Consider the following 63338-nt stretch of genomic DNA (forward strand, 5'->3'; position numbering starts at 1 on the left):
GAGGATCAAATCCAGTGCCTAATACATGCTAGGCAAGCACTCTACCATTGAGCCACCAACCCAGCCCCCAGCATGATATTTTTGCAGTCATTTAATAGCTCTGAAAAGTTCCTGGCTTAAAAATATTTTCCAAAATTTTCAATTCAATGTCATAGTCAGGTTTTGTCTCCCTTTCTAGTAGTACTGAGGACTTGTCCTACTTCCTCAAGACTTCCATAAATGGCATATAAGAAATTACTGAAAAAAGAAAAGGGAAGCAGACAATCTCTAATACAGCTTTTGAACTAATGTTGGCAACCAAATTTCTTTTTCCATAAATAACAGGCCTAATGGTAGTGTTTATAATTTGATAATATTTTTAATAGTTTCAAAGAATTTCACAGAAAAGGACTTGCCAGGGTTGGATTCCTAGATCCATCATCACTTAGTGAATTGGATTCACTCTTGCTTGTGCTGGGCAAGCACTCTATTATACCCAGAACCCTTACACCAGCTGGGTGTTAACTCTTATCTGCAGGGGAGTAATTGCTATGTGGTTATTCAAAGTAGTTTTAATTCCACATTTACTTTACTCTGATATCTACTTAAATGCCAAAAGCTTTCCGTTATCAGTATGAGACACATGTCCCATGCTGGGCCCAGTGGCACATGCCTAGAAACCCAGAACTTGGGAGGTTGAGTTCAGGAGGATAGCAAGTGTGAAGCCAGTCTCAGCAATTAGTGAGACCCTCAGCAATTTATAGAGATCTTGTCTCAAAATAAAAAATAAGGTAAGGTCACAGCAGTGAAAAAGCGAAAACATTTACATTTCTTTAATGACTAATATGTTGAACATCTTTTCATGTGATTACTATGTCTATATCTTTAAATAAGAGTCTGTTCAAATATTCACACATTTAAAAATTTTTTTTTTTAGTTGTAGATGGACACAATACTTTTATTTTGTTTATTTTTATGTGGTGCCAGGATCCAACCCAGGGCCTCATGCATGCTTGGCAAGTGCTCTACCACTGAGCCGCAACCCCAGCCCAAATATTCACACATTTAAAAAAAAATACAAAAATGAAAAGGGATGGGGATGTAGCTTAGTGGTAAAGTACCCCAGGGTTCAATCCCTGGTAGGAAAAAAGAAAGAAAGAAAGAAAAAAATAATAAAATAATAATAAAGATATATATCCTAGGGAGGAGCAAATTGATTTCAATTAGCTAAAACTGAACAGAAAAATAGTAAATTTGCTCAAATGACCTACCAGACCTTCACTGGGCCAGTTCCCCTTCTACCATCTGTCCTTAAAGCTGAACATAGCTCATGTTTGTCCTCCGTCATAGCCATAGGAAGAGGTTCCTAACAGATCTCTCTGGGTTATAACACTTGAGTGTTAAGTGCCCTCAGGCATTTTGCCTCTGCTCCCAAAACTCCAAGCATTTAAGGCAAGTTTGAGGTTTCTCTGCCTCCTTTCTGGCTTCAGATCCCCTTCGGCTCTTTTAGTAGTCTGTAGTCACTCAGGTCAACTGGCCTAATCCTTACCCTCTGAGCCTACATTGCCTGTTTCAGAAATTCCCTCTGCTCTCTCCAAACCCCCCTCCTGTAACATATACCCTTATGTCTATGCTTCAAACACTTTCTTTCAAGACCATGCCTCAATGCTAATCAAGTTAAAGGTTTTCTTTAACAGCTGGGGTTGTGCCTGGCATTCCTACATACAGCCTTTGGCTCATACCCTTTAATGGCACTTATCACACATTGTTTGGCACTGGGTTATTTAGGAAAAATTTAGATTAGATTTTTTTTTTAAACCATATGATTAAATTAGATTTTAGGAGGGTGGAAACTTGGGAACTGGGTCTTTTTTTTTTTTTTCCTTTCTGCTTTAAAATTTTGTTCTTTCTTTAAATTGGTACTAGGGATTGAACCTAGAGGTGCTTTACCACTGAGCTACAACCATAGGCAGGAACTGGGTCTTATTTGCCTTATTTTTCTTTGATGTCAGGAACTGTTAGACAAGTGAATGGAGACCCTCCTATGCCACTTATGCATAGCAAGTCCTCCTTACTTTTCCCTCTAGGAGGAGGGCTGTATGTTTATGTGGTCAGGGTTGAGTGGAAAACAGCATTTAGGACATTGTATCTTATCCAGGAATAAATTAGGATGTGATAAACTCACAAATGCAGGAAATATGCTACATGAGGGGCAAGTTTTTCACTAACCCTCCACTCTGGCCTAATGAATGGAGTTTGATAGTAATCCTTGCTAAAATTATAAAGTTAATGCACAACAACTTTGAGAAAGATGAGAACATTTGAAAAGTGGCTTGTTTTTTCTGCCTTTCTTCATATTTCTTGCTGAACTTGGGCTGCTCTTGCATTACTTGGCCTTTCTGTTTTCAGACTGAATTGATGAGTCTTACTATAAGATTCTAAATAAGGAACTCACTCTGTGGGTCTGATGTGGTGGATGCTGACCCAAGAAATTATGTACATGCTTGGCAAAGTCTCCTGTGAACATCCATGGGAGGTCATGCCTGACCTCTACTTTTACAGAGATCCTAAAGTGATTGAAAAGAAACAGTCTGTTGCTGAAAAAGTTGTGACCACGGAAGGAATTTCAGGGTGGATTGCTCCAGTTTTTGAGTTCACTGCTACTCAACCTGAGGTTGCAGACTGGTCTGAAAGCATCCAAGTACCCTTTGTGCTTATCCAGCAGTTCTCTGCTGAAGACTGAAGTGCCCAGTCAGCTACTGAAAACTGGTCTGCAATTACCACTACTAAGGAGTCTGAGTGGGTATGAACAACCCGAATGATCTGGAGATGTTCTTCTGCAAACACTTAGGCAAAATGAAAATTAAGCACCAGTTTCTTAAAAAAGAAGATGCCTGGGCACCTCAAGTAGAGAACACATCTGGATCATCCCTTTGTGGTTGCTTGTCTCCCTGACCAGGCAAGTATCTGTGGGTAGAATACCGATTTTTGCCCAGGGGTAGATGATTTTTAGTTGTGGATGGGATCAGACTGAGAGTACTATTAATGATTAGACCACCTCGTCTAGTCTCAATGTAGCTAGGACTTTCAAAAATCCCTGCAACGCTGCCGGAGCAGGAATTGCGATCTCATGTTTGGTCAGCTAAAGAGGCCTCCAGCTGAAAAAGGAATGGCTTGAAGTGAAAATCGGAACACTTAGTTCCAGAGCTTCTCCTGAGTTTAAATTAGGACCAGGCCGGGATGGAGTGCTTGAAAGGTCGCAGATCATGCTCTAAGACTCTTTCAGATCGCCAGGCTGGAAAGGGTCTGGAAGACCTTAGCGGGCGCCATTCTGAGTCGTGGAAAGGGTACTTGTCAGCTATACAGCGGCCGGGCACAAGGTTCCGCCTGCAGGGCGGAGGAAGTTGGCTGCCACTTCTCACCTCCCGCCCCTTTTCCGTCTTCCTCTAGGCTCCACCGCGCGAGGGTGGGGGACAGGCGGCGCATGGAGGCGGGGGAAAAATGGCAGAAGTTTGTTGCGCCCGAGGCAGCGACCTGAGGTGGGGTGGGCACGCGCACAGGCGTGCGTGCGTGCGTGGGCTCGTCCCATAGCACGCCGTGCGTGGGGCGGATGTCCGGGCCGGCTGGGCCGGGGTGGCGGGCGAGATGGCGGAAGGCCGAGGCTGCCGTGAGCGACCGGATGTAGAGACCCAGAAGTCTGAGCTCGGGGCTTTGATGAGGACCACGCTCCAACGAGGGGCGCAATGGTGAGCACCCGGCCACCCTTCCGTCGCGCAGAGCCTGGGGCCGCAACTCTGGCCCTCACGTCAGGCCTCCTTTTCTCCACTTGGGTAGGGGACGGACGGGGGCGGTGTCTGGTGACCCTGAGTGGTCTGATACTGGGTCTTGAGGAGTGAAATCCTGGAGTCAGCCGAGGAACAGCATGGGAGGTGCTGGGTGTTGTCCTGACCCATTCATAGCTCCAAGAACATGACCGGCTCTGGCAAGTGATGTAGGGTGTGGAAAAAGGGGAGTGCTCGCGGGGACCGTGAGAGTGGGAGAGCCCTTTACTATGGAAGAGTCGCCGTGTGACCTTGGCGAAGGTGTCCATACTTCACACACCTCTGTACCTTACAACTAAAACCAGGGTAGCAATTTTGTGGTTTATCACCCTCAATAGGTTGAGATCAGAGGTAGAAACTTTGTAACTTGTAGATTGCTGAACACATGTCAAGGTCAGAAACTGAACAAATGTCTGAAAGGCCCAGATTATTTGGAAGCAAAGGTAAAAAATAATTGTGATAGTAAATTCTAGGGGTGGAAGAGGAAGGTAGCATGGATCCTGGAGCATGATAGAAGGTTAAAAGTCAAAGATGTAGTAGAACAAGGCAGGTTTTTTAAGAAATTTAATTTTTTTTTCAAATATTTCACATATTTATTAGCATACCAACCAAAACCAGTACTCCGGCTTCTGTGACTCTCTCCAGATAGTGGAAACATTTTCAGGTGGACAGGAAAATATGATCACAGCCTTGATAAATACATGCGCCATTTCATGTCATTCCTTATTGACTCAGCTTGGTTCTCCTCCAGTGTCTCCTCTTGGAATTGTACCTGATTTTATTACCAGTTTTCATTCGAAACCACTGGGGAATGGGACGATTTTGCTTCTTGGCCAAAAATTGCTCTTCCTGAAAGTCTTGTGAGAAGAGATGGTGAGGAACCAAATTCGGTGCTTGCACCACATTGAAAAAAGGCGAAGAGAGTTAACTTTATTTTTATTAAATTACTGGGGATTGAACCCAAGGCATGTGTTGTTGAGCTACATCCCCAGTTTTTTTTTTTTTTTTGGGGGGGGGTAACTGGGATTGAACCCAGGGGCCCTTAACCAGTGAGCCACATCACCAGTCCATTTTTTTTTTAATATTTATTTTTTAGTTGTAGGTGGGCACAATATCTTTATTTTACATTTATGTGGTGCTGAGGTTCGAACCCAGGGCCTCATGCATGCTAGGCGAACACTCTAGCACTGAGCCACAATCCCAAGCCCCCCCGCCCCCCCCCCTTTTTTTTTTGAGAGAGAGAGGGTCTTGCTAAATTACTGAGACTGGGTTTGAATTTGTGATCCTCCTGCCACAGACTTTTAGGCCAATGGGATACAGGTGTGTGCCAATATACTGGGCTTCCCCATCCCTTTTTAATTTTTTTTTTTTTTTTGATCTGGTCTCCCTAGGTTGCATAGGCTGTCCTAGAATTTGAGATCCTCTTGCCTCAACCTCTGGATTTTCTGGAGTTACAGGCCTGTGTCATCAGGCCTGGCTGCTATGAGACTTCTTAATAAATGTTTAGTAGAAGATACAATACTTTCCAGTTGTGGAGAGGCCTAGGTGATGTTACTATGTGGAAGTAGAAAACTGGGGCTAGACTTTGCATTAAATGTGATTGAAAAATATTCTTTTTTGACACTTGGGATTGAATACAAGGGCATTTTGTCACTGAGCTACGTTCCCCAGCCATTTTTATTTTTTATTTTGAGACAAGGTCTTGCTAAGTTGTATAGGCTGGCTTTCAACTTGTGATTCTTCTGCCTCAGTTTCCCACATAATCAGGATTACAGGCATGGGTCACCAGGCCTAACTCATTCTATGAATACATTGTGGTGTTGATATATCTAGGAAGAGTTGAAGCAGGGAAGAGAAACATTGTGGTGAGGAGTTCAGGTATAGCTTTGTTTATTCTGAACTTTCCAAATTGTGAAAGGCAAGGCATGCAGAGGTACCTTTAAAGTTGTTCTGCAAAGAATGATACATAGAATATTCAGAAGAAGCAAAGGATTTTTTTTTTTTTCTCTTATTCTGGGGTTTACCCATGCTAGGCAAGCACTCTACAAGTGAGCTATATCTCCAGCCCAAAAGAAGTTTAATAGATTAAAATCATTGGGTGTTGGGCTGGAGATATAGCTTAGTTGGTAGAGTGCTTGCTCTGGGTTCGATCCCCAGCACCCCCCCCCACCCTCCCAAAAGAAAAAAAAAAAAAGAAGAAGAACAACTAATTGTGCTTTGTTGCCCTGGAGATGTTTCCCCTCCTTCTGTCTTGATTATAAAACAGCATAATGATACTTTTAAAATATAATCAGATTTGCTTATATTTAAGTATAGAAAGCAATGTAAAGTACAACTTAATGCCTTTTTTTTTTTTGGTACTGGGGATTGAATTCAGGGTCCCTTAAGCACATTTGCACCTATTTATTTTTATTTCTTTTAATTTTGAGACAAGGTCTCACTATAAGTTGCTTAGGGCCTCACTACGTTGCTGAGGCTGGCTTTGAACTCATGAGCCTCCTGCCTCAGGTTCCTGAGCTGATGGGATTATAATTGTGTGCCACTGTACTACTCGGCTGAGGGTGTGTTTTTAGTGGGGATTATATATTCCCCAACGTGGAAAGACCATATAAAAGATTAAGGGGGCTGGGCATAGTGGTGTACGTCTATAATCACAGCGGCTCAGGAGCTTGAGGCTGGAACATTTCAAGTTTGAGGTCAACCTCAGCAACTCAGTAAGCTCCTAAGCAACTTAGTGAGACCCTGTCTTAAAATAAAACATAAAGGGTTGGATTTATGGCCCAGTGGTAAAGTGCCTCTGTGTTCAGTCCCTGGTTCAAAAACAAAAACAAAGAAAAGATTAAGGGTGACTGGGGCTTAGTAGTATAGCGCTTGCCTGGCATATGAGGGGCCCATCCCTAGCACTGCACACCCAGATTAAGGGAACAGTTGCAGAAACTTGCCACCTTAGTTTTTTTGCTATAGTAAATTGTTCTCTTTCTCTAGGTATCTTATTGACAGCAGGTGGTTCAAGCAATGGAAGAAGTATGTGGGCTTTGATAGCTGGGATATGTACAATGTGGGTGAACATAACCTGTTTCCTGGACCGATAGACAACTCAGGACTCTTCTCAGGTGCAGTATACTTTTGCTTTCTAGCTAAATGTACACCTGGGCAGTCGCTTGTGATCATGTATATCTGTAACATAGATGCTGTGAACCTGACTTTCCTAGTGTGAGGAGATAGAAACAAGCGTCCTCAATTTTTGTGTCTGTAGTAGAAGGTTTTGCAGACCCTTAGGTAGAAGTAAAGCTGTTCTTTTCTAAATTAACTGTTTTATTAATTTTTAAAATTTTTTTGGTACTAGAGATTTAACCTAGGATGTTTTACCACTGAGCTACATCCTCACCCCTTTTTGTTTTTCATTTCATTGTGACGGGGTCTCAATAAGTTGCTTAGACTGATCTTGAACTCATGATCCTCTTGTCTCAACATCCCAACCTGCTGAGATTACAGGCCACTGTTCCTGGCTAAATTAACTGTTTCTAACAAGAGTATGCTTCTAATATTTTAATTTTTTTCCTGTATAAATCCTATTGAAATTCTCAGATTTTAGATTAGTATATGCAAAAGAAAGAAATAAGGTATTTTGAAATTGCGTCTGAAATTTGAAATACAGGAACCAGAATTTTTTTTTTTATGATACCGGGTATGGAACCTACTCCCTTGCACACGCGCTAGCTTAGTGCTCTAACTCTGATTTACATTTCCAGCCTGGGGAACCACAACTTTTTGTGTTAACTTTGAAGTGGAACAAAGTATAGACCTATTGAAGATTGTTATGCATTCCTGTGATGGCCATGTTTGTCATAGAATTAGTGTGAGAAGAGGTGGAAAGTTAGTAGACAAGAGTTATAGCCACAGTCAGCTCCTACTGGGCACCTTGGCACATATGACACTAATATGTGACATATTAGTGCTTGGCTTACACCTGTAGATGTGTGGAGATAATAGAGTTAGTTTTTTCTCAGGTTTTCTGACTGTAAATTTCTTTGTGGGCAGGTGATCTGTCACCTCTGTTCAAAATCAGGGCCAAAAGAGAATAGTCTCATATTTCAGAGTATGAGACCTAATTTATATATACCTAACAGCCTAACAGTAATCTGGATGTTTGTTAAAATGAGCAGTTCTTGAGTTCATATTTTCTTTTAAGGAGAGATCTAAATTATGTAAATAGTGTCATTTGCTTTGTTTCCTGATGTAGGTCAGATGATGGCACTATATCATGAAGTTGCTCTAAGGAATTATTGCATTCATTATGTTCACACTGTGTTCTCTTTCCCTGGTTTTTTTTTTTTTTTGGTATTGGGGATTGAACCCAGTGGTGCTCTACCATTGAACTACATCCCTAGAACCAACACTTACAGCTCAGTTGGTAGAATGCTTGCCTTACATGCACAAAGCACTGGGTTCAATTCCTAGCACCACTAAAGGAAAAAAAAAAAAAGATTACTGAACTACATACCTAGATTTTTTAATTTTTTAATTTTGAGGCAGGGTCTTCGTAAGTTTCCAAGACTGGCCTGTGATCTTTCTGGGATTACAGGCCTGTGCCACTGCTCCTGGCCCTCTTTTTATTTTGAAAAGGAGACTGCTTGTTTTTGTTTGATAATTTTTTTTCTAGGTTCATTTATTTATTTGGTACTGGGGATTCAACCCAGGGGTGCTTTTCCACTGAGTTAAGTCCCTAGCCGTTTTTATTTTTTATTTTGAGACAATCTCACTAAGTTGCTTAGGGCCTAACTAAGTTGCTGAGATTGGCATTGAATTTGCGATCCTTTGCCTTAGCTGTCTGATTTATTGGGATTATAGGAGTGTTGCCATAACACCTGACTATTTTTTTTAAATGGTATTTATCTATCTACCTATCTATCTATTTATCTATCTATTTATAGTTGTGGACACATTATTTTTACTTTATTTATTTGTTTTTAATATTTTTAAAGTTGTACATGGATACAATATCTTTACTTTTATTTTTATGTGGTGCTAAGGATTGAACCCAGTGCCTTATGTGGACTAGGCAAGCGCTCTACCACTGAGCTACAAACCCAGCCTATGACTATTTATTTTTAATTTATTTTTTTAATTGATGCATTGTAATTATTCAGAATAGGGGATATTCCTTATGCCATATTCATATGTGCATATAAACATAATTTGCTCAGCCTCCTTCTCCAGTATCTTCCCTTTCCCTCCCCTCTTCCCACTCCTTTCAAAAGGATAATTCTTTGTTTTTTATTTATTTTTATTTATTTATTTTTTTGGTGGTAGTACCAGGAACAGAGCTCAGGGCCTTGAGCATGCTAGAGCGGGAAACACTGTGTCACTGAGCTACATCATCAGCTCTAAAAATAATTCTTAAGGGCAAGCATTCCTTTTATGGCCTCGAATTTTATGTCACTAAGTCTTGGCTTGAAATGTTAATCTCTATGGCTGAGAAATGAAAAGCACATTCCATTAGACTTTCGACATTGATAATGCATAAATGACTGATTTCTGATGAATGAAATTCAAATCCTTACTTCCTAGGCGCTCAGTCATTAGCCTGGCTGCCTTCTACCTGTGGTCATAGAAGTGGCCTGGAAGAAACTCTTGAAAGTGTGGGAAGCAGGAAGAACATATTCTTGTTGGTGTTGTCTGTAGGGAGCCCCTTCTTTCATTTCTACCTATGTCTCTACTTTTATATCGGATGGAATTCCTGTGTTATACCAAATGGTGCTCTTATTTTCCTCTATTTGCCTGTTAACAGAAATTTGTAGAGAGTAAATCCTCATTTTAAAATCTCTGTGTTGCCAGGTGCAGTGGCACATGCCTGTGATCCCAGTGGCTTAAGGATTGCAAGTTCAAAGCCAGCCTCAGCAATTTAGCAAGGCCCTGAGCAGCTTAGCAGGACCCTGACTCAAACTAAAAAAAAAGAAAAAGGGCTGGGGATATAGCTCAGTGGATAAGTGTTCCTGGGTTCAATCCCTTAGTACCACCCCCCCCCCCCCCGCCCCAATGTTGCCTGGCAGTGGTGCACATCTGTAATCCCAGTGATACTCGAGGTTGAGGCAAGAGGATTGAGAGTTCCAAGCATTTTTTTCTTTTGGTATTGGGAACTAAAACCAGGGGTGCTTTACCACTGAGCTACATCCCCAGACCTTTTAATTTTTTTTTTTTTTTTTTGAGACAGAGTCTTGCTAAGTTGCTGATGCTGTCTTGAATCAGCAATCCTCCTGCCTCAGCCTCCTGAGTTGCTGGAATTATAGGAATGAGCTACCACAACCAGTGAGATTGTCTAAAATAAAACATTTAAAAAAAGGGCCAGGGATGTGAAGTGCCCATGGGTTCAATTTCCAGTGCCTCAAAAACAAAACAGAAGATCTCTGTGTGTTTTTTAGCATTATGTCCTCAGATTGATTCAGTTTTGAGTAAAAATAGTGATCTGCATTGAAAATTGCAATTGAATTTTTGTGCTCGCCATATACTGTCATAAGAATGACGTGTTTGAGTTCAATGGTAGAGGGTGTGTTTGAGGTTCTGGGCTCCATCTCTACCACCACACACCCACTCACAAAATAATGACATATTTGGGAAAATTATCATTGAGCTAGAGGGGGAAGTGCTTTGTAGAACTGATGTACTTGGGGTTGAGGAGACTGAAAGCTGTTGGTTTCTTCCCTGTTTTTGAAAGTTTCTACCTGCTCTTTGGTACAGTATGTTTGACCAGATCTGCATCCCCAACCCCTTTTATTTTTTAATTTTAATTTTTTGGGGGTGGCTGGCTCCCAGGTATTGAACCCAGGGGAACTTAACTACTGAGCCACATCCCTAGTCTTTTCTTTTTATTTTATTTAGAGACAGGGTCTCACTAAGTTGCTTAGGGCCTAGCTAATTTGCTGAGGCTGGTTTTGAACTCGTGATCCTCCTGCCTCAGTCTCTTGAGCCATTTGGATTACAGGTGTGCACCAACTTTTCTGGCCCTTTCATTTTTTTCTTTTAGGACACAATCTTGTAAATTACCCAGGCTGGTCTTGAACTTGGAGTCCTTCTGTACTAGCCGTTTTTTTTTGTTGTTGTTGTTGTTTGTTTGTTTGTTTTTTCTGGTACCAGGGATTGAATTTAGGGGTGTGGGGGTGCTGAACCTTGTGCTTGCTAGGCAAGCATTCTACTAACTGAGCTATATCCCCAGCCCATCCCAATACCTTTTTATGTTGTATTTTGAGACACAGTCTTGCTAAGTTACTTAGGGCCTTGTTAAGTTGCTGAGGCTGGCTTTGAACTTGGAATCCTCTTGCCTCAGCATACCAAGCCACTTGGATTACAGGTGTGTGCTGCTGCAACCAAATTGCCTTAGCTTTTTCAGTAACTAAGATTGTAGGCATTACAGGCATGTACCCTTCAACTTTTCTGTTGTTCTTAGAGTGGATATTGATGGGCACAGACTTGGCAGAGAGCATCCTTGGTGGAAGGTGATCCATCTTCCCTATGTCCTTTCTTGAGAGAGTATGTTTCAGACCATGGATGTCCAGTTCTGAAGCCCAGGATTGCTGCCTTTCTGTTGTAGGTATAAAATGTATGTCTGATATGTTAAATGCATTCTCTTTCCATTCTGCCCAGGACCATCTATCTGAGCTATGACTTGGAGTATTTAAAACCAAGAATGTTGCCAGTGTGGTGGTACATGCCTGTAATCCCAGAGGCTTGGGAGGCTGAAGCAAGAGGATCTCAAGTTCAAAGCCAGCCTCGACAATTTAGTGATGTTGTCTCAAAATAAAAAGGGCAAGGCAATCCTGGTACCAAAAATAAACAAATAAATAAATAAATAAGGGGCTGGGGATATGGCTCAGTTTTAAAGTGCCCCTGGTTTCAATCCCTAGTACCCAAAACAAAAAACACATTGACAATGCTAAGGGGCAGGAGGTATAATATAATGTAGGTTAGTGGAAGGGTGCTTGCCTAATATGTACAAGACCCTGGATTTGATACCCTGCACCACAAAACAATAAAATAGGACTGGGGATATGGATCAATGGTAGAGTGCTTGCCTAGCATGTGTGAGATCCTGGGTTCAATCTGTAGCATTGGTGGGGTGGGAAAGCAAAAGTACTATTTGAGTCTTGATGAAATAAATGTAACTTCAGTGCCTCTTTTTTGGGGAATGGAGGGTGGGGACAGTACTGGGGATTGAACTCAGGCTTCACACATGCTAAGCAAGAATCTACCACTGAGTCACATCCCCATCCTTTCAGGGGAGGATGATATTTGACTTTAATATGGTATTCCTAAGACTTATGATAAATAAATACTTTTAAATTAATTATTTTAATTTTGGAATCCTAAAACATTTTGGAAATGTAAATTGGAAGTTTTATCTTTTCTCCTCCTCCTCTTCTTCCTCTTTTTTTTTTGTCACTGTGGTCCGCCCCCCCCCCCCCCCCCCCCCCCAGTACTGGGGATTGAACTCAGAGGCACTTGTCCACGAGCCACATCCCCAGCCTTATTTTGTATTTTTATTTAGAGACAGGGTCTCACTGAGTTGTGTAGCACCTCAATGTAGCCAAGGCTGGCTTTGAATTCTCAATTTTCCTGTCTCAGCGTCCCTAGCTGCTGTGATTACAGGTGGGCACCACTGTGCCCTGCTGCTGCTGCTGCTGCTGCTCCTCCTCCTCCTTCTCCTCCTTCTCCTCCCCCTCCTCCCCCTCCTCCCCCTCCTCCCCCTCCTCCCCTCCTCCTCCTTTCTCTCTCTCTTCCTCTTCTTGCTCTTCTTTTCCTTCTCCCCCTCCTTCTTCTTCCTCTTCCTCCTCCTCCTCTTCTTCTTTGTCCTCCTCCTCTTCTTTTTCTAGATGGAGTCCTCCTGTGTTGCCTCAGGTACCACAGGTGCACACCACTACATCTAACTTTCTTCTACCTCTAATTGTAGAAAAATAGAGTTACTCATAAAATGTTCAGAAAATTTAATTAAAGACAAAGAGGAGGCAGGTCTCTGATAGAATTTTGGAATTTTGTAGTTGGTAACTTTTCTTATTTCTTGAAAAATACAAAAGAGTCATGTAAAACAAATACAGGTGGTGGCATATGCCTGTTGGGTGTGGTGGCATACGCCTGTAATCCCAGTGGCTCAGGAGCCTGAGGCAGGAGGATTAGAAGTTCAGAGTCATCCTGGGACATTTCGTAGTCTCAAAATTAATAAAAGTGCTGGGTGTGGTGGCACAAACCTGTAATTCCAACAACTCAGGAGGTGGAGGCAGGAGGATTGCAAGTTCTAGGCCAGCCTCAGCAACTTAGCATGACCCTGTCTCAAAACAAGAAATAAAGGGCTGTGGATATGGCTCAGTGGTGACTGCTTCTAGGTTCAATCTCTGGTACCCAATAAATAAATAAAGGCTAGGGATGTTGTTCATTAACATGTGTGAAGCCCTTAGTTCAGTCTCTAGTAGGGAAAAAAAAAACATGTAAGTCTAACTGGGGAAAAGAACAATGAGTTAGTTATATGCTGTTTGCCTTTTTCAGATCCTGAGAGTCAGACCTTGAAAGAACACTTAATTGATGAACTGGACTATGTCTTGGTTCCAACTGAGGCCTGGAATAAATTACTAAATTGGTATGGCTGTGTAGAGGGCCAGCAGCCTATTGTCAGAAAAGTGAGTATATGAATATGAATACTGATGGTCAGTATCTGCAGGTGCTCCTGGAGGGATACCAAATTGTGTTGGTTTCTTAGGAAAATGAACATACATAAGTGGTTGAAAGGAGGTTTCTGGTTCTTTTTAGGGAATTATGATTGTGAGTGATGTTCACCTAGTATGTTACAGTGAGTGGCCTTCAAACATCAGAGCTGCCCAATGGGATGTGTCCAATGGTGCTATGAGAGCATTTTCTGGAAGACTATGAAATATGAAAGTTCACTTGGGCCATATGGAGTTACAGTAATGTACAGCTTCTTGTTTGTCTTAAATTTTTTCTGATGTAGCTCAGTGTTAGAGCACTTGGTTCAGTCTCCAGTGAGTACCACAAAAAAACAAACAAAACAGAACAACCCAGAATAAACAAAAACCCACCTTTCTTTTTTTTTTTTTTTTTTTGGTACCAGGGATTGAACTCAGGGGAAATGTAAATGTAAATTGGAAGTTTTATCTTTTCTCCAACTCAACCACTGAGCCACATCCTCAGCCCTATTTTGTTTGTTTCTTCCTTTCCTATTTAGAAACAGTTGCTCTAAATAAAGTAGAGCTGCTTAATGCCTTGCTATTGCTGAGGTTAGCTTTGAACTTGTGATCCTCCTACCTCAGCCTCCCTAGCCACTGGAATTATAGGTGTGCACCACCACACCCACCCTTTTTTGTTTGTTTTGTTTTGTGGTGCTGGGGATTGAATCCAGGGCCTTTTTGCATGCTAGGCACTGAACCACATCCCCAGCTTTCTTTCTTTTGTCTCTCTCCATACTGGGGGATTGAACCCAGGGGCTCTATACAACTGAGCTACATGTCTAGCTCTTTTTAAATTTTATTTTTGTATTTATTTTTTGGTTCCAGCCTTGAGCCTGGGGTTCTCAACCACTGAGCTACATCCCCAGCCCTTTTTATTTTTTATTTTGAGACAGGGTCTCACTAAGTTGATCAGCTAAGTTGCTGAGGCTGGTTTCAGACTTGTAATCCTCCTGCCTTAGCCTCCTGATTACAGACATATATCACCACAACTTACTAATCAGGTTCTTACTTATTTGCTCAGACTGCCCTCTAATTTGTGATTCTCCTACCTTACTTAGCCTCCTCAGTCACTGGGATAATGTGTGTAAAACACCACCTTTCTATTTTTTGGTACTAGGGATTGAAACCAGGGGCTATAACCACTGAGCCTTATCCCCACCCCTTTTTTATATTTTATTTAGAGACAGGGCCTCACTGAGTTGCTTAGCACCTCACCATTGCTGAGGCTGGCTTTGAACTTTGGATCCTCCTGCCTCAGCCTCCTGAGCCACTGGGATTGTAGGCGTGGGCCACCATGCCTGGCAAAACACCATCACTTTTACTTCTGTGCTTCGGTCTTTGGCCACATAGTTGAGTACTTTAAAAATCAGGCATTTACACCCAGAGAATATTATCCTCTTGAGGGAATATAAACCCCAGGGCAGAATCCCAGATTGTTAGCACCTCTGGTAGATAAGACTCACAAGAAGACCATCACCCTGTCTCCCACAGTTGTTTTCTTGTCCTGTCTATCAGGAAATTACAAGAGCTCACATGTCTGCTGATGTTTAGGGACAAGGTAAAATTCTTACTCTGTTGGGTATGTATTCTTAGCTGAGTAGTAAAGAGTTGCAGTCCTGGTACAGTGATTCTTTTTTTTTTTTTTTTTTAAGTGATACAATGTATCTAAAAGTCATTTGGGGCCATAACTATTTTTTTCCTCTATCTTGAACTCCTCAAAAGGTTAGGGATCAAAAGGTTAGGGGCATGCTAGGTTTCTAAAGATGTTCCTAAATGCCAGTAGTATTGCAGTGTGAGTACTCTGCCAAGAATGATATATATATTTCTGTATATATTTATACATATTTATATATTCTTTAGTCACTAATTTGACAAACTCTCCAAGGGAGGAAGCAGCATCATGATCTCACCTAAAGCTGAACAGTGACTTCCCTTTTGTGCAGTATCTGGCTTTATGCACAAGTATGACTCTGAATTGATGAGTTAATTAGCTTTGTTTTCTTTTTTTCTCCTATTATGTTACTGGAGATTAGATCCAGGGCCTCATATGTAGTAGGAAAGTACAGTACCACTGAACTGCATCCCCAGCCCTCTAACCCTTTTTATTTTATTTACTATTTATTTACTTTAAATAATTATTTAATTTGTTCTAATTAGTAAGCCTTTTTTTATTTTTGTTTTGTTTTTTTGGTACTGGAGATTTAACCAAGGGGTGCTTTACCACTGAGCTATATCCCCAGCCCTTTTTGTTTTTTATTTTGAGAAGGGTCTCAACTATTGCGTAGACCTTTGTTTGTGCTAGGCATTTGGCTTGCCAGTGAGCTAAATCCCCAACCCCAGCCCTTTTTTACTTTTAAAAATTTGTTATTTTATTTTGCAGAACTGGGGATTGAGCCTACAGCCTTTTATGTAGTAGATGAAATGTCACTGAACTAAGTTCCCAGCCCCTTGCCTTTTTTTTTTTTTTTAAATTTCTTTTGTAATTATAGATGGACAGAATGCCTTTGTTTTTATTTTTATGTGGTGCTAAGGATGGAACCCAGTGCCTCACACATGCTAGGCAAGCACTCTGCCACTGAGCTACACAGCCTCAGCCTCTTCCAGCCCCTTTTGTTTATCTATTTTTTAAAATCTTGAGACAGGGTCTTGAATTTTAATCTTCCTACCCTGAATTTTAATCTTTCTACCTCAGTCTCCCAAGTTGCGGGGATTACAGGTTATATCACCAAATGCAGCCCCCTCCACTTTTTTTTTTTTTTTAATTCTATGGTGCTGGGGATTGAACCCAGGGTCTCAAACATGTTAGGTATGTGTTCTACCACTGAGAATTCTTCTACATCAGGCATGTATTTTAAGAAGAATGAGTTTACAGTAACTTTTCTGTGCAAAGTTGATGTCCTGAGACTTTCCTGGAAGCCTTGATGTGGCATTAAATCCAGTTAGGATTTAATGGTTCTGTCATGGTACTCCTGGTTGGTCCTAATGAGTGGAAAAAAATCTTAAATCCTAGGACAAATGCTGATGGTTTTAAAAATTTGTACATATAGACGAAAAAGTTTGTACTTTTGATCTCTGATTACTGAGGGAAACTGATGACTAAAGTTTTTCCTTTTGGTCTTATGGAGACACTTTCTTCTCAGTACTGTTGAGTTTTAGAACCACTGCTCCTTCATCCCTGCCTTTTGTTTGCAGGTTGTGGAGCATGGCCTATTTGTCAAGCACTGCAAAGTGGAGGTATATTTGCTGGAACTGAAGCTCTGTGAGAACAGCGACCCTACCAATGTGCTGAGTTGCCATTTCAGCAAGGCAGACACCATTGGTGAGCAGCTGGGCTGGGGTTCTAGATATCTGGGGAGAGAGTGCAGGACACAGTGGCTGATAGAAGGGAAAGCTACGGCACATCTTCAGACCTGGGTCCAGATCATCTCAGGCCAGTCCTGACCTGGGAACCTGTTGCCCAGGAGATTCTTTTTTCTTTTCTTCTTTTTCTTTGACACTAGGGATTTAACTCAGGGGTATTTATATGCTGAGCAGTTTTTTATCCCCAGCCCTATTTATTTTTTATTTTTTTATTATTATTATTTTAATATTTATTTTTTAGGTGTAGATGGACACAATACAATGTCTTTATTTTTTAATGTGATGCTGAGGATTGAACCCGGGTCCTGCCCGTGCTAGGCAAGCGCTCTACCGCTGAGCCACAATCCCAGCCCCCCTTTTTATTTTTTGACACAGGGTCTTGATAAGTTGCTGAGGCTGACTTTGAACTGTGATCCTCCTCCATTGACCTCCTAAGTTGCTGGGATTATAGCCTTGTGCCACCAAGCCCAGTTCAGGAGATTCTTTTTCTTTTTTTGGTACTGGGGATTGAACCCAGGGGCACTTAACTACTGAGCCACATACCCAGCCCATTTTTATATTATTTAGACACAGGCTCTTTCTTTCTTTCTTTTTTTTTTTAAGGAACTTCTTCCAAACCAGGGCTTGCTTGCTTGCTTGCTTTATTTATTTATTTATTTATTGTGATGCTGGGGATTGAACCCAAGGCTTTGTGCATGAGAGTCAAGCATTCTCCCAACTGACTTATTTCCCCAGTCCCTTAGACACAGGTCTCACTGAGTTGCTTAGGGCCTCGATAAGTTGCTGAAACTGGCTTTGAACTCATAATCCTCCTGCCTCAGCATCCCAAACTGTTGGATTACAGGTGTGGGCTGCCACACCTGGCTCTCAGGAGATTCTTTTAGAGAGCCAAACCTGGGAATTATGTTCTATAGAATACTGAGCTCATTTGTCATATGGTAATAAAGATGAAGAAATGAAGAGTTAGGGAAGTTAAACATAACTTTTTTTTTTTTAAGGTTTGGTGTCCCTCCATTCACTTTTTTTTTTTTTTTTTTTAAATATTTTATTTACATTTTAGTTTTCGGCGGACACAACATCTTTGTTTGTATGTGGTGCTGAGGATCGAACCCGGGCTGCACGCATGCCAGGCGAGCGCGCTACCGCTTGAGCCACATCCCCAGCCCCAAACATAACTTATTAAAAAAGTCTCAGCAAGGGACTTGAGGTATAGCTAGCTGAGTGGCAGTAGTGTATGCAAGGCCCTAGATTTAATCCTCAGCACCAAAAGATATGTGTTTATGTGCATTATGTGTGCACACACACAATCACACCTATTCATCATAGCAATTTCAGCAAAAAAGTGGCAGAGCTAGCTTTGAAACCATCTTTTTTTAAAATATTTATTTTTAGTTTTCAATGGACCTTTATTTTATTTACTTATTCATTTTTATGTGGTGCTGAGGATCGAACCCAGTGCCTCACATATGCCAGGCGAGTGCTTTACCACTGAGACACAACTCCAGTCCCCCATATCTGTTTTAACTCCAAAGAGAATCCTTAATTTTTTTAATTTTTAAAAATTTATTATTATTTTACCAATGAATCATATCCCTGAACCTTTTTATTTTGAGATATTTTGAGATAGGGTCTTGCTTATTTGCTAAGACTGGTCTCTAACTTGCATTCCTCCTCTTTCTGCTTCCCATGTACCGGGGATTGTAGGTGAGCTCACTGTGTCTGACTTCACTTTTTGTTTAATGGTACTGGACATTGAACCCAGGGCCTTGTGCCTGTGAGGCAAGCACTTGACCAACCAAGCTATGTCCCCAGGCCCTTACTTTTTCTTTTTTCTTTGTTCTGGGGATTGAACCTAGGATTTCTTGCATGCTAGGAAAGTGCTCTATAACTCAGCCACACTACCACAGCACTGCTTTTTTTTTTTTAACCTTTTTTTTTTGTGTGTGTGGCGATATTGGGGATTGAACCCAGGGGCACTTTACCACTGAGCTGTATACCCAGTTCTGGCTCAGTTGCCCGGCTGGGCTTGATTTTTGTGATCTTCCTGCCTCAGCCTCCTACATGCTGGCATTACAGGAAGGTGCCATCACACTGAACTCTGTTTCTCACTTACTATGTGTATCTGTGCTAGAAATATGACCTAAATTATCAGAGAAGCCTAAGGAAAGTTTTTGGGTGTACAAGTGCAAGAGGAGGCCTTCAGGAGTTACCAGAGGGCCGAGGTTCTGTCAGAACTTTTGTTCCAAAGTACATGTGAGCATCTGAAAAGGAAAGAGGATGAGCATTGGTTTGCCTTGGCTGTCTTTAGCCTTGTATTGGTAGAAAGCTCTGAGTAATGTTTCTACACCCTAGCAACCATCGAGAAGGAGATGCGGAAGCTGTTCAACATCCCTGCGGAGCGTGAAACACGGCTCTGGAACAAATACATGAGCAACACCTACGAGCAGTTGAGCAAACTAGACAACACTATCCAAGATGCTGGGCTCTACCAGGGTCAGGTAGGAGGGCCCAGGCTATGCTCAAACAGGCAGCTCTGTCCAGGGTATTTGACCAAAAAAGCTTCTGGCTATAAGCGTGTCAGGAGTGGGGTGGATTGCACTCTCCTCATTTGGTTTCCCCTTTCACTCAGGTGCTAGTAATTGAGCCCCAAAATGAAGATGGCACATGGCCCAGGCAGACCCTGCAGTCAAAGTAAGTGAATGTTTTCTCCCATGTGGCTGGGCTCACAGGTGTAATAGAGACATTCTTTTCTAAGGCAGTTGTACTTAGAAAAATGGTTCTGAATCAGATGGAAAAATCATGCAGTTTAGTATTGGATGAAGCTACAAGCTCTTGGTAAGCAGCATTCTGGGCATTCATCTAAGGGAAACTGTCAGTGTGTCTCAGCAAGGCCACAAGCCTTTGCTTATTGAGAATGAGAGAAGGAGAAAGACAAGGGGCAGGATCTGACATTGACTGCTCTACCAAGAGATGACTTTGATTTTTTTCAAGATCCTTTATTTTTCCACCTATGGTTAGAGACTGTGAGGGAAAAGAAGAGGGATTATGCATGAGGTCTTATATGACTTAAAGGTGATAGTTTGATCCCACCCCACTCTGCTTAGTGTCCTGTTACTCATGGTTACAGGGGTATTGTTCAGCTACTAAACTGGAACTCTAGTCAGGTGTATTGGCATGTGCTCATAATCCCAGCAACTCAGGAGACAGGAGGATCACAAGTGTGAATGTAGACTCAAAATAATAAAGGATTGAGGATGTAGCTTGGTGGGAGGCTTCCTTTGAGTTCCAACCTCAGTACCACATAAATTAAACAAATTGGGACTCCAGGCATAGTTATTTTAGATATTCATGAAATATATGGAATTGTGCATGTCCTTAGAAGAGAAAAAAGTGTTGAACTTGCCTTATAGTGTAAGATTGGGAAATTATGTCTGTGCCCCAATAGTTACAGGGACAGTGTTGGGATCTGCTCTCTTCCTTTTGTTAGGACTTGGACTTTGTAATATAGTGATATGTTCATAGCTCATTTGAATGGCATGAAAACTACAAGCCATCTTGAGAAACATGCATAGATATTCAGAATATTTGGGAATTTTACAGATTGCAAACATTTTCAAGGATTTTACAGATCTCTTGAAGTCCAGCCATGGACTCTGGTTCTTAGAAAGCTCAGTTACTGTTTCCTGATAAGTTGGCAAAAATAGCTGGGATAGGAAAAATAATGCCCCCCAAAATGTCCATATTCTAATCCTCAGATTTTACAAATATATTAGATTACAAAGGGATTTTGCATATAAAGATAATGAGGGGCTGGGATTATGGCTCAGCGGTAGAGCACTCGCCTAGCATGGGTGGGGCCCAGGTTTGATCCTCAGCATCACATAAAAATAAAGGTATTGTGTTGTGTCCATCTACACCTAAATAAATATATATATATATATATATATATATATATATATATATATATATATATATATGGAGCTAGGCCTAAGGATGCACACCTGTTTTCCCAGTGACTCGGGAGGCTGAAACGGGAGAATCTGCAAGTTCGAGACCAACTTCTGCAATTTAGCAAGGCTCTAAGTAACTTAGCAAGAACTTGTCTCAAAATAAAAATTGCTGGAGATGTGGTTCAGTGTTAAAGTGCCTCTGGAGTCAATCCCCGGTACCATATAAAGAAAAAGATAATGATATTGACATGAAGAGATCATGTAGGTGGATCCAATATAATTGCAAGTGTCCTAAGAGTTAAAGGAAGGCTGGAGAGTCAAAATTGTATGAGGACAGAAGCAGATTCAAGGTAGTGAAATGTGAGAAAAATTCAATTGGCCATGAGCCAAGGAATATGGGCAGCCTGTAGGAGTACCTAAAGCATCCCCAAACACATGCACCCTGGCCAATGCCTTGATTTTAGTTCAGAGAGAACCATTTTGGACTTTTGACTTCCATAACTGCAGATAATCTGTGTTATTTTAAGCTACTGAGTTTATGACAATTTGTGACATCTGCAACAGGAAACTAATATACAAACCAAGGCAGTCAATCCCATTTTGAAGCTGAAAATGCCAAATAACTGAAAGAAACCCCCCTGGGTAGAGAGAAGGTGTTTAGATTACGCCTGTGAGACAGAACTGGTAGCTCAGGGCAAAAGAAAGCTGGGTATACTGGTCAGGGGAGACTTTTTTTTTTTTTAATTGCAGATGAACCCATGCTTTCATTTTATTTATTTATTTTTTTTATATGGTGCTGAGGATCGAGCCCAGTGCCTCACATGTGCTAGGCAAGAGCTCTGCCACTGAGCCATAATCCCAGCCCCCAGGGGAGACTTAACTGCACCTTTTTCTCTTCTCAGCCTAGTTTCTCCCTATCCTTCTCATACCCTGAGACCTAAGAGATTCTGTTTAAGAGGCAGTTTTTGGAAAAGAACAGTGCCTTGTTGAGACTTCCTGAAGGTTAGTCTTCTAGTAAGGTGTGGCCAATAGGCAGTAAGTGCAGAGTGGAATTCCTGAGGTACATTCTCTTCTCCACTCCCTCACATGGTACTAGGTACTGTTGTTCATACTGAGGATATGGTAAATACCAAGTCTTTATCTCAAGGAGCAGAATAAAAGATAAATAAGAAAAACGTGTTTCCAGTGACTTACGAACATTGTGGATAAAAATGTGGGAAGAGAATTAGTGAGTTGTAGCCTTTGGAATGGGACAGATTTAACCAGAATTCATTTGAACATAGCCCTCTAGAAAGTAAGGGAGTCAGCATGGATTGAGGTACTCAATAGGAACAAATAACATCATTAATCAGAAGAAACAGCAGCTGCAGATGTCCTGAGCTGAAGCAGGCCTGGTTGAAAACCAGCAGGACTTTGTGTGGCTAGATCCTGAGGGATGATAGGAAGTAGAGGTTGAAGACCAGGAGGTAAGGAGGTCGTAGACATAGAGAAAATGACAGGGACAAGAGGATGAAAGTGCATAAACAAGGCCCTGGTTTCAGTCTACATCATCAACATAATTAAGAATTTATTGCCAGGCGTGGTGGTGCATGCCTGTAATCCCAGCAACTAGGGAGGCTGAGGCCAGGAGGATTGTGAGTTCAAAGCCAGCCTCAGCATCTTGTCAAGCCCCTAAGCAATTCAGTGAGACCCTGTTTCTAAATAAAAATATAAAAAGGGCTGGGGATATGACTCAGTGGTTAAGTGGCCCTGGGTTCAATCCCTGGTACCCAAAAAAAAAAAAAAAAAAAAAAATCTTATGTTCATCAGAGAGTAAAAAGAAAGCCACAGAGTGAAAGAAGATATTAACAATACATCTATCTTACAAATTATATATATCTAGAATTTCAAGATAAGAAAAGAACAATGCCAGAAAAAAAAAAAAAAAGAGAGAGAGAGAAACAAAGCTAGGCAAAGTGGTAAATGCCTATAATCCCAGCTACTTTGGAGGCTGAGGCAAGAGGATGACAAGTTCAAAGCCAAGCTGGGCAACTTAGCAAGACTCAGTCTCAAAATAAAAGGGTTGGGGTTGTAGTTCAGTGGTAGAGCACTTCTGGGTTCAATTCCCAATATATTTTTTTTAGAACTTTATACTATACATATTCTACAATTTGACTTTCCTACTCCTAGGCATACAGCTAACAAAAACACATCCCATGTTCACTTAAGGACATGTTCAAGGTTGTTCACAACAGCATTGTTTGTCATAGTCATGAACTTTGGAGTTAATCTAGAGTCCTCCAACAATCACATGATAAGTTGCTGTGTACATATACAGTGGAATTCAGTACATCAGTGCACAGCAACATGAGTGAGTTTCTACATAATGTTAAAAGAGAGAAATTGGACATAAAGCAGGATGTATTATATAATTCTGTTGATATAAAACTTAACAGGCAAAATAATCTCTGGGGAGGTCAGGTTAGTTGTTAGCTTTGGGAAGAACTTTGACTGCAAGAAGTCTGGGAAGGATGCTTGGGGGGTTGATGCTGCCCTGTTTTTGGTCTGGGTACTGGTTATATAGCCATATTCACTTGTTACAATTTCTTTGATTTTTATACATTCATGACTTAAATACCTTTTAATGAAATACTCTAATACAAAGTTTTATGACAGCTGGGTCCAGTGGTATATGCCTATAATCCCAGCTACTTGGGAGGCTGAAGCGAGAAGGTTGCTTGAGCCCAGGAGTTTGAGAAAAACCTTGGACAACATAGTGAGACCAGTATCTTAAGAAAGAAATAAAGAAAAAAAGAAACTTAAATTTATTTATTTATTTAAAAATTTGAGATGGGATCTCAGAAAGTTGCTGACGCTAGCCTTGAACTTGGCGATTCTTCTGCCTCAGACTCCCACATTTCTGGGATCATAGGTGTGTATACCCAGCTTATATATTTCTTTGCAGGAGAGTATCATAGTAAAATTGTTCCCATAGTAAAAATAACCAGTGTTGTAGAAGGAAAATCACAGTTGCACACATATTTGAAACAAAGCTGAAAGATTCGCTTTCTTCTGTTTTATGCAGTCTATAATATTGATAGACTAGGTAGCAGGTTCAGATTTGGGGCAGTTAACTATAGATTAATTAATCTAAAAGTAGAATCTGAAATAAGAGTCTGTGAAAAACATTGAAATGTGAATTTGAAACAGAGAGATTACTCACATTTGTAAAATGTAAAAAACCAAAAGCAATTTCCCTTAAATGGCTTCCAGAGGCTGAGGCAAGTTTGCAAGTTTGAGGCCAGCTTGGGCAGTTTAGCAAAATCTGTCTCAAAATGAAAAATAAGAAAGGGTTGGGGGTAGCTTAGTGGTAAAGTGCTCCTGGATTAGATTCCCAGCACCAAAAAATAATTGCCATTTGTCAGGCATTTATTTCCTCCCTCTCTCCCTTCCTTCTTCCTTCCTTCCCTCCCTCCCTCCCTCCCTTCTGCTGGGTATTGAACCCAGGACCTTATGCATGGTAGGCAAGCACTGCACACTGAGCCAATCCTTTTTTTTGTTGTTGTTGTTTTTAATATTTTTTTAGGTGTAGATGGACACAACATAATGCCTTTATTTTTATGTGGTGCTGAGGATCGAACCTGGGCCCCACCCATGCTAGGCGAGCGCTCTACCGCTGAGCCACAATCCCAGCCCCCACCCCAATCCTTTTTATCTCTTATTTTCCCTATACTAGAGATTTAACCCAGGGGCACTCTACTACTGAGCCACATCCCTAGCTGTTTATTATATTTTTTACACCTTTATTTAATTTATTTATTTATATGCAGTGCTGAGGATCAAACCTCAGTGCCTCACACATGCTAGGCAAGCACTCTACCACTGAGCTACAGCCCCAGCCCCCCAGCTCTTTTTTTAGTTGTAGGTGAACACAATACCTTTATTTTATTTTTATGTGGTGCTGAGGCTCAAACCCAGTGCCTCACACATGGTAGGTGAGCACTCCACCACTGAGCCGCAACTCCAACACCCCCAGCTCTTTTATTTTGAGATAGGTTCTCACTAAGTTTCCCAGGCTGGCCTCAAACTTGGAATCCTCCTGCCTCAGCCTCCCAAGTTACTGTAATTATAGGTGTGCACTACTATGACTGGCTTTTAATAAAGATATATGAGATAATCTCACTGATTTGCTGACACTAACCTCAAAATTGTAGACCTCTAGTCCTAGCTTTCTGAATAACTGGGATCACAGGTTTGAAGCTCTACCCCTGACTTGTGTCAAGTATTTTAAATAATTAATTTTATTTTTTAAATATCTTTACTATTTATTTTTTATATGGTGCTAAGGGTTGAACCCAGTGCCTCACTTTGTGCTAGGCAAGTGCTCTACCACTGAACTACAACCTTAGTTCGTTTGTCAAGTTTTTTTTTTTTTTCCTTTTGGTACCAGGGATTGAACCTAGGGGTGCTTAACCACTGAGCCACATCCCTAGCCCTTTTTGTACTTTATTTAGAGACAGGATCTCACTGAGTTGCTCAGGGCCTCAATAAATTGCTGAGGCTGGCTTAGAACCCATGATCCTCCTGCCTCAGCCTACTGAGCTGCTGTGATTATAGGTGTGCACCACCATGCCTCTGTGTCAACTATTTTGAGAGAAGTCTTTTTTTTTTTTTTAAGTTGGACACAATACCTTTATTCCATTTATTTATTTTTATGTGGTGCTGAGGATCGAACCCAGGGCCCCGCGTGTGTTAGGCAGCACTCTACCACTGAGCCACAATCTCATCCCTTGAGAGAAGTCTTATTGCCATTTTTCTGTGCCTTTCACTGGTAAGACTTAAAATCTCAGAAAAACTTGTAATTTATAAATGAAATCAGAATGACCTGAAGTTCAACCTTGTGGTTTATTGCACTGGAAGATTCAGTACATGACCTACATGACCATGTAGGCTAATGAGACCTGAAGATTAATTAATTTCTGAACTTAATTTATCTTGAAGAATTATAAAAATAGGACTTTTGCAGCTTATTTTAACTGACTGAATACGGAGAACATTTATTTCTTGAAAAAAGTCCTAAGGCATTAAATAGGGCTTGCACTTTGCAAAAAATCAGTAGCATTGTTTCTGCTTCTCTCTCCCAGATCAAGCACTGTGCCTAGCAGAAATTTTACTACCTCTCCAAAATCATCAGCAAGTCCCTATTCCTCAGTGTCTGCCTCTCCCATTGCAAATGGTGATAGCACTAACACCTCTGGGATGCACAGTTCCGGTGTCAGCAGGGGGTAAGAGCAGGCCATTTCACTTTGCTTCCCTTCCTCTGAGTCCATTTGCAGACTGTATCTGGAGTTCTCATGTGTTGTTAGGCTAAGCATCATGGGGTCAGAGCTCCCCCTATGAATGGGTTGCAGGTGGTCTCTCACTACTTTTCATACCCACAGTCTAAATGTGCCTCCTACTTCTGACTTACATTGCTTATTGTCCTATAGGCTGGTGTTTTCCCCATAGCCTAAATCAACTGGTGATTGTGGGGGCACAGTGCATTTATTTTGGAAGGATAGGCTGGCCATATGCCAGAATAGCAATAAGGGGATGATTTTCAGCTGTGGAAGAGCCCTGTCTATTTACCCTGTGGGATCCTTTCTCCAAGTCTTTCAGGACCACCTTCTAGATAGCATAGACAAGGTGGAAAGAACTGGTGAGGAAGGAGTATGCATGAACTCAGGCTTAGTCAAGGTTGGGTGTGGCCTGGTGGGCTGTGGCAGATGCATGCTTTTGATTTTGGTAACCAGAATATTCTTCCCTGAAGTAGTCTGACAGCCTTCTCAAAGGATATAAAAATTCAAATATATTTCTCTTCTTAAGGATGTGTTTACAACCTGTTAGCATGTCAAGTCATGGGCAGGGTACAGGTCTGGAAGTGTGAAGAGGTGGGTAGAGAGAATTTATATCATGGGGTTAATACCAGACACAAGTTCTAGAGGCCCCAATGGAGCCCCCAAAGGCATCCTGAGGTCATGTGTGCAACACTTGCTTTTATTGCTGATATGGGTTGTGTTTTTCAGTGGATCTGGCTTCTCTGCTTCATATAATTGTCAGGAGCCCCCATCATCTCATATACAGCCTGGGCTCTGCGGACTTGGAAACCTGGGGAACACCTGCTTCATGAACTCTGCTTTGCAGGTAGAGGGGAGAGCTGCCATCTGAACATCAGGGTGTCATGAGGCTTGGGTGGGAGTGGTCTGCTAGTGCTAAGCAGATCTTTTCTCAGGGTCCTCAACCTGTTTACTTTTAGCGCTTTAGCATTCTGCCAGGACAGCTCTCAGTGGTTGGTTCGGAAGGGCCTCCACAGTGTTTGTGGCCCCAGAATGTCTTATTCAATTCTGTGTTTGGTTTTACAATAGAAATATTTTGAATTTTTGTTAACCATTAGGTTATGAACTCCCTAAGAGTTTTGAAGTACCTATCTGGTTGGTCTCTGATAGGATAAGGAGACTTACAACAGGTACCAATCTCAGTTATTCCTTACTGAAAGTTCACCTTTTTTTTTTTTTAACCAAAGACCCCATGCTTACCTCATGCCTGTCACTGGAGAAATCCTAAAATCCTCCCTTTGGACCCTCACTTGTTCTTCAAATATTTATTAGGCATATATAATGTGATAGTACTATGATAAACATGGGTTGCAATGAGTTAGGGTGCAGCTACAAAGTTAGAAGGGCATCAATTCTGAAGACTGCCCTCAATTCTGATGCCAACTGCAAATTTGGGGGTTCCTGAGACTACCCACAGTTTTGATAATTTGCTAGAAATATTTACAGAATTCATATGAAGCTGTTAAATTCATGATAATGCTTTATTTTTTAAAAATTTTTAAAGAGAAAATTTTTTTAATATTTATTTTTTTAGTTTTTCGGCAGACACAACATCTTTGTTTTTGTATGTGGTGCTGAGGATCGAACCCCGGGCCTCACTCATGCCAGGCGAGCGTGCTACCGCTTGAGCCACATCCCCAGCCCGATGATAATGCTTTATTATAGGGAAAAGTTACATAATAAAATCAGCCAAGGGGAGAAATAAATAGAGCAGAATCCAGGAGGGTTCCAAATGGTTGAGCTTCTGTTGTTCTCTTTCTATGGAATCAGGACACATGACTTTACTGGCACTGATATATAATGATGATGCACAGAGTACTACCAACCATGGAATCTCACCTGAGCTGCAATAGCCATAATTTTGGGGGAGCTTCTTTATATAGATATGATAGATTAATTGCCCAGTGGAATGATTTTATGCAACCCACAGCACTCTCTTAAGTAATTTGCTGGTCTTTCCTCAGTGGTAGCTTTTATTCTAGGACTATACAGGTGTAGTAAGCTCCCTGGACCAGAAATCATGCTGTTAGTGTATCTGCTATAATCCAAGGCCACACAGACACACTCCTATTAGGCATAGTCTTCTGGGGTAAATATATTTATTTCCCAGAAATCAAGTACAAAACTCAAGCCTTTTTGGGTAAGGGAAAATTCTCATTTTTATTTTTTTGAAGATTTTTTTTTTTTAAAGGTTAGATAACTCTTGGATTTGGAAATAATTTTTTGCCATTGTGGCAAAATAGCCTAATACTAAAGAAAAGACCCCTGAGGTTTTACTTTTTTCTTTTTCCCCCTGGTGGTACTGTGGATTGAACCCAGGGGTACCCTACCACTGAGCTACATGCCCATCTCTTTTCATTTTTTGAGACTGGCTAATTTGCCTGGGCTGTCCTCAAACATGAGATCCTCTTGCCTCAGTTTCCAAAGTTGCTTGGATTACAGGCATATGCCACCAAGCCTGGCTGAGATTTGACTTTTTATTGATATGTTTTTTCAGCTCTTTATACTTTCCACTTTATTTAGCTGTTGAGTTAGGGTAATAATAATGAGAAACTTTATAACTGTAGATGTAAATACAAATTGAACAGTACAAAGTGCTCCAAAGGGGCTGGGGTTGTAGCTCAGCAGTAGAGTGCTTGCCTAGCATGGTTGAGGTCCTGGGTGTGATCCTTAGCACCACATAAAAATAAATAAATCAAATAAAGGTATTGTGTCCAACTACAACTTAAAAAAAAAAAATGTTCCAGAATTTTTTGGGGATTTATTTATTTATTTATGAGATTCTCACTATGTTACCCAGGTTGGCCTCAAACTCTATCTCAAGTGATCCTCCTTCGTCAGCATCCTGAACAGCTGGGATAATAAGCATATACCACACATCTAGCTCTGAAATTTCTTGAGTGCTCACAAAGTTTTAGATTTCAGAGCATTTTGGATTTAAAATTTTTGGACTAGGCATGTTCAATATTCCAAAGTCTTTGAAAACAGATCTGAAACACTTTTAGTCCAACATTTTGTTTGTTTGTTTTTGGTACTAAAGGTTGAACCCAGGGACATTTTACCACTGAGCTATATCTCCAGCCCTTTTTATTTTTTATTGTTTTGAGACATGGTCTTGCTAAGTTACTTAGGGCCTCACTAAGTTGCTGAGCCTAGACTTGAACTTGCAATACTCATGCCTCAGCCTTCTCAGTCACTGGGATTAACCACACCTGGCTGCAGTGCCCATTTTAAAATTTGAAGTTAAAATTAATATATACATATATAATGGTATTATTTATGGCTTTTATACTGATTATCCTCATTTTTTTTCCCCTTAGGATATTTAAGTTTTAGTAGGCATTTGTGTTTTTCTTAATTATATTTTGTCTTCTCATGAAGAACTGGAATTTTCCCAGTCACTTCCATTGAAAAATTATTATCCTAAATATTATTATCTTCCATTGGATAAAATATTGAGCTTTTATCCCCACGTACCTTATTTGAGAGATGAAGTCTTTGTTACTGCATGTGAGCTCCTCCAGGACCGTGTACTTAGGAGGTTTGCTGTGAGGTGGTCCCTCAGCTTTATGGGTGTCAACCCCCAAGAAGCTTCTTAGTGTTTCATTTTCTTGGGGCTGACCCTTAGTGGCCCTTTAGAACTTATCTTTTTTTTGTTTTGTTTATTGTTTTTTCATTGTAGTTGGACTCAATACCTTTATTTCATTCATTTATTTTTATGTGGTGCTGAGGATCGAACCCAGGGCCATGAGCAGGCTAGGCGAGCGCTCTACTGCTGAGCCACAATCCCAGCTCCTAGAACTTGGTTTATCTTGTTTTTGTGTGTTCACTTGAAGAGGTGTAAGCTCTAATCATATTCTGTTTCAGTGCCTAAGCAACACTGCACCACTGACTGACTACTTTCTCAAAGATGAATATGAAGCGGAAATCAACAGAGACAATCCTCTGGGCATGAAAGGGGAGATTGCAGAGGCCTATGCAGAGCTCATTAAGCAGATGTGGTCTGGAAGGGATGCTCACGTGGCACCTCGAATGTTCAAAGTAAGCTGACTTATGTATTTCTGTTTTCCTTTTTTGAGAAGAGTGGTTTAGTGTTGTAATGAGGCATCCCTTTACTTTCATTTAAGATTAAGGTGAGAGCTAATCCTGAAAGCACCATAATATTGAAACCTTCTTTATTGTCATTTAGCAAACACTTAAGTGCCCTTAATGCCCACATCTAGCCTGGGATGCCCCAGGAGTCACTTGATTGCTCAGAATAGTATATTCTGTGGTGGCAGTGTTTACATTCAGTGTCCTAAACCCAGACCATAAAAATTCAGTTTAACTTCCAGGATTATGTGAAGGCTATTCCCAGGATCCCTGATCCTGAACCCTACATCCCTGTGGTCTGAGTTATCCCCACGCCACCCCTCAGTTAGGAATTGGGTTGATTTTCTCAGAAGGTGATGTGAGGAGCAGTTCTCACTCAGGTCCCTCAGCTAGTAAGATTTGGGGAGGAGATGATGAACTTCACTGGGCCTTGGAGCAGCTTGGGCTTTCCATAGCCCTAAATGTTTTTTTTTTTTTTTCTTCTTCTTCTTCTTCTTTTCTTCTTCTTTTCTGCTAAGGGAAAGTGCCTTGTCCCCATAAGTTGAAATCTGAGGAACCCTACTTAACCTGCACTGGTGGGGTTCAAGGAGTTTTCAGGAAGCACATGGTAAAAAAAAGATTTGCACGTTTTTGATTCAGAAAAAGGAAAAGAAAATAGCATCTTAGCTCAATGAGAAAATGAAAATCTCAGGCTGGGGGTTTAGGTCACTGGTAGAGCACTTATCTAATATGTGTTAGGCCCTGGGTCCCCAGTACCACAAAAGAAAAAGAAAGAAAGAAAAAAAAATCTCAAGTAGCTTGTTGAAATTGAAAATGAATTCTCTTTCATCCCCTTAGACATATGAATCCCTGGGAAATAGAAGTAAATTATTATTCATATAATAAGTCATAAAGAAACTAGAACTGTGTGAAACACACTGGGCTTAAGCTAATATAAATAAATAGTTGGCAGGTAATATTTAGGGGGTGTTTGAGCAGCTTAACTTCCTCATATTTTATATCTGCACTGTCTGGTAACAGGCACCAGTTCAAGTGCCACTGGGCATCTTGAGCTGTTAGCAGAACCAAGAAACTGAATTTTAAATTATATTTATTTATTTATTTTCTCTTGGTGCAGGCGATTGAACCCAGGGCCTTGCACCTGGTAGGCACACATTCTACCACTGAGCTATACTTTAGTCCCTGAATTTAATTTTAATTCTTTTAAATTTAAATAGCCAAATGCAGTTAGTGGCTATGGTATTAGACAACACAGGTATAGAATAGTGATTTTAGTATACATCAGAATCTCTGGAAAGGTTTATTACAATACAGACTGCTGGGCCCATCTCTAGAGTTTCTGATTAAATGGGTCTGGGGTTGGGCCTGAGAATGTACATTTATACTGAGGCCCTAGGTAATGCTGTTGCTGCTAATTGGTGTCCACATTCCAAGGATTGCTTGTGGAGGGCAATACTGGGTAGTCAATTATCTAGACACGTGAAGACTATTATGTGCAAGAGGATTCATCTAGCTGATGCAGGTATCATTTCTAACATTGTTCTGGAGTTTAAGACTAAACTAAAGAAAAGGACATTAGAGAGGGATTTGTCTTAGTACTTAGGTGTGGCTACTCAGAGTGCTGATCCTCACCTCCATTATAGGGTGGTAGCCCAGGTTCTAAATCCCTGGCTGTCCTGGCTCTCTGTTCTGAGCCTTCTCTTTGATGGGCACCATTGACCTCTGTTAGGTTCTTTAGGAGTTAATTGGGCTACTCAAGTAGGTGGTGTTTTCCCTCATGTCCTAGCTAACTCTTTAAAATTGTTGTTGATAATCACTGCCTCTCAACTTCACTGGTTCTTTATATATTATGCCTTCTAATATAGTTGCTTTTGTTGTAGACCCAAGTGGGACGTTTTGCCCCTCAGTTTTCTGGCTACCAACAACAAGACTCTCAGGAGCTGTTAGCCTTTATTCTAGATGGATTGCATGAAGACCTGAACCGAGTAAAGAAGAAACCTTACCTGGAGCCAAAGGATGCCAATGGGCGACCAGATGCGGTATGATATTGAAACAATCTACATAATAATATCCAACAGTTGCCTCCTATTGACATTGTGGGGAAATCTTCTGGTCTTGGGGTGTTAGTGCCAGGGCTCACATTGCCTCTCATTGTTGATAGTGATAGGAGGGTGGACTCTGGTAGGGAAATGCATTCCAGGTCAAAGGGGACTTACTATACTCCCTTTTTTGTTTTCTGAATTACTGGAGGTGGCCCTGATGTCACAAATGAGTCAGTTTATTTAGTATTTCATAGGCTAATTAGAGACTAGGGCACTCTGAAAACTGTAGTTAAAAAACAAAACAAAACAAAACAATTGTAGAGTGAACCCTTAAGATTGTAACTGCTCTCATTAAAATCAATCTCTGGTTTATACAGTGGCATACACATGTAATCCCAGATACTTGAGATGCTGAGGCAGAAAGATCTCAAGTTTGAGGTAGCCTGGATAACTTGGACTATTTTTTTTTTTTTTTGGTTCTGGGGATTGAACCCAGGGGCACTTAACCACTGAGCACATCCCCAGCCCTTTTTTATATTTTGAGGCAAGGTCTTGCTGAGTTGCTTAGGTCCTCACTAAGTTGCTGAGGTTGGCTTTGAACTTGAAATCCTTCTGCCACTGGATTCAGTCCTCAATACTGCAAAAATTCATGAAAGAAGGAAGGAGAGAGAAAAGACAAGACAGGACCCAGGAGGTAGTCCTTGCTCTGGTCAGCCCTTTGTGCCCATGGTACTCTGAGTGCCCCTTGTGTCCTATAGATTCTCTGTCAGCACCTTATTAAACATGTCACTGGGCATAGAGCTGGTGTTTGTTGTGAATGTTACAGCTAAGAGCAGTGCTGGCCTTGCTTGCCTTGACATGCTCTTGGCTACATAGACAACTTCTCAGTATATCTCACAGTATTTGCTATGACTCGTTCTAGATGTAGGGAAAAAGGACTGAGAGGTTGAGAATGTTCTACTTATCTCTTCTCTTTTCATCTAGGTGGTAGCAAAGGAAGCCTGGGAGAATCATAGGTTGAGGAATGATTCTGTGATTGTGGACACTTTTCATGGCCTTTTCAAATCTACTTTGGTTTGCCCAGAATGTGCTAAGGTTTCTGTCACCTTTGACCCATTTTGCTACCTAACTCTTCCACTACCCATGAAGAAGGATCGAGTAATGGAGGTCTTCCTTGTTCCTGCTGACCCTTGCTGCAGACCAACTCAGGTAATAGAATCTGCATTGTCATGACACCCCTTTCTGTGAGTGGTCTCCAGGCCCTGATGGTATCGTTTTCATCTGTTGCTTTGGAAACTTGGGTTTGTCTCTGTTTATGCTGTTGACCTCTATCAGACCTTGGTGTAATCCCTTGTCATTCAAGACCTGTTGTGGAGGTCTTAGGGGATTCTCTATCACTTTTTTGCCCATGTTCTCTATTCATGTCACTGTGATAGCCTGATTAATTTGCTAAGTGGTCCTTGAATCTGAATGTTGAGAAACCCAAAGCAGGGTACTTTCCTTTGTCAATTCTGTTCTTAGATTAGCTTGAAGAACTTGGCCAGAAAAAGAGGCCAGATGTGAGGTGTGACCAGTATCTTAGTGTTCAGTTTTCTTGATTGCTCACATCCTGATTTATTGCTTAGTCTTCTCTTTAGTTTCTTTTTTCCTCTCTCTCCTCCTTTTGGAGTAGAGGATTGAACCCAGGGGTACTCTGCCACAGAGCTACATTCCCCGCCCCCCTTTTTTAATATATATATTTTTTAGTTATAGATGGACACAATCCCTTTATTTTATTTGTTTATTTTTAGGTGGTGCTGAGGATCGAACCCAGGGCCTCACATGTGCTAGGCAAGTCCTCTACCACTGAGCCACAATCCCAGCCCTCTCCTTTCCCCTTTTTAAAAAAGTTTTTAGGGCTGGGGTTGTGGCTCAGTGGTAGAGTGCTTGCTTAGCATGTATGAAGCACTGTGTTTGATCCCCAACATCACATAAAAATAAATTTTAAAAAGTAAATACAATTTTTTAAAAATTTTGAGGCAGGGTCTTCCTAAGTTGCTCAGACTACCCTTGAACTGGAGATCCTCCTGCCTATTCTTTTGAGTCATTGGGATTATAGGTGTGTGCTTTTAGTTTCTATCTCTAAAAAAAGGTGATCTATAGAACCAGATGGCAATTTGTATTATTTTAATAATTCTTTAAAGGGAGAGGTAAACTACTCCAGAAAGTGAAGAATAAAATAAAGCAGTGTGGGCTGAGGTTATAGCTCATTGGTAGAGTGCTTGCCTAGCATGGATGGGGCCCCTGGGTTCAGTCCCCAGCACCACAAAAATTAAGAGAGAGCAGGGGAAAGAAGGGAAGTGTTTAGCAGCCTTTAGAAGGGGAAGAGAAGGCTCAGCTCCCATGCTGTGTTGCTTGAGTGAGTGGTGTTCATCTTGATGACTTGCCTATTTTTTCTGGTGCTTTGCTACTGACTCATCTGTACCCTGACCTCTCCATCTACTGACTCTGGAAGGGCCTCTGCCCCAATGATACTTCCTTCTCCCAAGTCATTTCCCTGCCCCATAGAGTACCCCTGTTACCTTGACCATCTCTCCCTTTGCAGTACCGTGTGACTGTGCCACTGATGGGGGCCGTCTCTGACCTGTGCGAGGCTCTGTCCAGGCTGTCTGGCATTGCTGCAGAAAATGTAAGGCGGGGTGATCAGTGGCACTTAGACTATTAGGGTTACTTCATTGTCCTTTGGAATTTGTTTAACCTTGTAGTTACTTTTTTGGGGGGTAGTTGTTATTGGTCAGCACAAATGTGATTATTAGTGTATATCTGGATGTCTTACACCTTCTGGTTCTTGCTCACAATGCACACAATAATTGAGACTGTGTCTTCCATCTCTGGGAAACACAATCTTTCCTTCACTGGGGGTCATGGTACCCATGGTCAGGGGGTAGTCCAGGAGCAGGGCTCTGTGTGCTTCAAGTGGCATGGAGACTTCAGGCCATGTGGAATACACCAGAGCCTTCTAGATGACAGCTAGTCTCTGGTCAGCACTTGTCACCATTCCTATTACTTTAGGGCACTTGTTACCTGCATGGATAGTGCTAGCAACTAAAAGGGAGCCATACTGCACCCCTTTGAACCTTGGCCCCAAGTAGAGGGGCTTGTTGCATTATAGTTTCTTTAGGGATAACACTCCAATAGGACATTTTTTTCCCTTGTTCTGTGTTTTAAGCAATGTAGGGGTACCCTGAGTCATCCTATAATCTCTCTATTACTATTGATTCTTAGATGGTGGTCACAGATGTGTATAATCACCGGTTCCACAAAATTTTCCAAATGGATGAAGGTTTAAGCCACATCATGCCTCGGGATGACATTTTTGTGTGAGTACTTAGCAGTTTCTGGTGCAGGATCAGAGGTAACATTCTAGAGGCTTTGCCTTATTTGTGTCTCCACAGCGAAGTTCTGGCAGTCTGTTCGTGTGCATTTTTTTCAAGCCCCAGTGGAAAGATCTGGATATTCAGGGAATTGTGGGCAGCCATCAGTGCTAATAAGTACCTACTGGCATTACTGAGCTGCATTGCCAGCATATACATAGTCTTTGGTCACTAGTTGCTGCTTCTTAAGAGTGCTGATTCATACTACAGATGGTCCTTTTGTCAGAGATGCCTCACTCAAGAAGAGTCATAACTGTAACTGTGAGAAGGGCCATGGGAAGATATGAGAAGGGCAATTTTATAGGTGGATCTTGGCCTTTCTGTGCTGTAGGCTGTGCCTCTCAGGCTGGTGCCAGAGTACCATTATCCCCATTTCAGAAATAAACAGCAGTTGGCAGCTCAGACATTCTGCAAGCTCTGAGATTCCATTTTCTCATCACTGTGGTGACAGTGTACTGGTCTCCTCACCCATCCAAAGTGCTGCTTCATGACTGCTCTAGATAATTGTGTGTATTTCCCAGTTGCAGTAGGTTGGGACATGAAATTGCCCTGTGGCTCTCGGAGAAGCTTGACTGGACCACAACCTTTGCTGGTCTTCCCTCTTTACCTTTCATTCAGACACTTGCCTCTGCTGAAGAACTTTTTTTTTTTTTTTTTTTAATCAGAGATTGAACCCAGGGGTGCTTAACCACTGGGACAGCCCTTTTTAAATATTTTATTTAGATATTGGGTCTCACTTAGTTGCTTGGGGCCTTGCTAAATTGCAAAGGCTGGCTTTGAACTTGCGATTCTCCTGCCTCGGCCTCCCAAGCCACTGAGATTATAGTCATGTACCACTGCACCTGGCTTGTCTGTTTTTGACACAGGAATGCAGAGAGCCCTTCCCATTACATATTTGGGCCTATGATATCATGGTCACTCTTAAAAGAATAGTTCTTGGCTGAGTGTGGTGGCATATGACTGTAATCGCAGTGGCTCAGGAGGCTGAGGCAGAAGGATCGTGAATTCAGAGCCAACCTCAGCAACTTCATGAGACCCTATCTCAAAATAAAAAAAAAATAATAAAAAGAGCTGAGGATGTGACTCAGTGGTTGAGTGCCCGTGGGTTCCATACCTGTACTAAAAAGAATAGTTTTGTTTTGTTTTGTTTTTACCACACATACATAAAAGATCTTGGTTCCATTTACTGCCTTCCCACTTACAGATAATTTTTCTGATATTATAAATGGAGGGTGCCAAGGCTCATGCTGCGCAACAGGGCAGGGAATGGGAAAGTTAGCATTCATATCTGTTGCTGACTCCAAATCCTTTAACATAATTTCTCTCAGTTCTGGAAACTAGTGATTGCGCATACCTGATCCCACAAGAAATGGTGCATCTCCCTGCAGGGAGCTTTGCAGAATCTCATCAATAAAGGAATTTCCATAGGGTTTTAGGGCCAACCATCAGGAAAAGAAATTCTTTTAAAGATAGCTCCTCTTGCAGGCATGATGCCATATGCGTATAGTGGCAGTGACTTAGGAAGCCAAGGCAGGAGAATCCTAAGTTCCAGCCAGCCTCAGCAACTTAAGGAGAGACTGTCTCAAAATAAAAAATAAAAAGAGGGGCTGGGGTTGTGGCTCAGTGGTAGAGCACTCGCCTAGCATGTGTGAGGCCCTGGTTCCCTAGCACCACATAAAAATAAATAAATAAAGATATTGTGTCCAACTGAAGAATTAAAAAAAAAAAAAAAAAAAGAACTGGAGATGTAGCTCAGTGATTCAGTCCCTCATACAGAGGAGGGTGAAGGGGAGGGGATGAATTGCCTAAGAAAACCAATAGTAATGTGATGTTTTTTGAGCATGTCATGTATCATACTACTAAATCACTTAATTCTTTCTACAGCCTTGTAAAGCAGGTAATCCTTTTGTCCACTGAGTAAACAAACTCAGAAGTTATATTGGTGTACTGGGTCACTGAAGCCAGAAAATGGCAACAGTGAAGCTGAAACCTAGGCCAGCCTAAATCAAGGCCCAGCTCTTAACCATTGTGAACTACAGATCCCTACTTAGAATATATCATGAACACTTTTGTGAGTTGTTCTTAGAGTTCCTCCTGCATAAACTGTAGACAGGTCTACTTGCCAGGCATCTGGGAGGGAATTTGTATGAAGTTATAGTTTTAAAAAATTGAATCAGTAAGTTTGTATCTCCCTCTATAGTCAGTTGTCAGCAATTTTGGTAACATCTGTTCCAGGACAGAACATCTCTTAAATCTTCTCAATCCCATGTATTCACCAAGTAAGACACATTTTTAAAAAATATATTTATTTATTTTTTTTAGTTGTAGTGGACACAATACCTTTATTTATTTATATGTGGTGCTGAGGATTGAACCCAGGGCCTTGAACGTGCTAGGGAAGCGCTCCTCCGCTGGGCCACAACCTCAGCCCAGACACATTTTTTAAAGTAATTGATTTAATTTAGCAGTTTCTTTGGTTATCTCATTTTTTTTAACATTACATATGATTGTTTTATTTCAGCGTTTTTGAACAAAGATGGCAAATAATTGATCTTTTTAAAGTTCTCTGTTTGAAAAGAAGAGTTTTTGTCTAATATTCTGTGTACATCCTTATACTATACCTGGTTTTATTAAAGGGCAGGGCACCAAGAATTCAGTTTAAAAAGCTGAGGGTCCTTGGTAACAAAAGATCAACTTGACTTCCTTTACCCAATAGTCCAGATAATGGCCATCATTTGCATATTGAGTCTCTGTTGAAGGCGCACAGAGTTTGAAGCCATCGTTGGAGAAGGAGCTTGAACTTAAGTCCAGTTATATAGATGTTGACGATGATCCTTTGTGGGATTCCTGACCCAGCCTCTGGCGTTGCTCCTGAAATGGTTTATCTACCTTTCCTGCTAAAGGATGCTCTTTCCTAGAAACAATTGTCTTGACCAACACATAGCTGCAGCTCAGATGTTTGTTCTCACAGGGACTTGTTTGCTGAAAGTGCTCTCTTGTATGATTGATACAGGTATGAGGTCTGCAGCACCTGCGTGGATGGCTCGGAATGTGTCACGCTTCCAGTCTATTTCAGGGAGAGGAAGTCTAGACCATCGAGTACTTCCTCTGGGGCAGTACTGTATGGGAGGCCACTGTTGGTTTCTGTTCCCAAGCACAAGCTGACTTTTGAGTTTTTGTACCAGGCTGTTTGTGATCGGATCAGGTTGGTAGCAGGAATATACTTTGGTTGTTATTGGAAATCAAGATAAGTCTAGTAATAGTAGTGACAGTCCCTATAAAGTGTCTAGGTTGATTTTATGTACTCACTTCTATAAGGATGATAGTTAAGTGTGGTGATAGTACACACCTGTAATCTCAGCTAATCAGGAGGCTTTGTTAGGAGGATAACAAGTTTGAGGCCAGCCTGGGCAACTTAGCAAGACCTTGTCTCAAAATAAAGAAGAAGAAGAAAAGAAATTCAGCTGTGCCAGCTTCTGGAAGGGCCAGAGTAGATGTCATTTGGGATGTGGCATCTGGCACATTTAGGTACCACAAACCTGGGCACTTAAGGCTCTGGGCCTTGGAATCATGTCAGTTACCTGTGTTAGGAATGCTAATGCTCTGATGCCATTTTGTATTTGAATATTTTTTCTGAAGTGCTCCACTATTATTCCAAACCTGATCATTAGCATTACTGGGAAATAGTTGAAAAAATCATGGTCCCACATGACATTCATAGAAGAAGCAGACTTTTTTTTGGTGGTGGGGGTACTGGGAATTGAACCCAGGGTGCTTAAACCCTGAGCCACATCTCCATCCCCTTTTTAATTTTTTATTTTGAGACTGGGTCTTGATAAATTGTTTGGGACCTCACTAAATTACTGAGGCGCATTTTGAACTTGTGATCTCCTGCTTCAGCCTCCTGAGCCACTGGGATTACAGGTTTGTGCCATTTCGCCTAAGAAGCAGACATTCTTTATAGAATTGTTGATAGATTAAAAAGTATTGTGCCATTACATGTTTTTAAAGCATTTTTATTTCTGTAAATTGTTTTACGAATAGCAGAATATATCAGTTATGAACTACTGGCTCCGTGTGGTGATACTGGCCTGTAGTCTTAGCTATGTGGGAGGCTGAGGCAAAAGGATCACAAATGTGAGGTCAGCCTGAGCAAAAAAGGGGTGTGGGTGTAGCTCAGTAATAGAGCATCTCTAGGTTAAATCCCCAGTACCAAAAAATAAATAACAATAATAATAAAAATGAAAATAAATTATGAACTACTACTTAGGTGCATAGTGAAGAAAAATAGTTAAATGTTAAAACTAACAATGTTTTCTTGTTTTTATTTTTTAAAGCCGCTATATAAAACAGCCTTTGCCTGATGAGTTTAGCCTCTCGCCCTTGGAGCCTGGGGCTTGCAATGGCTCCAGGGGCAGCTGTGAAGGTAAGTGTTTCCCCGCACTGGGGGACTGAGACTAACCAGATTTCTCTTTTTCTTTTTGGTATTGGAAATTGAATCCAGGGCCACTTTACTACTGAGCTACATTTCTAGCCCTTTTTATTTTTAATTTAATTTGAGTCAGAGTCCTTTTTTTTTTTTTTTTTTTTGAGAAAAGGGAAAAAAAGTTTTCTGCTTTGCTAGGAAAGGAGAAATGCAGGGGACTCCTGTCCCAGAGGCTATGATTCTGCCCATCAGCAGGAACAGGGGGCTTTTAAAGAGGTGAATCAAAGGCTCATTCCAAGTGTCTTCTGTTGGAGTTGTAATTCACTTGTTAATTTGGTAGTTAGTCATTTTTGAGATCTTCTGGTACCATTGCCAAAGTCTGGATTACTTCCTTCCTATAGTGAATGTATACTCAAGGACAGATAAATCTGTCTAAAATGGGGAAGGGTCATTCTGTTTCCCCTGAGATTAGGGAGTTGCAAGGAGAGAAGAAGAGAAAGAAACATGTCCATTTTAAAAAATAAGTTGCAGTGGCAGAGCAGCAAGAGCTATATTCAAAGCATAAAGTGAACCTCTGTTATATTTCTTCTCTGTTAATTTCTACATTCCATTTCTATGGAAAAATGGGTGACAACATCTCCAAGTCACTTCCTGTTCTCTGTTAGGTGGGGCATGGACAGTTAAGGGTATTTAGCATCAGAGAAGTTTAGAGGTTCACATTGGCTGATGGCAGGTCACTGGACAAGCATATGCAGGTCAGGGGTCATGCTCAGACAATAATAAACAGGACAACAAAGCATTACTTTTAGTATTTTAGTCAGTCTCTGAAAACCATGAAGATAGTAACTCATAATTGTATCAGTGAAAAAACAGATGGAGTTTATCAATGTAGGAGGCTAGGAAGATTTGTCTATGAGATCAGGCTCAAATTAGGACAAACTTGCAACTCTACAATCTTTGTTATTATTATTGGGCACTCCCACACAAGAACCCTTCCTTTATAGTCTCCAGCTTTATTTACTTTTCTAGGGCTGACACAAGTGTACATCTTAAGTTACATTAAAAAACAAAACAAAACATTTTTTTTCCTTTTAAATATCCGTGTAGAACTGTGTTTAGGCTATACTCTCCTGCCAGGTGTTTAAGACCTAGTTGGTCAAAATTGACCTTGTTCCTCTGAGATTCCTCAGAGATCACTCTTGAGAACTTGTGCAAAGTCTCTTGGCTCCTTTAGCTTTTGAGGTAAGGTCTTAACTAAATTGCCCAATCTGGCCATAAACTTGGGATTTTCATGCTTCAACCTTCAGAGTAGCTGGCCAGCTTTCCCTCTTTTTCAAAGGCGTCATACTCATGGTAAAGAGAGGTTCTTTTTTTTTTTTTTTTTTTTTAATATTTTTTAGTTGTAGATGGACACAATGTCTTTATTTTTATTTATTAATTTTTATGTGGTGCCGAGGTTGGAACCCAGGGCCTCATGCATGTGAGGCAAGGGCTATACCACTGAGCTACCCCAGCCCAAAGAGAGTTTCTTGAGGCTAATCTGGGGGCTCTTTAAGTTGAGTTTCACCTCAGGCACACCGAGCCTAAAGGATTGAGGGACTTGCTGAGGTCATGAAGCAGAGTCAGGATTTGAAGTCTCTTCTGTTGGGAGTACAATGTGGGTATTTACTCATCACTGTAACTGCCTCTGTGCCCTGACTTCTATTGACACAGCTGTTGCATTTAGCTTGGATGGTGAGCCTTTGATCCCTAGGGAAGATACATGTCTTGGCCAATCAGAAGGCAGAGACAGGCTCTCCTGGGCATTTCTTTCTGTTTACCTAGGAAGCCACAGATTATGGCCGACTCTAGGAAGCTCCTGCTTTTGGAAGGAAAGAAATCAGTCAGAAAAGCAATATGATGGGCTTATTGAAGGAAACCCAGAGGCCAAGGGCTGAAAAGTAGTCCATGTCTAATCAAGGAGCTATGTCTGATCTGTATTGTAGTTGTCACTCTTTTTGTGGGAAATTAGGTGAACCAGTGACTTTATTTCTGTAAAACATAAATGATCTTCAAGTTAGTGGTATGAATTCTCAATAGCAGATCCAGATGCCCAGATTTCTGTGAGGTACACACAGTCCTAGAAAGTGAGAATTGATGTTAAAAATGAGCACAAGGTTCCATTTTAACATTCAGCATGTTTTTTATAGAGGAACTGAATACTTTTGCTTAATATTTGTGTTCATTATAGTATTTGAACATTGACTCCTGAATTATAAGTGGTGCTGAGGACTGAACCCAGGGCCTCACATGCTAGGCAAGCACTCTACCACTGAGCCGCAACCCCAGCCCCTTGAATTGTATTTCTTGAGGGTTTTTTGGTTTGTTTGCTTGTTTGTTTGCTTTGTTTGTTTGTTTGTTTGTTTTGTGGTGCTGGGGCTTGAACCCAGGTCCTTATGCATGCGAAGCAAGCATTCTATCAGCTGAGCTATAGCCCCAGCCTTTAAATTGTATTTCTTTTTTTTTTTTTTAATTTTTAATTTATTCTTTAGTTTTCAGTGGACACAACATCTTTGTTTGTATGTGGTGCTGAGGATCGAACCTTGGCCCCATGCATGCCAGGCGAGCACATTACCGCTGGAGCCATATCCCCAGCCCCTAAATTGTATTTCTTAATGTACAGTCTTCTTAAGCATTGAGCGTGAATCTCATTTTAGTACTTTTCTCTCTGTGGACCTAATGATGAAGTTGAAAGAATGAGAACACATGGTGTGAAGTCCAGTAGACTACCAAGTATTGTAGGGCTCTGTTTAGAATGACAGGACTGCTGGATCACTTTGTTGCTCTGAGAGACTCATTTAAGTTCTCTGGGTCTCTACTTCCTTATCATGGAAGAAGTGTCTACTCTGCTCATCTTGTCTCTTTCTCAGAGAGGGTCACACGTGAACTGAAGTGCCTGGTAAATGCAAAGGGGTAGATGTAGTTTCACATACACAGAGCAAAATCTTTAAGGAAACATCATCACAGGTTTCAAATAAAAATTTTAACATTGAATTGGTGACATGAAATCTGTGTTATTTTCATTTGTATTACAGGAGACGATGAAGAAGAAATGGAGCATCTGGAAGAAGGCAAAGAACAGCTTTCAGAAACAGAAGGCAGTGGGGAAGATGAGCTAGGAGGTGACCCCAGTGAGACTACTCAGAAGGTCAAGGGCCAACCCTGCCCCAGAAGACTTTTTACCTTCAGTCTTGTGAACTCCTATGGAACAGCTGACATAAATTCACTTGCAACTGATGGAAAACTACTCAAACTCAACTGTAAGTACTTTCTCTGACTTTTCAACCTGGGTTTTGGGGACGTGGGATCTATTTGAAAAATCCTTGCTCTTGACACAGCATTGGGCTTTCACAGTCTTTGGCTCTGGGAGCAGACACCTGTGTGATCTTTGCCTCTAAGGACATTTTCAGCAACCACCCTTCATGCTTTTATCCTCAGTCCTTAATGACCTCAGAAGGAAGCAGGTCTCTAGTTATTCCCACTATTGCTGTGGATTAGTGGTACTTCTGTTTCCACTCTTGGTAGCAGCATTTCCCCAAACTAAAACAATTCAGAATGAATAATTAAATAAATACTCATGGGGGATGAAGCTACGGAGCTACAACCACAGTTCTTTTATTTTTTAATTTTTTGTAGTAGTGGGGGTTGAAACCAAGTGTACTCTGACACATTCTTAGCCCTTTTAATTTTATTTTATTTTGAGACATTTTCTAGCTAAGTTACCTAGGCTAGCATTGAATTTGTGATCCTCCTACTTCAGCCTCCTGAATTTTTGGGATCATAGTCGTGTGCTACCATGCCTGACTGCGTACTTCTTTTTGATCCAGCAAATGATCACAAAATATGATCCTCTGTGTAAGATTGTCATGGCTCGCGTAGACTCTCCATTGTTTGGAGCCTGTAATGGGACTGTTATACAGATGGAGAGAGGTATCTACAGTGTTTGTGATGCCTCCATGGTTATGGAGAGGAGCTACCATGCCTTTTGGCTTCCTTCATTGGGAAAGAAATTGACTGGTTAACTAGATGTCCTTGAACTAGCTAACTAGTTTGCTTCCTTCCTTTGATTCTTTTTTATTAGTTATATCTCCTTTTAATTTTAATTTTTTGGGGGGTTCGTACCAGGGATTGAACTCAGGAGCACTCAGCTACTGAGCCACATCCCCAGCCTTATTTTGTATTTTATTTAGAGACAGAGTCTCACTGAGTTGGATAGCGCCTCACCATTGCTAAAACTGACTTGGAACTCTCAATCCTCCTGTCTCAGCCTCCTAAGGCGCTGGGATTACAGGCGTGCACTGCTGCACCTGGCTTTATTTTAACTTTTTTTTAACAAACTGGGGATTGAACCCAGGGCCTCACACATGCTAGGCAAGTGCTCTGCTACTGAATTAGATACCAACCCCCCCTTATTTATTTATTTTTTTATAAATTAATGTATTAATTAGGTGTATATGACAGCAGAATGCATTTTGATTCATTGTACATAATTGCAACACAACTTTTCATTTCTCTGGCTGTACACGATTAGGGTCACACCATATGTGCAGTCATACATGTATCTCGGGTAATGATGTCCATTTCATTCTACCATCTTTCCTGCCCCTATACCCCCTCCCTGCCTCCCTCCCCTTTGCCCAAACTTCCTCCATTTTTCCCATGTCACACCTACCCCATCCCACCCCTGGCCCCCAGCCCCAATGGATCAGCATCCACTTTTTCGGCCTTTGGGTTTTGGGGATTGACTTACTTCGCTTAGCATGATATTCTCCAACTCCATCCATTTACCTGCAAATGCCATAATTTTATTCTCTTTTAATGCTGAGTAATATTCCATTATATACCACAGTTTCTAAGTCCTTTGGGTATACACCAAGGAGTGAGATAGCTGGGTCAAATTGTGGTTCCATTTCAAGTGTTCTAAGGAATCTCCATACTGCTTTCCAGATTAGTTGCATAGTTTGCAGTCCCACTAGCAATGTATGAGTGTGCCTGTTCCTCTACATCCTCACCGACATTTATTGTTGTCTGTATTTTTTTTTTAAAATATTTATTTTTTAGGTGTAGTGGGACACAATACCTTTATTTTATTTATTTGTTTTTATGTGGTGCTGAGGATCGAACCCAGGGCCTCACACATGCTAGGCAAGTGCTCTACCGCTGAGCCCCACATTACACAACCCCTATTCCCCTGTTGTCTGTATTCTTTTTTTTTTTTTTTTTTTAGTTGTAGGTAGACACAATACCTTTACTTTATTTATGTAGTTCTGAGAATTGAATTCAGTGCCTCATACATGCTAGGCAAGCACCCGACCACCCTACCCTACAACCCCAACCCTTCTCTGTATCTTAATAACTGCTATTCTGACTGGTATGAAATGAAATCTCAAATGATCTCAAATGAGTAGTTTTGATTTACATTTCTCTAATTACTAGAGATGTTGAACATTTTTTCATATATCTGCTGATTGAATGTATATCTTCTCCCCCCTTATTTCTATTTAAAAAAAAAAAAGCATCATTGAGATATTTTTGGATCTGTCTCTAGCTATCTGTGCTTCTGTCATCTCTGCAACTTCATCCTCTGTAGTACAGAACCTTTCAGATTCTAGCCATCTCCTCAAGCTTCAATCTTTGATTCCTCAATTCAGTTTCCCCCACTTTGTCCCTCTTTCCCCCAAACAGTAGCCTGGAATCTGTCTGTAGGCAGTAAGCTGGGGACAGTGTAGGTGACTTTGTTTTCTGTCTCAGGGTCCTCTCTCCTCTCCCTGTGTCTTTGGAACCTATCTGTAGCACTGATGTGCCAAAGGCTTTGAGGGGTTGGGTTTGGAAGGGCTGGTCCAAGTTCAGCCCTTATTCTTTCTTTCTTTTTTTTTTTTTTAAGTTGTAAATGGACACAATACATTCATTTTTTAAAATTTATTTATAAGTGATGCTGAGGATCAAACCCAGTGCCTCATATGTGTGAGGCAAGTGCTCTGCCACTGAGCCACAATCCCAGCCCCTCGGCCCTTAACAGTGGACATTGGTGAATGAGCAGTGTTGCTGCTGCCTCAGTGAGGCCCTTCTCCCTTTGGTCACTTGGACAGCCTCTCCTGTTGCTGGCCATTTTGTAATGAATGACACTTTGGTCCCCCCTGCAGCTCGATCCACACTGGCCATCGACTGGGACAGTGAAACCCGGAGCCTTTACTATGATGAACAAGAATCTGAGGTAGGTCTCTAGGGGTTCATGGTCAGAAATACATGCTAGTTTCTGCTCTGGAAGTGTATTAGCTATATTCTTATATTCTTACCAGTTGGACAATAGTTTAACAAGGTGTGGTTTTTTTTGTTTGTTTTTCTTTTATGGTGTTACTGGGGATTGAATTTAGGAGTGCTCTATTACTGAGCCCTTTTCATTTTGTTTCATTTTTATTTTGATACAAGGGCTTGCTAAATTGCCCAGCTTGGCCTAGAACTTGTGATCCTCTTTTCTTAGCCTCCTGAGATCCTAGGATTGCAGGCATTTGCCACTGCACCCAGCCAACAAATTTAAGACCAAGGACAAAGCCGGACTGAGTAGCCCATGCCTATAATCCCAGTGATTTGGGAGCTGAGGCAGTAGGATCACAAGTTCGAGGCTATCCTGGGCAACTTAACAAGACTCTGTCACAAAATAAAAATAAGGGCTGGGGATATAACTTAGTAGTAGAATGTCCCTGGATTTAATCCCAGTACTACGGGGAAGAAGGGGGCAGCACGTGATTTCATCATTTCATATTCAGAAGCTCCAGAAAGTATAGTATATTCCAGGAAGAGCCTCTCATAGGCCTTTATGTTTTGACTCAGTAAGATCTTGTTTCCCCTGCAGAACTAGCACTTTTTTCTTATAGGCCTACGACAAGCACATGAGCATGCTGCAGCCTCAGAAGAAGAAGAAGACTGCAGTGGCCCTGAGAGACTGCATTGAACTCTTCACCACCATGGAGACCCTTGGGGAGCATGACCCCTGGTATGTACCTTCTCACTCTCAGGGCAGGGGCACCTCTGTGCTCCAGAATCTGAGACCTGCTGGTATCTGTACCCAAAACCTTTTACTGGGGCTGGGGATGTGGCTCAAGTGGTAGCGCGCTGCCTGGCATGCGTGAGGCACTGGGTTCGATCCTCAGTACCACATACAAATAAATAAAGATATTGTGTCCACCTAAAACAAAAAAAAATTTTAAAAAATTCTTTTACGTGCACATGCCACTTTTTCACATGGCCAGCCCTATAACATAGCCCTTCTGTTTGGGTTGTGTTTTCCAGACTAAGAAAGCCATTGGCCTGTTTTGGAAGGCAGGTCCTTGCCCAAAATCTGTCCTTAAGAATAGCAGCTATTGTGGTATTACAGCTGTGTCCCCAGCATGAGTACCCAGGTAGCAATGGCTCCCCTCATCCCCTGCTAAGCAGAGACTTCTCTTTTCTCTTCAGGTACTGTCCCAATTGTAAGAAGCACCAGCAGGCCACAAAGAAGTTTGACCTGTGGTCCTTGCCCAAGATCCTGGTAGTCCATCTCAAACGTTTCTCCTACAACAGATACTGGAGGGATAAGCTTGATACAGTTGTGGAATTCCCAGTCAGGTGAATCCCTATGACTGAAGTGTTAGGAAAAATTTAGAAACAGGCAGGAAATATGGACATTGATTTGCTGAGAGGTTTGTTACCAAAGACTTTTCTGAATTAGGATGTATGTTGTTGGGCTTTGGGAGGTAGACTTTGATTGTAGTAATTGCTCCCCTCCCTATCCTCCCATGGGGAAGAGACTCCAGTAGAAGCCCTTCCCTAGACTCGGGGGGCTGCTAATTCTCTTGTTATTCTTGGTCCCCCTCTCAAATCCCTGATGCCACTTAACTGGCCTTTCCCAGTCCATCATTGGTCCCAAGGAGCCTGGCCTCAGCAGTGGCAGTACAGCACAGTGGTACCTCTATTAACAGGGGCAAGGTGGTCAGAGGGCAATCTGCAGAGAGACCTGGATGATTGTTGGGGCTTCAGGTAGGGTGCAGACCTGCTACAGTCCTGTTTCTGAGGTAGCAGCTGGGACTAACTATCTTCTCAGGTCCCCTCAGGACCCAGGTTATTGACTGTAACTAAGACAGGAAAGCAAGCCAACCAGATAGGTTAAAAATGCTTTCTGGAGGGAAAGGGTAGGGTAGGTCCTTAAAATATAGGAACAATGTCCTTGTGAGAATCTAGTGGTGGGTAATGAGTATTTGTTGTAAAATTCTTTTCTTATCTTTACTTGAAAATTTCAGAATGAAGTGTTTTAAGTCCATGCATGGTAAACACATGCCTGTAGTCCCAGCTTCTCAGGAGACTGAGGTGGGAGGATTATTTGAGCCTAGGAGTTACACCAGCGTGGGCAACATAGCAAGACCCTATCTGAAAAACAGAATAAGATGTTGTAGGAAAAAAGCTTTCTGAGGACTGTTTTGGTATTTGGTTTAAATGACTATGGCACCAATTGTAATTCTGTTATTAATAACCACTTCTTCCTAGTTGCTGAAGTCCTCTTGTCTATCTCCAAACCCTCACCTTCCATTTGGTCTGGTGGCAGTTACCCAGGAGGCTTCTCTTAATTTCTGGCCTGAATGTGTCAGTGGTCAGAGCACAAAGTCCAGGGCTCCTCTGCCATAGTCTTTTCATTTATTTCTTCTCTCTTTCTCTCTCTCTCTTTTTTTGGGGGGGTTGGGTGGGCTGGGGGAGGGGTTCCGGGAATTGAACTAAGGGCACTCAACCACTGAGCTACATCCGCAGTACTGTTTTTGTATTATATTTAAAGACAGGGTCTCACTGAGTTTCTTAGTGCCTCACTGTTGCTGAGGCTGACTTTGAACTCTTCAGCCTCCTGAGTCCCCTGGGGTTACAGGCATGCAGTACCACGCCTGGCTATTTCTTGTCAAATAGTTTTTTTGAGTGCCTGTCTTATGTTCTGGCCAGTTAGATGAAAGAGGTTGTTGGGCTGCTCTGACTTCTTTTTCGGAGTTTAAAATATTTAAGAGCTATTCTTGTGTTTTGTTCTTAGAGCTCTGAACATGTCTGAGTTTGTCTGTGACTTGTCAGCAAGGCCTTACGTGTATGACCTCATTGCTGTGTCCAATCACTATGGAGCCATGGGGGTTGGCCACTGTAAGTATTGGTAGCTGCTTTCTTCTGAGGTGTTGGCTTGTGCAGTTCTGCAAGCTTTACGCTACATGCTTTTTCAACACCATTGCTTCACCATGCTTTTTGTTTTGTTTTAAAATTCTTAATTTTTTTTTTTTTAATATTTATTTTTTAGTTATCGGCGGACACAACATCTTTGTATGTGGTGCTGAGGTTTGAACCCGGGCCGCACGCATGCAAGGCGAGCGTGCTACCGCTTGAGCAACATCCCCAGCCCAAATTCTTAATTCTTTAATTCAGTAACTCTTGTTTCTGTGAATTTATCCTAAGGAACTGATTTGACATTAGAGAAAGCTTTACACCCAAAGATGTTCATCTCTTTATAACAGTGAAAAGTTAATAGCTGCCTTGGTGATCAACAGTTGGCACTGTTGTCCACTCATAGCCATTTCAAAATAAAATTAATAGCATGGGGGAAATGGACTGTGTACATGAAAACTGCTACATAAAATTATATCCTTACAAAAGGTGGAATCACAACTATGTGAAGTTAAAAAACAAAATGTTGTTGGGGGTTGAGACTGGAAGGAGAGACACTGAATTGTTTATCCCCCCTCCTTTTTTTTTGCTTTACTTTATGTCTCAAAAAATTTTTTAAAAATATTTTTTAGTTGCTGATGGACCTGTATTTTATTTATTTGTATGTGTTGCTGAGAATCTATCCCAGTGACTCACACATGCCAGGCAAGCATGCTACCACTGAGCCACACCCAGCCCTATGTCTCAAAATTTCTATAACATGTAGGTTTAGTTTTAAAATTAAACTTATGTTTTCTTACTTGTTTATGGGAAGTGCTACTGAAATAGAAGTGAAGAATTGGATTTCCTTACATTTCTGTCTACTACATGTGCATTGGGCCTGCTGCCAACACACCCAGTATTAGGTCCCCAAGACATGATTCCTTGGAAAGGGTCAGTTCCATTTATACTTATACTAGATTACAGAACTGCCCTGATCTTTTAAATTTTCTCCCTGTACTAATAAGATATAGAAATTGGCCTGAAAGTCTGCTCTTTCATCTCAGTAGTAGTAGTAGTAGTAGTAATAATAATACTGGAGATTGTACCCAGAAATACTTTACCCACTGAGTTATATCCCCTATCCTTTTTGTTCTGTTTTGAAGGAGGGTCTTACTAACTTGCTGAGGCAGGCCTGAAACTTGAAATCCTTCTGCCTTAGTCTCCCAAATAGCTGGGATTATAGCATGTGCCACTGCTCCTAGCCTGGCCCTCCATTCTTACCATATCACCTTCTAGCTTCAAATGCCTGCTCAGTCTCCAGCCCTCATGTTTGCATTCTATTCCATCAGAAGGTGGGGTGGGGAGGAAAGGCAGATATCCCAGAACCCCCATCAACTCTTCTACATACATTTCATTGAGTATAACTGAGCCATACAGCTCCATATAGTGTAGGAGAGGCTGGGAAAATAAAATTTCGCATGTTTGAAAATCGGGCCCTGTCAGTAATTTTTAAACTTTATTTTATTAGTTTACTTTTTTATGTGATGCTGAGGATTAAACCCTGTGCCTCACACGTGCTAGGCAAGCACTTTACCACTTGAACCACAACCCCAGCTCCATCCATTAGTAATTTTTGATCATGTTATATATCCTGCTGTTCTATAACTTGCTATTTTTCCTTACAATTAATTTTGACATCTGCTTAAGTTTCTCTGTTCAAATGTATTCATTTTTAATGCTATTTAAAAAAACAAAAGACACAAACTGTAAACTATTTTTAATTTCAGGGCTATTTATTTATTTAGTGCAAGCCTAGTAAACTAGCCAGTTGACTCTTTAGTATTTTGTTTATTACTTGACAGACACTGCATATGCAAAAAACAAACTAAATGGGAAATGGTATTACTTTGATGATAGCAACGTGTCCCTGGCCTCTGAGGACCAAATTGTGGTGAGTATGCTGACTGGATTGATTCTGTCTCTGGACTTAATGGATTAAAGCTGAGAAGGGTAGCTCTCAGGCTTGTTGGTTACCTAATCATTCTCATGTGACAGGGGGAGCTGGATGTGGTAGAGTTGACCTGCCCTTTGTTTAGGATCCTTTCTAAAGGAAAAGCTCAACTTTCCTCAAGGCTCTATGCCATAGGGTACCCACCATTCCCCACTGGCCTGGCAGGAGCCAGCCTCAGGTAATAGTCCCTTCTTAGTCATCTCTGTATGGATATCCAGAGCAAGATGGTTGATCTTTGAGAGTGTTGAATAGTGAGAAATAACCTGGGGCAATGGATAATTTTACCAACCAGTAGATGGATTCTCCCCTCTTGTGTTTCAGACAAAAGCCGCTTATGTGCTGTTCTACCAGCGACGGGATGATGAGTGTTATAAGACACCTTCACTCATCAATTTTCCTGGTTCTTCTGATGGAGGGACCAGGCCAAGCAGCTCACAGCAAGGTTTGGGGGATGATGAGGCTTGCAGCATGGATACCAACTGATGCTGACTCAGCGACCCTGCCTCCCCACAGAACCCAGCATCCCCCAGGAGAATGTCTTTGGCACTTGGAAAACTGCTTGTGTTCAATTTAAAAAGCCAGATGAGGAAATTCCCTTCTTTTTTTGAGCAGAAGACAAAAAAAGACCCTGTTTGCTCAGAAGGATTGTCAAGAGCCTGAATTATTTTTCTTTTTAAACAGGTGGTGAGATAAAGCCTGTGGAACTGAAAGTGGGGGGTGGGTGGGGGTGCACAATGGAGTATGTCTGATGGATTTCAAAGAATGGAGACAAACACACTGTAATTGAATATGGTGCAGCCATGAAGACCCACTTGCAGGGCTGCTGTGAGCTCCTGGATATCTAGTTCTGGTACCCATACTGGTCACCCCAGTAGTCTGGCCACAGTAAACCGAGCCTCAAGTAAACTTGATGTTGTCCATTTGTCCTTTGCTGTTCCCTGAGATGGGTTTATAATTTTCTAAAATTAGCACTGAAGCCCATTTGTTTCTCCTTTGAGTCGTTTTGGAATTTCCAGCTTTCCTTCTGATAATCAAATGAAAATACTTAGTATTGAGGTCTCTCAACCTCCTGTGGAACCTAGCAGTTATGTTTTGTCCCCCACTATCTTTGATGAATTGAGACAGATTCTGTGTGGAACTTTTATCAGACACCCCTTAAAGAAGTCTATTCACAAAACTGCCCAGTACAGTATCCAGTTGTTTGTCTATGTTGACTTGAGAACAGAACCTTCATGGGAATTTGTTAAGCCTGGAAAAGGGCTCTCATTCAGTGGTTTTGGGTAATGCATTTTCATAATAGGCCTTTCCAGACCTGGTTTTCTCCCTGACCCTGCTGGAAACCCCACAACTGGCCGCTTGCCCCCATTCTGGTGCCCTACATTATCCTGCCTCCCTCTGTATACCAGGCCTTTGCTGCTCCTGCTGGCCACGAAGGTTTAAAGAACATTATAGTCCGGGCTTTTTTGTCTGACCTTTAACCTAATCTGTGGGGGTTGGTACCGCCCGCTTCGGGCACGCGCGGGTCGGGCTCGCGCGGTCCGGCTCGCGCAGTGACCGTTGAGGGCTGTGGTGTTTCCGTGCTGCTCGGTGAGGATAGGGCTGGAGCTTCTGAGTCCCATGGCCTGTTGGAGCAGGGGCAGGGCAAACGGGTGGGCTATGGTAGCTTAGACTTGGGGGAGAAGTGTGGGAGGCTGGGGAAAGTGTGACAGAGCCATGGCAGGAGGGAGGAGGAGCTGGTGGGGGTCTTCCCACTCGGTCCTATAGCCTGGGATAACCCCAAGGAAGGTGTGGCAAGTTCCCCTTTCAGGCTGATTGGCAGCAGCCTCTGTACCCTCATTCTCATGTTACTCTGTGCATTTCCAATGTATTACATAATAAAGACATGGTCCCTTTTAGGGAAAATGTCTGAAAAACTAAGAAGATGCAGAAAGGAGCTGACCGCAGCCATTGACCGGGCCTTTGAAGGAGTCAGTCATTCCCAGGAGTGCACAGGCCTGCAGAAGCTAGAGCCAGGTGCCACATCGCTTTCCTTCTCCCTACCTATGCACAGGCTTCTCTGTAGAGGACACCCTCTGGCAGCCTGCTCCTCTACTGCCCTGTTTGCTGCTGCCCCTTGTGCTTCTGAGAAGGAGAACCCTGCCTTTGTGCCATACCATGTCCCTGTTAATGCAAAACCACATGCTTTATGCCCCAAAAGAAAACCTCTGGCCAGCAAGGAAAATGTGTTGATGCACCCCTCCATTTTGGCACCTGAAAGACCGTTTTGGAGAGCTGCAGGAGATGGGGAAAACTGGAGAAAAGAAAGTTTAAGGTGATTCTGATTTGATAGTTTAATAATTACAATTAAGAAGATTCTTGTTTCTGAAAAAATTGTTGAAGATCCTAGAGTCAATTCATGCCTCCTCTTCGGATCTGCAGGACTGTTTGGGAAGCTCACAAAATATTCTCTAGAATTTAGCCCAGAAAACAAGTTATATGTGTATGTGTTTGGGTTGAGGGCCTGGGTTGTCAATTCTGGATGTTAAACCAGTCATGGAAACGACTTTGCAGTACTCAAAGGAGTAATGAATGTTAACATTTTTTTAAATGACCTCATTTTTTTTATGCTGCAGAAACAAAAATCTTAATCCTAAATTTTTTTTTAATTCCATCTTGTGTTTGAACTTGGGGTACTGGAACCTTTGATACCTTCCTTTGTCTACATTAGGGAGAAGTTGAATCAAAGGCCCTACTGGGCCCTACTTCCTAGTATTGTCCTTGCTTCTGCTCCCCTCCACTACCCTGAAGTCTTTGAACTGTCACCAGGTTAAGTCTCCCCTAGATCTCTCAAACTGCCTGGTCCCAAGCACCTTGACTTTGAGCAGGGCTAACCATATATGCTGGGTTCAGTGGCATAAACCTGTAATCCCAGCAAGTTGGGAGGCTGAGGCAGGAAAATTGTACAAATTCAAGGCCAGCCTGGACAATTTAGCAAGATACTGTTTCAAAAAATTCAAAAGACTGGCAATGTTGCTCAGTGGTAGCACACCCCTGGGATCAGTACCCAGTACTGAAAGGGTGGAAAAAAAGTCCTGCCATCTTGGCTGCCCAGTGGAATAAAAGCTAAACTCCTCAAGTATTTATATTGATGTTCATAAGCATTAATGCAGCCTGTGATGCTTATGAGTCATTATGATAATGCTATTAGTCAATTTCTTCACTGATTAACAGATTGATTACTCTGTAATCACAGCATAAATGACAATTTAAAGTCAACAGTAATCTAACATTTTCCCCTCCAATATTTTCTTGAAAGAGGATCTAATTCCCCACCTTTCCCCCCCCCCCCCCCCTGGGGCTACAGGAAAGATATGGAGAGAGATTTGAAAGTTGACTCAAACATGCCTCTCAACAATTCTAGCCAAGAAGTCACAAAGGATCTGCTGGATATGATTGGTGAGTACAGAGGGTTGGGCCATCGTCTTCTTGGGAGAATAGGTCCTTTATGCAGGCAGAGGGCCCATATGTCTTAGAGGGGGTTTGGTGATAAGAACTTTTTATTTTCCATATTTGGTGGATTTGTTCTACTCACAATAGACTCTGCATAGAGCAGCAAATTAGTCAAACTCTGTCCCTTTCTTCACAGAACTGATAACCTAGTGAGGTCACGCATCAATCAGGTCATTTCATAAATGTCTAATTATAGTGAGTCCCCGAAAGCAAAGGATGCCAGCCTCCATGACTTGGTCCTTGAGCTTAGATCCGAAGTAAACAGGACATAGGCAAAGAGGAAGAGAGAGGGGCTGGGGATGTGGCTCAGTGGTAGAGCACTTGCTTGGCACATGTAAGATACTGGGTTTGTCCCCAGCACCACATAAAAATAAATAAATGAAAATAAAGGTATTGTGTCCATTTACAACTAAAAATTTAAAGAAAGGAGGAGGAAGAGAGAGGAGTCCAGCTGAGTAAAAAAAGAAGATTTAATGCCCAAAGCTCTCCTGTACTTCCCCCCACCCAGAGGGAGTCACTGTTAACATAATAGTATACAGTTTGTCAGACACTGGGTATTGAAACCAAGAGTACTTTACCACTGAGCTATGTCCCCGGTCCTTTTATTTTTTAATTTTGAGACAGGGTCTCTACATTGCCAAGGAAGGATCTCACTGAATTTCTGAGACTGATTTTGACCTTTGCCATACTTCTTCTTCAACCTCTTTTGAGTTGCTGGGATTATAGACATGTGCCACTGTGCCTGGCTGTATGACTTTTTAAATGATTCATATTACACAGTGGACAAATAGTTCTAGTTAAGGGGTGTATAGTCTTGAGTGCTGCTTGAAGCTGGTCTCCAAGTTATGAAGGATGGGAGGAAAGCCTGACAGAGGGGTGGTACTCACCTTAGGCTATAAAACCTCGGCCAGCCTATGACTTAGTGGACTAGTCTCCTACAGTAGCCCCAGGAGATAACTGAAATTATCACTGCCTCTGCCTGCCATCTCCTTGGCCCTCACCAGCAGCAGGCAGCATTTTGATTCCCCTGAAGACCTTTCTTGTTTCACACCATGTCTTTTCATCTGAATTAGGGAGTTCCCCGAGAGCCAAGACAAGTGTGTGCATTTCTGTGTCTTTCCACTTATAACTTAGGAACTGGCAGATAGTTAGGGATGGATAAACATTTGTGTCTGAAAGGAATACACCAAGCCCACCTTACTTTGGCATTCAGTCTGGCAACCTGTCTGCCCTGGGGTAAGAATGCCCAGCTCTGCCCAATCTCTCACACTTGTGGTTTTTAACTGGTACCTGAAATTTCTTTAGAAACCTCTCCTTGGAATTGTAAAGCTGAGTGTTCTTATCTTTAAGACCATACAAGCATCCGAACTATTGAAGAATTGGCTGGAAAACTAGAATTTGAAAATGAATTAAACCGTGTGTGTGGTCACTGCCAAGATTCACCCTTCAAGGAGGAAGCCTGGGCCCTGCTTGTGGACGAGAGCCCTCAGAAGTCCTCAGATGTAGACACTGGCAGCCTTAAGCAGGCTTTCGATGATCAGAATATTATCGAGACTGTTCTGGATTTGGAAGAGGACTACAACTTGATGACCTCTTTTAAATACCAAATTGAGTAAGGAGAGTTGCTTTTAGCTTTGATTCTTTACAGTAGAGGCTGCCATCAGGTACTCTATGCAGAAGCAGCCACAGTGATCATCAGGAGCTGCATTTTCAGAGGGCCGGCAGAAGCTGAATTACCACACCCTTTTTTTTAACTTCAGTTGTGTCCCTTTTTGGGCTGAGAGCCCAGTTTTTGTATTCTGTTGCTTTGAGATATTTCATATTGTTATATATATATTTTTTTACTCAGTGTTTTGTTTTTGATTAATACTCAGTATACCTAGTCCTGAAGGTAGGTATGGGTTGTATCTCTGTTGCATCTCTTGGTATTCTTTTGCCTGGGCCCTTGAAAAAGTATGGGAGCTATAACCAGAATGGGCTTTGTGCAACCCCTGGTACCAGCCCACCCCTAGGCCAGCTCAGCCTATGCAGAAAAATCCACAACAAACTAGACTTTGGTGTGGATGCTCTGATCCCCTTACATATTTGGCTCCCCTTGCACACATAGCTCCCTGTTTCTTACATATGCCCCATGGCCTCTTCATGTCCCAAACTACCTGCTCAGTTCAGAGAGTAGCCTCTGCAGAGGTTTCTTTCTGGCGTCAGAGTTGCTGGCAGATTCCCTCCTAACAGGACGTTCCCATGAGGCCTCCCTACCATGTACCCCCACACAGACACCTGGGCCCCAGATGAGGGTAGGAGGAGAGGGATAGATACAGGATCTGTACCTACATCTCATCCATCCATCCCTCTGCAGGTCTGGCTGCCATGGGTGGATTCCATGGCAGTGACCCTGCTGGGCCAAGACAGGGCAGTGAATGAAGGAGGGGCCAGGCTCCTGCACTCCCGAGGTCAGCCTAACAGCAAAAGCATAGCAGGGCTGAACTCCGATGCCACCCCTAGAAAAAAAAGACATCACCAGAAACTATTTGCACAAAATTTCAAAACCATGTCGTCTTCTCAGGAAAACTAATAAACTGTTGGGCAAGTTTTTATATTTCCCAGAAACCGAGTCTCAGGGACATGCCTATCTTCCCAGCTAATAAGGGAAGATGGGACTGGGGAGGCTGGCACTGTGTTGAACAGATCAGAACTTGGGAAAAGGCCGGTGGCTGAGTTACTGCCCACTAAGGGAAGATGGGACTGGGGAGGCTGGCACTGTGTTGAACAGATCAGAACTTGGGAAAAGGCCGGTGGCTGAGTAACTGCCCACTAAGTCAGCTTCTAGGCCAGTGACCCTGGAATAGGTCTAATTAGTAGACTACAGTCACATACTTTCACCACAAATCTGGTGATTCTTTGGGCGTGAAGGCAGAGATCACAGACACACTAATCACTCCTTAGTAGAGTTTAGCCCAGCACCTGACTGTACCCTTAAAACTATGGTGCAGCTGGACTCTGGCCACTTTGTACTTTTGGCCTCCCTGGTGGGTGTTCATTTGTTGCCACCCACTTATAGCCACTGGCACTGCCTTGCTTGGGGCAGGAGAAGAGGACAGGCTAGCTAACCAGAGGCTCTTCTTAGGCTACTTGCCACTCAGTGCCTACAGAAGGCAGCATGCTCAATAAGCACTCACAGCCTGTGGAGTTGGAGGTCAGGTTCTTAGTGCTCACAGCATGCTTGGCTGCCCTTGCTTAGGTGATCTGAATAGATGTCAGGCCATTTAATTTCATAAAAGCAGATCTCAAACCAGCACATATGAACACTCATAGAGGAGGAGGAGCTCAATTACCTTACCCTACCTCCTTACCCCCCTACCACCTCTTATGGTTGAGCTGGACTTAGTGACTTTTTCCCAATATCTAAAGGAAAGAAAAATCATAAAGGTACAGTAGGAAGCCTGAAGGTACCACCTTAACCAAGTGATTTAACATCAATGGTGTCGTGGATGTCACACATACCCCAACAGGAATGTAAAGAGTGCTTCACCTTATGGTATTCACCAAAACCTATATCCCCAACCAGTGCGTCACCATGAGACAAATGTCATATAACTAAAATTGGAGGACATGCTACAGGATCCCCCTGGCCAGAACTCAAGTCAAGGTCATAGAAAACAAGGACTCAAAAACTCTCACAAATAAGTAGGTATTAAAGAGAGACAGTGACTAAACAAAATGTGCAATCCTGGACTGCATCCTAGAACAGAAAGAGGACATTAATAGAAAAACTGACGAAATCCAAATGTCAAAATGTCAATTTCCTAGTTTTGACACACATACCACAGTTTTATAAGATGTTAGCCCTGGTGAAAGGTATATATGAGCTCATATCTTTGTCAATTTTTCTGTAAGTCTAAAATTATTCCAAATTTTTAAATGTTTTTAACAAAAAATTGCAATAGATCCCAGGTCTTTGAGAATATGTATGATCAACACCCTGTTATGAGGGGCAAAAAGGAGTATAGTCTTTTTTGTATTTTCTAATTTATCTCCAACCTGTATCACTTCTGTAAAAAGAAATTAAAGCTTTTTGGTTTTGCTTTTTCATGGTCTAGGGATAAAACCTAGGGTTTCACACAAGCTAAGCTAGTGTTCTACCACTGAGCTCCATTCCCAGCCCTAAAGTTGTTTTTATTAAAATCAACTAGCCATGGGTATCCTCATCAATACCGGTCAGACCCAATCAGCCCAGTATCTATGTACTGGGTAGAAAGTCAGGGGGTCACAACAGGAGGCCTTGGCAACACTGTAACAAGGGGGCTCCCTTCCCTGAGGGTGCTGGATCTTTAGGTTGGGTGCACTAGGATTCACAGAGTAATTTTTTTCTTTTTTTTTGTGGGGGGGGGGGGCGGGGGGAGTTACACCAGGGATTGAACTTGGGAGCACTCAACTGCTGAGCCACATCCCCAGCCCTATTTTGTATTTTATTTAATGACAGGATCTCTAACTCCTCGCCATTGCTGAGGCTAGCTAGCTTTGAACTCACCATCCTCCTGCCTCATCCTCCTGAGCCACTGGGATTACAGGTGTGTGCCACCGCACCCAGCTCTCAAAGCAATTTCTTAGGAGCTCAATTAACTGATTCAGGTCTGATCCATCCCTAGGCAGGGCATTGCAGAGGAGGAAGTGGCTCCTGCTCATGGTGATCAAGATCTAATTATAGAAAACTGCAATGAGAAGATTTGAAAAATTTTTTCTTTCTGCCTAGGGTGGAGATTGTGGCCCTTGGAAATGAGGACCCAACCCAAGGAGGGGGAGGAAGGAGGGTTCAGGCTCTCCCCTGGCCAGAAGACAGGTATACTTCTATTTTAAGAAAGGCTTTATATGAAAATTGCAGATTACCAAATAGGTAATTCATCCTAGGATCCCAGAACAAGGGACTTTTTCTCACTGTAGGAATAGCCTTGGGCCCAGCAGGTTGAAGCATGAGCCTCTGACATGCCAGTCTCCAGATTAGCACTTGGGCTCCTCCTATCCCTATTGACATCCACTCCTGCCATTGCATCCCTAGTTCTCTGATGTGCTCCAAGGAGACCTTCCTACATTTGTCATCCACATCAATATTATGGGCAGATGTGTGCTCAACTTCTCAGAACAGATGTGGGGAGTTCTTCAGGAATTTAACTGGAGCAGAGACAGATGCCTAGAACATATAATTTAATAAAAATTCCTTAAGTTTTCAGGGAGCTGGGACCAAAGCATTCTCAGGGAGATATGATAGTTGACCTTGATCATGTCTGAGAAACTTTTAAATGTATTACATTACTGGCTTCCCTCCCCGCAGTTCATCTTGGCAAGCCAAACAATCACTGAATTGTTTCCTTGGAAACACCAAACTGTAATTTGTATTACCAGAATCAAAATAGAAGCAAGGCAGATTGAAGAATAAATAGGAGCTTTGGAACCTGCAAACTGCAAGTTTAAATTACAGCACAAAGCATATGAGAATCTGGGCCCATCTAAGTCTATGAAGATCCCATGGCCACATCCCACCAATATGTCAAAGTCACTATAAACCAACTTTATTATAAGCAGATTGATAAAATTCGTAAATAAGTAAATACTTAAGGTAGGAGTTTGTAGAGGCTCCTAGAAAGGAAAAGCTGAAGGGCTGGAGGGGAAGGCTGAGGAAGAAATGACACAACAAGAAAAGAGGACAAGGAACAAGGACAGGAATAAGACAAGAATGAAGTCCAGTAGGGGCAGAGAGAGAGACAGTTGAGAGCTGGAAACTATAACCTCGACCTCAGCCTATCCAAATGTCACATGGATCTGTTCTAGACTCAGAACTCTTGCCAGGTAAGCACCAGGACACCATGCCTTTTTCTGTATGCTAGAGAGACAACACCACTGGGCACTGGAACCTATATTCTCATCTCCGAGTCTCAGGATTCCTCTTGCTCTGCCTCCTGCTCCCCTCAGTTGGAGAATGGCCAACCTGCCCTGGCTTGGTGGCATTCTCCTGGACCCTTTCAATCCCAGAGAAGATTCCAAAGGGGTCAGGAGAGCAGACAGTATGGGGGCCTATCCTTTATCTTTGTACCCTGGAATAAACCAATAGAACAGCAACACCATCCTGCTGCCAGTGGACTTGTGAGCCGCTAACATTCCAGAAAGACTTGATGAAGAGGATTTGCAAAAGGGGCCTAACTCAGGTCAATCTCACCTGAAATGGCTAGGCACCTGTCTGTTGTCAGAATGATACTGCTCTGAGTTATAAGATGCTTAATATGGTAGCAAAAAACAATGCAAAGAAGGGGATGCTTGGGAAGCCAGTGCACCTGATCATAATTATTGAAAAGGCTGTGTTGTGTCATCCTGAGACCATTTTAGGTTCTGGCAGTTTGCTTTCTCCTTGGAATTGGTGGGAGAACATTAATATTTAGGTTCTAGCTAAATATTTACAGAAGGAACAAAATTTTACTCAGGAAATCTGACAATGGATCCCAACCCTAATGTGGAAGGACTCTGTCCTAGGCTGTCTGGAAAATGCCTGATTTGATCAAGAATTTTGGCCTAAGGCCTGGTATAAAGAAATTTCAAAACTACCCAAACTTTGTAGGACTCAGTTCACTAATATTTTTGAGGGCAGGGAAGCCATTGTGTTCTGGATATTTGGGTGAGAGAAGTTATTAGGAGAGAGAAATGGACATCTTGCAGAAGACCCCTCATCAGGAGCCCTTTGGAAGCTTCCAGAGGCAAACAAGAAACGCTGGGCGTGGTGGTGCATGCCTGTAATCCCAGCAACTAGGGAGGCTGAGGCAGAGGATCATGAGTTCAAACAGCCTCAGAAATTTAGCAAGGCCCTAAGCAATTCAATAAGAGCTGGGGATGCGGCTCAATGGTCAAGTGCCCTGGCACCAAAAACAGACAAAAACACAGAAAAGGGGAACTGTAAACAAATGCTATAGAAAGGCTGCACTTTTCAAGGAACTGTTTGCATAAGTACTTATTAAGTGTGTACTAGTGTCAGGCACTCTCCTGAATACTGGGGACACAGCAGGAACAGGGAAGATACTGCTCTTGCTTTTGGAGTTAATATTCTTGTGCAAGGCAAATGAAACACAAATACACAAATTAACACATAAATTTCAGATGGCACGCTGAGACAAAACAGTGTAATGGGAGGTGAGTAGGGAGGTCATGAACAGCTTTTCTGTGGATGACATTTAAATTGATCCTGGAATGTCAATCAGGTGCTGCAGTTAGCTTCATTTTCATTCTTGGTTGTACATGCAGTTGTAACAGAGGGAGGAGCCTGTGGGAGGCTCTCAGGCTCTGGCCCATAGACCGCCCACCTACCACCTCTACCTATGTAGCTAGAAACATATGAAGAGCCAAAAACGATGCATGCTCCAGGGACATGCCTGGGCTGTGTCACGCTCACCAAGTCTGGCAGGAATCACAGAAGTTAATTAAGAAGAAAAAAAGGCCTTAGGAATAAAATTAAGAAACAGAATATCCTTTCCTGATGATCAGCAAATACAAACAGTGTAATTTTAATTAACCTAGCTTTGTTAGGATATAAGTTTATTGCTCATCCTACAAAAACACCTAACTTGTGGAACACTGAATCACTCCGAACTTTGACTTCATTACACCAAGTGAAATACTTCTGAAGAAATACAGAGTATCATAACTCATAGCAGAATCAAAGAACAGAGTATCCTTCTTTGGCATTTTCAAGTTAGACCCTTCAAGAAGGCCACTGTTGCTGGGCATGGTGACAGAGGCCTGTAATCCCAGCTACTGCAGAGACTAAGGCAGGATTGCAAATTTGAAGGCCAGTTTTGGCAATTTAGCAAGACAGTCTCAAAAAATACAAAAGGCTGGGGATGTAGCTCAGTAGTAGAGAACACCTGGGTCCAATTTTGCAGTACTGGGTGGGGGCAGAAGGACCACAGTCAAAAATACTGATGGTGTTCTCTCATTAGGGTCTCAACTTTGAATTAAAATGACTATATAAAACTGTTCAATTTAGATTATAGGGCCCTCTTAACACTTAATAGGCACCTGTAGTCACTCTGGGAATTGGTGAAACTTGGTGTGGCTGGACTTCTTCCTCCCATACTTTCTTTGCACTAGCAATGAAAATCATCAGGGGAGGCAATGGAATCCACAGAGGGCAGGTGAGCAGACAGCCAGTGTAGCCCACAGGAAGAAGAGGCCAGGGCAGCTTGAGGCAGAACCCATATCTGAACTTCTTGGCCTCAGAAAATTACTGTGATTGACCATGGGTCCCAGTACAGACCACAGGAGGCCCATGGTCTGAAAATGAGAGTGAGAACAGCTTAGGCTGGTGTCTGACACCCATGCCAAGGGTGTCTGTCACAGTCAAATTCAACTCCTCCAAATTTTTATGGGACACACCTCCCTGAAAATAAAGAATAAAAAATCAAGAATGACTGCTTTCTGAAACAGTCTTTTGGCAACTCAGTCTGC

The 63338-nt window shown here is 42.0% G+C and overlaps 2 protein-coding genes across 6 annotated transcripts; both read left to right on the top strand.

The window, feature by feature from the left end:
* Nucleotides 1-3495: 3495 nt before the first annotated feature.
* On the top strand, nucleotides 3496-52271 carry Usp4 (ubiquitin specific peptidase 4). 5 transcript variants are annotated; one of them, XM_027933563.2, is made up of 22 exons: nucleotides 3542-3725; nucleotides 6786-6913; nucleotides 13335-13465; nucleotides 16724-16850; nucleotides 19244-19389; nucleotides 19521-19582; nucleotides 25965-26105; nucleotides 26886-27003; nucleotides 30063-30236; nucleotides 32168-32326; nucleotides 33314-33538; nucleotides 34914-34997; nucleotides 35594-35688; nucleotides 38756-38947; nucleotides 40080-40168; nucleotides 43243-43467; nucleotides 46351-46421; nucleotides 47083-47201; nucleotides 47663-47812; nucleotides 49254-49357; nucleotides 51217-51305; nucleotides 51687-52271. In XM_027933563.2, exons 1-22 carry the CDS (start codon nucleotides 3625-3627, stop codon nucleotides 51846-51848), a joined length of 2892 nt encoding a protein of 963 aa, XP_027789364.1. In that variant the 5' UTR covers nucleotides 3542-3624; the 3' UTR covers nucleotides 51849-52271. The 5 variants fall into 5 exon arrangements, with proteins under 5 accessions (XP_027789367.1, XP_027789364.1, XP_027789365.1 ...); XM_071615727.1 differs by lacking the exon at nucleotides 3542-3725 and adding an exon at nucleotides 3874-3961; XM_027933565.2 differs by lacking the exon at nucleotides 3542-3725 and adding an exon at nucleotides 11245-11388 and having other exon boundaries at nucleotides 6824-6913.
* Nucleotides 52272-52359: 88 nt separating this feature from the next.
* On the top strand, nucleotides 52360-56705 carry C8H3orf62 (chromosome 8 C3orf62 homolog). The gene is made up of 3 exons (XM_027933567.3): nucleotides 52360-53676; nucleotides 54709-54800; nucleotides 56205-56705. The coding sequence occupies exons 1-3, from the start codon at nucleotides 53207-53209 to the stop codon at nucleotides 56468-56470; spliced, it is 828 nt and encodes a 275-aa protein (XP_027789368.1). The 5' UTR covers nucleotides 52360-53206; the 3' UTR covers nucleotides 56471-56705.
* Nucleotides 56706-63338: the final 6633 nt, after the last annotated feature.

The sequence above is a fragment of the Marmota flaviventris genome, chromosome 8 (genome assembly GCF_047511675.1).
Source record: "Marmota flaviventris isolate mMarFla1 chromosome 8, mMarFla1.hap1, whole genome shotgun sequence".
NCBI classification, from domain to species: Eukaryota; Metazoa; Chordata; class Mammalia; order Rodentia; family Sciuridae; genus Marmota; species Marmota flaviventris.

Bases quoted from the DNA above. Each gene is read 5' to 3' on its own strand.
- C8H3orf62 (XM_027933567.3), top strand. From the start codon at position 53,207: ATGTTACTCTGTGCATTTCCAATGTATTACATAATAAAGACATGGTCC. The intron at 53,677-54,708 runs GTGATTCTGATT...CTGGGGCTACAG, and splicing joins TGGAGAAAAGAAAGTTTAAG to GAAAGATATGGAGAGAGATT. The intron at 54,801-56,204 runs GTGAGTACAGAG...CTTATCTTTAAG, and splicing joins GGATCTGCTGGATATGATTG to ACCATACAAGCATCCGAACT.
- Usp4 (XM_027933563.2), top strand. From the start codon at position 3,625: ATGGCGGAAGGCCGAGGCTGCCGTGAGCGACCGGATGTAGAGACCCAG. The intron at 19,390-19,520 runs GTAGGAGGGCCC...CCTTTCACTCAG, and splicing joins CTGGGCTCTACCAGGGTCAG to GTGCTAGTAATTGAGCCCCA. The intron at 51,306-51,686 runs GTGAGTATGCTG...CTTGTGTTTCAG, and splicing joins CCTCTGAGGACCAAATTGTG to ACAAAAGCCGCTTATGTGCT.